Genomic DNA, 72,089 nt, shown 5'->3' on the forward strand with positions numbered 1-72,089 from the left:
TGATGACGTCACTTTGAATGATGCATACTGAACGCAAAAATAGGCTGGAGTTCAAATAAGTTTAAAAAATATTTAAGTGCCCGTGTAACAGATGAGTTCTCGTTCGAAACCCTGATACTCCAAAAGAGATTGTCCAGTTTGTACACGAGGTGCGTCCAGTTTTCGCCGTGACCCTCTCTACTCTTTTGCACATGATATGCGGGTGAAATGATGATACCATGCCAAGTTCCAACATTTTCAGATTCATTTTGTAGTGATTTTCAATTTCACCGTCATTTAGCTCTCTTAACAAATCGGTAAATGACTGAAAAACAGCAAATGATGTCAGAACGTGTTGGAAATTGATGACGTCGCTTTGAATGATGCATACTGAACGCAAAAATACGATGGAGTTCAAATAAGATTAAAAAACATTGAAGTGCCCGTGTAACAGATGAGTTCTCGTCCGAAACCCTGATACTCCGAAAGAGATTGTCCAGTTTGTACACGAGGTGCGTCCAGTTTTCGCCGTGACCCTCTCTAATCTTTTGCACATGCTATGCGCGTGACATGATGACACCATGCCAAGTTCCAACATTTTCAGAGTTCATTTTGTAGAGATTTTCAATTTCACCGTCATTTAGCTCTCTAAACAAAGCGGTAAATGACTGAAAAACAGCAAAATGATGTCAGAACGTGTTGGAAATTGATGTCGTCGCATTGAATGATGCATACTGAACGCAAAAATACGATGGAGTTCAAATAAGTTTTAAAAACATTGAAGTGCCCGTGTAACAGATGAGTTCTCGTCCGAAACCCTTATACTCCGAAAGAGATTGTCCAGTTTGTACACGACGTGCGTCCAGTTTTCGCCGTGACCCTCTCTACTCTTTTGCACATGCTATGCGGGTGACATGATGACACCATGCCAAGTTCCAACATTTTCAGAGTTCATTTTGTAGAGATTTTCAATTTCACCGTCATTTAGCTCTCTAAACAAAGCGGTAAATGACTGAAAAACAGCAAAATGATGTCAGAACGTGTTGGAAATTGATGTCGTCGCATTGAATGATGCATACTGAACGCAAAAATAGGCTGGAGTTCAAATAAGTTTAAAAAAAATTGAAGTGCCCGTGTAACAGATGAGTTCTTGTTCGAAACCCTGATACTCCGAAAGAGATTGTCCAGTTTGTACACGAGGTGCGTCCAATTTTCGCCGTGACCCTCTCTACTCTTTTGCACATGATATGCGGGTGAAATGATGATACCATGCCAAGTTCCAACATTTTCAGATTCATTTTGTAGTGATTTTCAATTTCACCGTCATTTAGCTCTCTAAACAAATCGGTAAATGACTGAAAAACCGCAAATGATGTCAGAACGTGTTGGAAATTGATGACGTCACTTTGAATGATGCATACTGAACGCAAAAATAGGCTGGAGTTCAAATAAGTTTAAAAAACATTGAAGTGCCCGTGTAACAGATGAGTTCTCGTTCCAAACACTGATACTCCGAAAGAGATTGTCCAGTTTGTACACGAGGTGCGTCCAATTTTTGCCGTGACCCTCTCTACTCTTTTGCACATGATATGCGGGTGAAATGATGATACCATGGCAAGTTCCAACATTTTCAGATTAATTTTGTAGTGATTTTCAATTTCACCGTCATTTAGCTCTCTAAACAAATCGGTAAATGACTGAAAAACAGCAAATGATGTCAGAACGTGTTGGAAATTGATGACGTCACTTTGAATGATGCATACTGAACGCAAAAATAGGCTGGAGTTCAAATAAGTTTAAAAAACATTGAAGTGCCCGTGTAACAGATGAGTTCTCGTCCGAAACCCTGATACTCCGAAAGAGATTGTCCAGTTTGTACATGAGGTGCGTCTAGTTTTCGCCGTGACCCTCTCTACTCTTTTGCACATGCTATGCGGGTGAAATGATGATACCATGCCAAGTTCCAACATTTTCAGAGTTCATTTTGTAGTGATTTTCAATTTCACCGTCATTAAGCTCTCTAAACAAATCGATAAATGACTGAAAAACAGCAAATGATGTCAGAACGTGTTGGAAATTGATGACGTCGCTTTGAATGATGCATACAGAACGCAAAAATACGTTGGAGTTCAAATAAGTTTTAAAAACATTGATGTGCCCGTGTAACAGATGAGTTCTCGTCCGAAACCCTGATACTCCGAAAGAGATTGTCCAGTTTGTACACGAGGTGCGTCCAGTTTTCGCCGTGACCCTCTCTACTCTTTTGCACATGCTATGCGGGTGAAATGATGATACCATGCCAAGTTCCAACATTTTCAGACTTCATTTTGTAGTGATTTTCAATTTCACCGTCATTTAGCTCTCTAAACAAATCGGTAAATGACTGAAAAACAGCAAATGATGTCAGAACGTGTTGGAAATTGATGACGTCACTTTGAATGATGCATACTGAACGCAAAAATAGGCTGGAGTTCAAATAAGTTTAAAAAACATTGAAGTGCCCGTGTAACAAATGAGTTCTCGTCCGAAACCCTTATACTCCGAAAGAGATTGTCCAGTTTGTACACGAGGTGCGTCCAATTTTCGCCGTGACCCTCTCTACTCTTTTGCACATGATATGCGGGTGAAATGATGATACCATGCCAAGTTCCAACATTTTCAGATTCATTTTGTAGTGATTTTCAATTTCACCGTCATTTAGCTCTCTAAACAAATCGGTAAATGACTGAAAAACAACAAATAATGTCAGAACGTGTTGGAAATTGATGACGTCACTTTGAATGATGCATACTGAACGCAAAAATAGGCTGGAGTTCAAATAAGTTTAAAAAACATTGAAGTGCCCGTGTAACAGATGAGTTCTCGTCCGAAACCCTGATACTCCGAAAGAGATTGTCCAGTTTGTACATGAGGTGCGTCCAGTTTTCGCCGTGACCCTCTCTACTCTTTTGCACATGCTATGCGGCTGAAATGATGATACCATGCCAAGTTCCAACATTTTCAGAGTTCATTTTGTAGTGATTTACAATTTGACCGTCATTTAGCTCTCTAAACAAATCGATGAATGACTGAAAAACAGCAAATGATGTCAGAACGTGTTGGAAATTGATGACGTCGCTTTGAATGATGCATACTGAACACAAAAATACGCTGGAGTTCAAATAAGTTTTAAAACATTGAAGTGCCCGTGTAACAGATGAGTTCTCGTCCGAAACCCTGATACTCCGAAAGAGATTGTCCAGTTTGTACACGAGGTGCGTCCAGTTTTCGCCGTGACCCTCTCTACTCTTTTGCACATGATATGCGGGTGAAATGATGATACCATGCCAAGTTCCAACATTTTCAGATTCATTTTGTAGTGATTTTCAATTTCACCGTCATTTAGCTCTCTAAACAAATCGGTAAATGACTGAAAAACAACAAATGATGTCAGAACGTGTTGGAAATTGATGACGTCACTTTGAATGATGCATACTGAACGCAAAAATAGGCTGGAGTTCAAATAAGTTTAAAAAACATTGAAGTGCCCGTGTAACAGATGAGTTCTCGTTCGAAACCCTGATACTCCAAAAGAGATTGTCCAGTTTGTACACGAGGTGCGTCCAGTTTTCGCCGTGACCCTCTCTACTCTTTTGCACATGATATGCAGGTGAAATGATGATACCATGCCAAGTTCCAACATTTTCAGATTCATTTTGTAGTGATTTTCAATTTCACCGTCATTTAGCTCTCTAAACAAATCGGTAAATGACTGAAAAACAGCAAATGATGTCAGAACGTGTTGGAAATTGATGACGTCGCTTTGAATGATGCATACTGAACGCAAAAATACGCTGGAGTTCAAATAAGTTTTAAAAACATTGAAGTGCCCGTGTAATAGATGAGTTCTCGTCCGAAACCCTGATACTCCGAAAGAGATTGTCCAGTTTGTACACGAGGTGTGTCCAGTTTTCGCCGTGACCCTCTCTACTCTTTTGCACATGCTATGCGGGTGACATGATGATACCATGCCAAGTTCCAACATTTTCAGAGTTCATTTTGTAGTGATTTTCAATTTCACCGTCATTTAGCTCTCTAAACAAATCGATAAATGACTGAAAAACAGCAAATGATGTCAGAACGTGTTGGAAATTTATGACGTCGCTTTGAATGATGCATACTGAACGCAAAAATACGATGGAGTTCAAATAAGTTTAAAAAACATTGAAGTGCCCGTGTAACAGATGAGTTCTCGTCCGAAACCCTGATACTCCGAAAGAGATTGTCCAGTTTGTACACGAGGTGCGTCCAGTTTTCGCCGTGACCCTCTCTACTCTTTTGCACATGCTATGCGGGTGACATGATGACACCATGCCAAGTTCCAACATTTTCAGAGTTCATTTTGTAGAGATTTTCAATTTCACTGTCATTTAGCTCTCTAAACAAAGCGGTAAATGACTGAAAAACAGCAAAATGATGTCAGAACGTGTTGGAAATTGATGTCGTCGCATTGAATGATGCATACTGAACGCAAAAATATGATGGAGTTCAAATAAGTTTTAAAAACATTGAAGTGCCCGTGTAACAGATGAGTTCTCGTCCGAAACCCTAATACTCCGAAAGAGATTGTCCAGTTTGTACACGAGGTGCGTCCAGTTTTCGCCGTGACCCTCTCTACTCTTTTGCACATGCTATGCGGGTGACATGATGACACCATGCCAAGTTCCAACATTTTCAGAGTTCATTTTGTAGAGATTTTCAATTTCACCGTCATTTAGCTCTCTAAACAAAGCGGTAAATGACTGAAAAACAGCAACATGATGTCAGAACGTGTTGGAAATTGATGTCATCGCATTGAATGATGCATACTGAACGCAATAATAGGCTGGCGTTCAAATAAGTTTAAAAAACATTGAAGTGCCCGTGTAACAGATGAGTTCTCGTTCGAAACCCTGATACTCCGAAAGAGATTGTCCAGTTTGTACACGAGGTGCGTCCAATTTTCGCTGTGACCCTCTCTACTCTTTTGCACATGATATGCGGGTGAAATGATGATACCATGCCAAGTTCCAACATTTTCAGATTCATTTTGTAGTGATATTCAATTTCACCGTCATTTAGCTCTCTAAACAAATCGGTAAATGACTGAAAAACAGCAAATGATGTCAGAACGTGTTGGAAATTGATGACGTCGCTTTGAATGATGCATACTGAACGCAAAAATACGCTGGAGTTCAAATAAGTTTTAAAAACATTGAAGTGCCCGTGTAATAGATGAGTTCTCGTCCGAAACCCTGATACTCCGAAAGAGATTGTCCAGTTTGTACACGAGGTGTGTCCAGTTTTCGCCGTGACCCTCTCTACTCTTTTGCACATGCTATGCGGGTGACATGATGATACCATGCCAAGTTCCAACATTTTCAGAGTTCATTTTGTAGTGATTTTCAATTTCACCGTCATTTAGCTCTCTAAACAAATCGATAAATGACTGAAAAACAGCAAATGATGTCAGAACGTGTTGGAAATTGATGACGTCGCTTTGAATGATGCATACTGAACGCAAAAATACGATGGAGTTCAAATAAGTTTAAAAAACATTGAAGTGCCCGTGTAACAGATGAGTTCTCGTCCGAAACCCTGATACTCCGAAAGAGATTGTCCAGTTTGTACACGAGGTGCGTCCAGTTTTCGCCGTGACCCTCTCTACTCTTTTGCACATGCTATGCGGGTGACATGATGACACCATGCCAAGTTCCAACATTTTCAGAGTTCATTTTGTAGAGATTTTCAATTTCACCGTCATTTAGCTCTCTAAACAAAGCGGTAAATGACTGAAAAACAGCAAAATGATGTCAGAACGTGTTGGAAATTGATGTCGTCGCATTGAATGATGCATACTGAACGCAAAAATACGATGGAGTTGAAATAAGTTTTAAAAACATTGAAGTGCCCGTGTAACATATGAGTTCTCGTCCGAAACCCTGATACTCCGAAAGAGATTGTCCAGTTTGTACACGAGGTGCGTCCAGTTTTCGCCGTGACCCTCTCTACTCTTTTGCACATGCTATGCGGGTGACATGATGACACCATGCCAAGTTCCAACATTTTCAGAGTTCATTTTGTAGAGATTTTCAATTTCACCGTCATTTAGCTCTCTAAACAAAGCGGTAAATGACTGAAAAACAGCAACATGATGTCAGAACGTGTTGGAAATTGATGTTGTCGCATTGAATGATGCATACTGAATGCAAAAATAGGCTGGAGTTCAAATAAGTTCAAAAAACATTGAAGTGCCCGTGTAACAGATGAGTTCTCGTTCGAAACCCTGATACTCCGAAAGAGATTGTCCAGTTTGTACACGAGGTGCGTCCAATTTTCGCCATGACCCTCTCTACTCTTTTGCACATGATATGGGGGTGAAATGATGATACCATGCCAAGTTCCAACATTTTCAGATTCATTTTGTAGTGATTTTCAATTTCACCGTCATTTAGCTCTCTAAACAAATCGGTAAATGACTGAAAAACAGCAAATGATGTCAGAACGTGTTGGAAATTGATGACGTCACTTTGAATGATGCATACTGAACGCAAAAATACGCTGGAGTTCAAATAAGTTTTAAAAACATTGAAGTGCCCGTGTAATAGATGAGTTCTCGTCCGAAACCCTGATACTCCGAAAGAGATTGTCCAGTTTGTACACGAGGTGTGTCCAGTTTTCGCCGTGACCCTCTCTACTCTTTTGCACATGCTATGCGGGTGACATGATGATACCATGCCAAGTTCCAACATTTTCAGAGTTCATTTTGTAGTGATTTTCAATTTCACCGTCATTTAGCTCTCTAAACAAATCGGTAAATGACTGAAAACAGCAAATGATGTCAGAACGTGCTGGAAATTGATGACATCACTTTGAATGATGCATACCGAACGCAAAAATAGGCTGGAGTTCAAATAAGTTTAAAAAACATTGAAGTGCCCGCGTAACAGATGAGTTCTCGTCCGAAAACCCTGATACTCCGAAAGAGATTGTCCAGTTTGTACACGAGGTGCGTCCAGTTTTCGCCGTGACCCTCTCTACTCTTTTGCACATGCTATACGGGTGAAATGATGATACCATGCCAAGTTCCAACATTTTCAGAGTTCATTTTGTAGTGATTTTCAATTTCACCGTCATTTAGCTCTCTAAACAAATCGATAAATGACTGAAAAACAACAAATGATGTCAGAACGTGTTGGAAATTGATGACGTCGCTTCGAATGATGCATACAGAACGCAAAAATACGCTGGAGTTCAAATAAGTTTTGAAAACATTGAAGTGCCCGTGTAACAGATGAGTTCTCGTCCGAAACCCTGATACTCCGAAAGAGATTGTCCAGTTTGTACACGAGGTGCGTCCAGTTTTCGCCGTGACCCTCTCTACTCTTTTGCACATGCTATGCGGGTGACATGATGACACCATGCCAAGTTCCAACATTTTCAGAGTTCATTTTGTAGAGATTTTCAATTTCACTGTCATTTAGCTCTCTAAACAAAGCGGTAAATGACTGAAAAACAGCAAAATGATGTCAGAACGTGTTGGAAATTGATGTCGTCGCATTGAATGATGCATACTGAACGCAAAAATACGATGGAGTTCAAATAAGTTTTAAAAACATTGAAGTGCCCGTGTAACAGATGAGTTCTCGTCCGAAACCCTGATACTCCGAAAGAGATTGTCCAGTTTGTACACGAGGTGCGTCCAGTTTTCGCCGTGACCCTCTCTACTCTTTTGCACATGCTATGCGGGTGACATGATGACACCATGCCAAGTTCCAACATTTTCAGAGTTCATTTTGTAGAGATTTTCAATTTCACCGTCATTTAGCTCTCTAAACAAAGCGGTAAATGACTGAAAAACAGCAACATGATGTCAGAACGTGTTGGAAATTGATGTCGTCGCATTGAATGATGCATACTGAACGCAAAAATAGGCTGGAGTTCAAATAAGTTTAAAAAACATTGAAGTGCCCGTGTAACAGATGAGTTCTCGTTCGAAACCCTGATACTCCGAAAGAGATTGTCCAGTTTGTACACGAGGTGCGTCCAATTTTCGCCGTGACCCTCTCTACTCTTTTGCACATGATATGCGGGTGAAATGATGATACCATGCCAAGTTCCAACATTTTCAGATTCATTTTGTAGTGATTTTCAATTTCACCGTCATTTAGCTCTCTAAACAAATCGGTAAATGACTGAAAAACAGCAAATGATGTCAGAACGTGTTGGAAATTGATGACGTCGCTTTGAATGATGCATACTGAACGCAAAAATACGCTGGATTTCAAATAAGTTTTAAAAACATTGAAGTGCCCATGTAATAGATGAGTTCTCGTCCGAAACCCTGATACTCCGAAAGAGATTGTCCAGTTTGTACACGAGGTGTGTCCAGTTTTCGCCGTGACCCTCTCTACTCTTTTGCACATGCTATGCGGGTGACATGATGATACCATGCCAAGTTCCAACATTTTCAGAGTTCATTTTGTAGTGATTTTCAATTTCACCGTCATTTAGCTCTCTAAACAAATCGATAAATGACTGAAAAACAGCAAATGATGTCAGAACGTGTTGCAAATTGATGACGTCGCTTTGAATGATGCATACTGAACGCAAAAATACGATGGAGTTCAAATAAGTTTAAAAAACATTGAAGTGCCCGTGTAACAGATGAGTTCTCGTCCGAAACCCTGATACTCCGAAAGAGATTGTCCAGTTTGTACACGAGGTGCGTCCAGTTTTCGCCGTGACCCTCTCTACTCTTTTGCACATGCTATGCGGGTGACATGATGACACCATGCCAAGTTCCAACATTTTCAGAGTTCATTTTGTAGAGATTTTCAATTTCACCGTCATTTAGCTCTCTAAACAAAGCGGTAAATGACTGAAAAACAGCAAAATGATGTCAGAACGTGTTGGAAATTGATGTCGTCGCATTGAATGATGCATACTGAACGCAAAAATACGATGGAGTTCAAATAAGTTTTAAAAACATTGAAGTGCCCGTGTAACAGATGAGTTCTCGTCCGAAACCCTGATACTCCGAAAGAGATTGTCCAGTTTGTACACGAGGTGCGTCCAGTTTTCGCCGTGACCCTCTCTACTCTTTTGCACATGCTATGCGGGTGACATGATGACACCATGCCAAGTTCCAACATTTTCAGAGTTCATTTTGTAGAGATTTTCAATTTCACCGTCATTTAGCTCTCTAAACAAAGCGGTAAATGACTGAAAAACAGCAACATGATGTCAGAACGTGTTGGAAATTGATGTCGTCGCATTGAATGATGCATACTGAACGCAAAAATAGGCTGGAGTTCAAATAAGTTCAAAAAACATTGAAGTGCCCGTGTAACAGATGAGTTCTCGTTCGAAACCCTGATACTCCGAAAGAGATTGTCCAGTTTGTACACGAGGTGCGTCCAATTTTCGCCGTGACCCTCTCTACTCTTTTGCACATGATATGCGGGTGAAATGATGATACCATGCCAAGTTCCAACATTTTCAGATTCATTTTGTAGTGATTTTCAATTTCACCGTCATTTAGCTCTCTAAACAAATCGGTAAATGACTGAAAAACAGCAAATGATGTCAGAACGTGTTGGAAATTGATGACGTCGCTTTGAATGATGCATACTGAACGCAAAAATACGCTGGAGTTCAAATAAGTTTTAAAAACATTGAAGTGCCCGTGTAATAGATGAGTTCTCGTCCGAAACCCTGATACTCCGAAAGAGATTGTCCAGTTTGTACACGAGGTGTGTCCAGTTTTCGCCGTGACCCTCTCTACTCTTTTGCACATGCTATGCGGGTGACATGATGATACCATGCCAAGTTCCAACATTTTCAGAGTTCATTTTGTAGTGATTTTCAATTTCACCGTCATTTAGCTCTCTAAACAAATCGGTAAATGACTGAAAACAGCAAATGATGTCAGAACGTGCTGGAAATTGATGACGTCACTTTGAATGATGCATACCGAACGCAAAAATAGGCTGGAGTTCAAATAAGTTTAAAAAACATTGAAGTGCCCGTGTAACAGATGAGTTCTCGTCCGAAAACCCTGATACTCCGAAAGAGATTGTCCAGTTTGTACACGAGGTGCGTCCAGTTTTCGCCGTGACCCTCTCTACTCTTTTGCACATGCTATGCGGGTGAAATGATTATACCATGCCAAGTTCCAACATTTTCAGAGTTCATTTTGTAGTGATTTTCAATTTCACCGTCATTTAGCTCTCTAAACAAATCGATAAATGACTGAAAAACAGCAAATGATGTCAGAACGTGTTGGAAATTGATGACGTCGCTTCGAATGATGCATACAGAACGCAAAAATACGCTGGAGTTCAAATAAGTTTTGAAAACATTGAAGTGCCCGTGTAACAGATGAGTTCCCGTCCGAAACCCTGATACTCCGAAAGAGATTGTCCAGTTTGTACACGAGGTGCGTCCAGTTTTCGCCGTGACCCTCTCTACTCTTTTGCACATGCTATGCGGGTGAAATGATGATACCATGCCAAGTTCCAACATTTTCAGACTTCATTTTGTAGTGATTTTCAATTTCACCGTCATTTAGCTCTGTAAACAAATCGGTAAATGACTGAAAAACAGCAAATGATGTCAGAACGTGTTGGAAATTGATGACGTCTCTTTGAATGATGCATACTGAACGCAAAAATACGCTGGAGTTCAAATAAGTTTTAAAAACATTGAAGTGCCCGTGTAACAGATGAGTTCTCGTCCGAAACCCTGATACTCCGAAAGAGATTGTCCAGTTTGTACACGAGGTGCGCCAGTTTTCGCCGTGACCCTCTCTACTCTTTTGCACATGCTATGCGGGCGAAATGATGATACCATGCCAAGTTCCAACATTTTCAGACTTCATTTTGTAGTGATTTTCAATTTCACCGTCATTTAGCTCTCTAAACAAATCGGTAAATGACTGAAAAACAGCAAATGATGTCAGAACGTGTTGGAAATTGATGATGTCACTTTGAATGATGCATACTGAACGCAAAAATAGGCTGGAGTTCAAATAAGTTTAAAAAACATTGAAGTGCCTGTGTAACAGATGAGTTCTCGTTCCAAACCCTGATACTCCGAAAGAGATTGTCCAGTTTGTACACGAGGTGCGTCCAATTTTCGCCGTGACCCTCTCTACTCTTTTGCACATGATATGCGGGTGAAATGATGATACCATGCCAAGTTCCAACATTTTCAGATTAATTTTGTAGTGATTTTCAATTTCACCATCATTTAGCTCTCTAAACAAATCGGTAAATGACTGAAAAACAACAAATGATGTCAGAACGTGTTGGAAATTGATGACGTCACTTTGAATGATGCATACTGAACGCAAAAATAGGCTGGAGTTCAAATAAGTTTAAAAAACATTGAAGTGCCCGTGTAACAGATGAGTTCTCGTCCGAAACCCTGATACTCCGAAAGAGATTGTCCAGTTTGTACATGAGGTGCGTCCAGTTTTCGCCGTGACCCTCTCTACTCTTTTGCACATGCTATGCGGGTGAAATGATGATACCATGCCAAGTTCCAACATTTTCAGAGTTCATTTTGTAGTGATTTACAATTTGACCGTCATTTAGCTCTCTAAACAAATCGGTAAATGACTGAAAAACTGCAAATGATGTCAGAACGTGTTGGAAATTGATGACGTCGCTTTGAATGATGCATACTGAACGCAAAAATACACTGGAGTTCAAATAAGTTTTGAAAACATTGAAGTGCCCGTGTAACAGATGAGTTCTCGTCCGAAACCCTGATACTCCGAAAGAGATTGTCCAGTTTGTACACGAGGTGCGCCCAGTTTTCGCCGTGACCCTCTCTACTCTTTTGCACATGCTATGCGGGTGAAATGATGATACCATGCCAAGTTCCAACATTTTCAGACTTCATTTTGTAGTGATTTTCAATTTCACCGTCATTTAGCTCTCTAAACAAATCGGTAAATGACTGAAAAACAGCAAATGCTGTCAGAACGTGTTGGAAATTGATGACGTCGCTTTGAATGATGCATACTGAACGCAAAAATACGCTGGAGTTCAAATAAGTTTTAAAAACATTTAAGTGCCCGTGTAATAGATGAGTTCTCGTCCGAAACCCTGATACTCCGAAAGAGATTGTCCAGTTTGTACACGAGGTGCGTCCAGTTTTCGCCGTGACCCTCTCTACTCTTTTGCACATGCTATGCGGGTGACATGATGATACCATGCCAAGTTCCAACATTTTCAGAGTTCATTTTGTAGTGATTTTCAATTTCACCGTCATTTAGCTCTCTAAACAAAGCGGTAAATGACTGAAAAACAGCAAATGATGTCAGAACGTGGTGGAAATTGATGTCGTCGCATTGAATGATGCATACTGAACGCAAAAATAGGCTGGAGTTCAAATAAGTTTAAAAACATTGAAGTTCCCGTGTAACAGATGAGTTCTCGTCCGAAACCCTGATACTCCGAAAGAGATTGTCCAGTTTGTACACGAGGTGCGTCCAATTTTCGCCGTGACCCTCTCTACTCTTTTGCACATGCTATGCGGGTGAAATGATGATACCATGCCAAGTACCAACATTTTCAGAGTTCATTTTGTAGTGATTTTCAATTTCACCGTCATTTAGCTCTCTAAACGAATCGGTAAATGACTGAAAAACAGCAAATGATGTCAGAACGTGTTGGAAATTGATGACGTCACTTTGAATGATGCATACTGAACGCAAAAATAGGCTGGAGTTCAAATAAGTTTAAAAAACATTGAAGTGCCCGTGTAACAGATGAGTTCTCGTCCGAAAACCTGATACTCCGAAAGAGATTGTCCAATTTGTACATGAGGTGCGTCCAGTTTTCGCCATGACCCTCTCTACTCTTTTGCACATGCTATGTGGGTGAAATGATGATACCATGCCAAGTTCCAACATTTTCAGAGTTCATTTTGTAGTGATTTTCAATTTCACCGTCATTTAGCTCTCTAAACAAATCTGTAAATGACTGAAAAACAGCAAATGATGTCAGAACGTGTTGGAAATTGATGACGTCGCTTTGAATGATGCATACTGAACGCAAAAATACGCTGGAGTTCAAATAAGTTTTAAAAACTTTGAAGTGCCCGTGTAACAGATGAGTTCTCGTCCGAAACCCTGATACTCCGAAAGAGATTGTCCAGTTTGTACACGAGGTGCGTCCAGTTTTCGCCGTGACCCTATCTACTCTTTTGCACATCCTATGCGGGCGAAATGATGATACCATGCCAAGTTCCAACATTATCAGACTTCATTTTGTAGTGATTTTCAATTTCACCGTCATTTAGCTCTCTAAACAAATCGGTAAATGACTGAAAAACAGCAAATGATGTCAGAACGTGTTGGAAATTGATGACGTCACTTTGAATGATGCATACTGAACGCAAAAATAGGCTGGAGTTCAAATAAGTTTAAAAAACATTGAAATGCCCGTGTAACAGATGAGTTCTCGTTCCAAACCCTGATACTCCGAAAGAGATTGTCCAGTTTGTACACGAGGTGCGTCCAATTTTCGCCGTGACCCTCTCTACTCTTTTGCACATGATATGCGGGTGAAATGATGATACCATGCCAAGTTCCAACATTTTCAGATTAATTTTGTAGTGATTTTCAATTTCACCGTCATTTAGCTCTCTAAACAAATCGGTAAATGACTGAAAAACAACAAATGATGTCAGAACGTGTTGGAAATTGATGACGTCACTTTGAATGATGCATACTGAACGCAAAAATAGGCTGGAGTTCAAATAAGTTTAAAAACATTGAAGTGCCTCTGTAACAGACGAGTTCTCGTCGGAAACCCTGATACTCCGAAAGAGATTGTCCAGTTTGTACATGAGGTGCGTCCAGTTTTCGGCGTGACCCTCTCTACTCTTTTGCACATGCTATGCGGGTGAAATGATGATACCATGCCAAGTTCCAACATTTTCAGAGTTCATTTATTAGTGATTTTCAATTTCACCGTCATTTAGCTCTCCAAACAAATCGGTAAATGACTGAAAAACAGCAAATGATGTCAGAACGTGTTGGAAATTAATGACGTCGCTTTGAATGATGCATACTGAACGCAAAAATACGCTGGAGTTCAAATAAGTTTTAAAAACGTTGAAGTGCCCGTGTAATAGATGAGTTCTCGTCCGAAACCCTGATACTCCGAAAGATATTGTCAAGTTTGTACACGAGGTGCGTCCAGTTTTCGCCGTGACCCTCTCTACTCTTTTGCACATGCTATGCGGGTGACATGATGATACCATGCCAAGTTCCAACATTTTCAGAGTTCATTTTGTAGTGATTTTCAATTTCACCATCATTTAGCTCTCTAAACAAAGCGGTAAATGACTGAAAAACAGCAAATGATGTCAGAACGTGCTGGAAATTGATGTCGTCGCATTGAATGATGCATACTGAACGCAAAAATAGGCTGGAGTACAAATAAGTTTAAAAACATTGAAGTTCCCGTGTAACAGATGAGTTCTCGTCCGAAACCCTGATACTCCGAAAGAGATTGTCCAGTTTGTACACGAGGTGCGTCCAATTTTCGCCGTGACCCTCTCTACTCTTTTGCACATGCTATGCGGGTGAAATGATGATACCATGCCAAGTACCAACATTTTCAGAGTTCATTTTGTAGTGATTTTCAATTTCACCGTCATTTAGCTCTCTAAACGAATCGGTAAATGACTGAAAAACAGCAAATGATGTCAGAACGTGTTGGAAATTGATGACGTCACTTTGAATGATGCATACTGAACGCAAAAATAGGCTGGAGTTCAAATAAGTTTAAAAAACATTGAAGTGCCCGTGTAACAGATGAGTTCTCGTCCGAAAACCTGATACTCCGAAAGAGATTGTCCAATTTGTACATGAGGTGCGTCCAGTTTTCGCCATGACCCTCTCTACTCTTTTGCACATGCTATGTGGGTGAAATGATGATACCATGCCAAGTTCCAACATTTTCAGAGTTCATTTTGTAGTGATTTTCAATTTCACCGTCATTTAGCTCTCTAAACAAATCTGTAAATGACTGAAAAACAGCAAATGATGTCAGAACGTGTTGGAAATTGATGACGTCGCTTTGAATGATGCATACTGAACGCAAAAATACGCTGGAGTTCAAATAAGTTTTAAAAACTTTGAAGTGCCCGTGTAACAGATGAGTTCTCGTCCGAAACCCTGATACTCCGAAAGAGATTGTCCAGTTTGTACACGAGGTGCGTCCAGTTTTCGCCGTGACCCTATCTACTCTTTTGCACATCCTATGCGGGCGAAATGATGATACCATGCCAAGTTCCAACATTATCAGACTTCATTTTGTAGTGATTTTCAATTTCACCGTCATTTAGCTCTCTAAACAAATCGGTAAATGACTGAAAAACAGCAAATGATGTCAGAACGTGTTGGAAATTGATGACGTCACTTTGAATGATGCATACTGAACGCAAAAATAGGCTGGAGTTCAAATAAGTTTAAAAAACATTGAAATGCCCGTGTAACAGATGAGTTCTCGTTCCAAACCCTGATACTCCGAAAGAGATTGTCCAGTTTGTACACGAGGTGCGTCCAATTTTCGCCGTGACCCTCTCTACTCTTTTGCACATGATATGCGGGTGAAATGATGATACCATGCCAAGTTCCAACATTTTCAGATTAATTTTGTAGTGATTTTCAATTTCACCGTCATTTAGCTCTCTAAACAAATCGGTAAATGACTGAAAAACAACAAATGATGTCAGAACGTGTTGGAAATTGATGACGTCACTTTGAATGATGCATACTGAACGCAAAAATAGGCTGGAGTTCAAATAAGTTTAAAAACATTGAAGTGCCTCTGTAACAGACGAGTTCTCGTCGGAAACCCTGATACTCCGAAAGAGATTGTCCAGTTTGTACATGAGGTGCGTCCAGTTTTCGGCGTGACCCTCTCTACTCTTTTGCACATGCTATGCGGGTGAAATGATGATACCATGCCAAGTTCCAACATTTTCAGAGTTCATTTATTAGTGATTTTCAATTTCACCGTCATTTAGCTCTCCAAACAAATCGGTAAATGACTGAAAAACAGCAAATGATGTCAGAACGTGTTGGAAATTAATGACGTCGCTTTGAATGATGCATACTGAACGCAAAAATACGCTGGAGTTCAAATAAGTTTTAAAAACGTTGAAGTGCCCGTGTAATAGATGAGTTCTCGTCCGAAACCCTGATACTCCGAAAGATATTGTCAAGTTTGTACACGAGGTGCGTCCAGTTTTCGCCGTGACCCTCTCTACTCTTTTGCACATGCTATGCGGGTGACATGATGATACCATGCCAAGTTCCAACATTTTCAGAGTTCATTTTGTAGTGATTTTCAATTTCACCATCATTTAGCTCTCTAAACAAAGCGGTAAATGACTGAAAAACAGCAAATGATGTCAGAACGTGCTGGAAATTGATGTCGTCGCATTGAATGATGCATACTGAACGCAAAAATAGGCTGGAGTACAAATAAGTTTAAAAACATTGAAGTTCCCGTGTAACAGATGAGTTCTCGTCCGAAACCCTGATACTCCGAAAGAGATTGTCCAGTTTGTACACGAGGTGCGTCCAATTTTCGCCGTGACCCTCTCTACTCTTTTGCACATGCTATGCGGGTGAAATGATGATACCATGCCAAGTTCCAACATTTTCAGAGTTCATTTTGTAGTGATTTTCAATTTCACCGTCATTTAGCTCTCTAAACAAATCGGTAAATGACTGAAAAACAGCAAATGATGTCAGAACGTGTTGGAAATTGATGACGTCACTTTGAATGATGCATACTGAACGCAAAAATAGGCTGGAGTTCAAATAAGTTTAAAAAACATTGAAGTGCCCGTGTAACAGATGAGTTCTCGTCCGAAACCCTGATACTCCGAAAGAGATTGTCCAATTTGTACATGAGGTGCGTCCAGTTTTCGCCATGACCCTCTCTACTCTTTTGCACATGCTATGTGGGTGAAATGATGATACCATGCCAAGTTCCAACATTTTCAGAGTTCATTTTGTAGTGATTTTCAATTTCACCGTCATTTAGCTCTCTAAACAAATCTGTAAATGACTGAAAAACAACAAATGATGTCAGAACGTGTTGGAAATTGATGACGTCGCTTTGAATGATGCATACTGAACGCAAAAAATACGCTGGAGTTCAAATAAGTTTAAAAAACTTTGAAGTGCCCGTGTAACAAATGAGTTCTCGTCCGAAACCCGGATACTCCGAAAGAGATTGTCCAGTTTGTACACGAGGTGCGTCCAGTTTTCGCCGTGAACCTCTCTACTCTTTTGCACATGCTATGCGGGCGAAATGATGATACCATGCCAAGTTCCAACATTTTCAGACTTCATTTTGTAGTGATTTTCAATTTCAGCGTCATTTAGCTCTCTAAACAAATCGATAAATGACTGAAAAACAGCAAATGATGTCAGAACGTGTTGGAAATTGATGACATCACTTTGAATGATGCATACTGAACGCAAAAATACGCCGGAGTTCAAATAAGTTTTAAAAACATTGAAGTGCCCGTGTAACAGATGAGTTCTCGTCCGAAACCCTGATACTCCGAAAGAGATTGTCCAGTTTGTACACGAGGTGCGTCCAATTTTCGCCGTGACCCTCTCTACTCTTTTGCACATGATATGCGGGTGAAATGATGATACCATGCCAAGTTCCAACATTTTCAGACTTCATTTTGTAGTGATTTTCAATTTCACCGTCATTTAGATCTCTAAACAAATCGGTAAATGACTGAAAAACAGCAAATGATGTCAGAACGTGTTGGAAATTGATGACGTCGCTTTGAATGATGCATACTGAACGCAAAAATACGCTGGAGTTCAAATAAGTTTTAAAACATTGAAGTGCCCGTGTAATAGATGAGTTCTCGTCCGAAACCCTGATACTCCGAAAGAGATTGTCCAGTTTGTACACGAGGTGCGTCCAGTTTTCGCCGTGACCCTCTCTACTCTTTTGCACATGCTATGCGGGTGACATGATGATACCATGCCAACTTCCAACATTTTCAGACTTCATTTTGTAGTGATTTTCAATTTCACCGTCATTTAGCTCTCTAAACAAAGCGGTAAATGACTGAAAAACAGCAAATGATGTCAGAACGTGCTGGAAATTGATGTCGTCGCATTGAATGATGCATACTGAATGCAAAAATAGGCTGGAGTTCAAATAAGTTTAAAAACATTGAAGTTCCCGTGTAACAGATGAGTTCTCGTCCGAAACCCTGATACTCCGAAAGAGATTGTCCAGTTTGTACACGAGGTGCGTCCAATTTTTGCCGTGACCCTCTCTACTCTTTTGCACATGCTATGCGGGTGAAATGATGATACCATGCCAAGTTCCAACATTTTCAGAGTTCATTTTGTAGTGATTTTCAATTTCACCGTCATTTAGCTCTCTAAATAAATCGGTAAATGACTGAAAAACAGCAAATGATGTCGGAACATGTTGGAAATTGATGACGTCACTTTGAATGATGCATACTGAACGCAAAAATAGGCTGGAGTTCAAATAAGTTTAAAAGACATTGAAGTGCCCGTGTAACAGATGAGTTCTCGTCCGAAACCCTGATACTCCGAAAGAGATTGTCCAGTTTGTACACGAGGTGCGTCCAATTTTCGCCGTGACCCTCTCTACTCTTTTGCACATGATATGCGGGTGAAATGATGATACCATGCCAAGTTCCAACATTTTCAGATTCATTTTGTAGTGATTTTCAATTTCACCGTCATTTAGCTCTCTAAACAAATCGATAAATGACTGAAAAACAGCAAATGATGTCAGAACGTGTTGGAAATTGATGACGTCACTTTGAATGATGCATACTGAACGCAAAAATACGCCGGAGTTCAAATAAGTTTTAAAAACATTGAAGTGCCCGTGTAACAGATGAGTTCTCGTCCGAAACCATGATACTCCGAAAGAGATTGTCCAGTTTGTACACGAGGTGCGTCCAATTTTCGCCGTGACCCTCTCTACTCTTTTGCACATGATATGCGGGTGAAATGATGATACCATGCCAAGTTCCAACATTTTCAGACTTCATTTTGTAGTGATTTTCAATTTCACCGTCATTTAGATCTCTAAACAAATCGGTAAATGACTGAAAAACAGCAAATGATGTCAGAACGTGTTGGAAATTGATGACGTCGCTTTGAATGATGCATACTGAACGCAAAAATACGCTGGAGTTCAAATAAGTTTTAAAACATTGAAGTGCCCGTGTAATAGATGAGTTCTCGTCCGAAACCCTGATACTCCGAAAGAGATTGTCCAGTTTGTACATGAGGTGCGTCCAGTTTTCGCCGTGACCCTCTCTACTCTTTTGCACATGCTATGCGAGTGAAATGATGATACCATGCCAAGTTCCAACATTTTCAGAGTTCATTTTGTAGTGATTTTCAATTTGACCGTCATTTAGCTCTCTAAACAAAGCGGTAAATGACTGAAAAACAGCAAATGATGTCAGAACGTGCTGGAAATTGATGTCGTCGCATTGAATGATGCATACTGAATGCAAAAATAGGCTGGAGTTCAAATAAGTTTAAAAACATTGAAGTTCCCGTGTAACAGATGAGTTCTCGTCCGAAACCCTGATACTCCGAAAGAGATTGTCCAGTTTGTACACGAGGTGCGTCCAATTTTTGCCGTGACGCTCTCTACTCTTTTGCACATGCTATGCGGGTGAAATGATGATACCATGCCAAGTTCCAACATTTTCAGACTTCATTTTGTAGTGATTTTCAATTTCACCGTCATTTAGATCTCTAAACAAATCGGTAAATGACTGAAAAACACCAAATGATGTCAGAACGTGTTGGAAATTGATGACGTCGCTTTGAATGATGCATACTGAACGCAAAAATACGCTGGAGTTCAAATAAATTTTAAAAACATTGAAGTGCCCGTGTAATAGATGAGTTCTCGTCCGAAACCCTGATACTCCGAAAGAGATTGTCCAGTTTGTACACGAGGTGCGTCCAGTTTTCGCCGTGATCCTCTCTACTCTTTTGCACATGCTATGCGGGTGACATGATGATACCATGCCAAGTTCCAACATTTTCAGAGTTCATTTTGTAGTGATTTTCAATTTCACCGTCATTTAGCTCTCTAAACAAAGCGGTAAATGACTGAAAAACAGCAAATGATGTCAGAACGTGCTGGAAATTGATGTCGTCGCATTGAATGATGCATACTGAACGCAAAAATAGGCTGGAGTTCAAATAAGTTTAAAAACATTGAAGTTCCCGTGTAACAGATGAGTTCTCGTCCGAAACCCTGATACTCCGAAAGAGATTGTCCAGTTTGTACACGAGGTGCGTCCAATTTTTGCCGTGACCCTCTCTACTCTTTTGCACATGCTATGCGGGTGAAATGATGATACCATGCCAAGTTCCAACATTTTCAGAGTTCATTTTGTAGTGATTTTCAATTTCACCGTCATTTAGCTCTCTAAATAAATCGGTAAATGACTGAAAAACAGCAAATGATGTCGGAACATGTTGGAAATTGATGACGTCACTTTGAATGATGCATACTGAACGCAAAAATAGGCTGGAGTTCAAATAAGTTTAAAAGACATTGAAGTGCCCGTGTAACAGATGAGTTCTCGTCCGAAACCCTGATACTCCGAAAGAGATTGTCCAATTTGTACATGAGGTGCGTCCAGTTTTCGCCATGACCCTCTCTACTCTTTTGCACATGCTATGTGGGTGAAATGATGATACCATGCCAAGTTCCAACATTTTCAGAGTTCATTTTGTAGTGAGTTTCAATTTCACCGTCATTTAGCTCTCTAAACAAATCGGTAAATGACTGAAAAACAGCATATGATGTCAGAACGTGTTGGAAATTGATGACGTCGCTTTGAATGATGCATACTGAACGCAAAAATAGGCTGGAGTTCAAATAAGTTTTAAAAACATTGAAGTGCCCGTGTAACACATGAGTTCTCGTCCGAAACCCTGATACTCCGAAAGAGATTGTCCAGTTTGTACACGAGGTGCGTCCAATTTTCGCCGTGACCCTCTCTACTCTTTTGCACATGATATGCGGGTGAAATGATGATACCATGCCAAGTTCCAACATTTTCAGATTAATTTTGTAGTGATTTTCAATTTCACCGTCATTTAGCTCTCTAAACAAATCGGTAAATGACTGAAAAACAGCAAATGATGTCAGAACGTGTTGGAAATTGATGACGTCACTTTGAATGATGCATACTGAACGCAAAAATAGGCTGGAGTTCAAATAAGTTTAAAAAACATTGAAGTGCCCGTGTAACAGATGAGTTCTCGTTCGAAACCCTGATACTCCGAAAGAGATTGTCCAGTTTGTACACGAGGTGCGTCCAATTTTCGCCGTGACCCTCTCTACTCTTTTGCACATGATATGCGGGTGAAATGATGATATCGTGCCAAGTTCCAACATTTTCAGATTCATTTTGTAGTGATTTTCAATTTCACCGTCATTTAGCTCTCTAAACAAATCGGTAAATGACTGAAAAACAGCAAATGATGTCAGAACGTGTTGGAAATTGATGACGTCGCTTTGAATGATGCATACAGAACGCAAAAATACGCTGGAGTTCAAATAAGTTTAAAAAACATTGATGTGCCCGTGTAACAGATGAGTTCTCGTCCGAAACCCTGATACTCCGAAAGAGATTGTCCAGTTTGTACACGAGGTGCGTCCAGTTTTCGCCGTGACCCTCTCTACTCTTTTGCACATGCTATGCGGGTGAAATGATGATACCATGCCAAGTTCCAACATTTTCAGACTTCATTTTGTAGTGATTTTCAATTTCACCGTCATTTAGCTCTCTAAACAAATCGGTAAATGACTGAAAACAGCAAATGATGTCAGAACGTTTTGGAAATTGATGACATCGCTTTGAATGATGCATACTGAACGCAAAAATACGCTGGAGTTCAAATAAGTTTTTAAAAACATTGAAGTGCCTGTGTAACACATGAGTTCTCGTCCGAAACCCTGATACTCCGAAAGAGATTGTCCAGTTTGTACACGAGGTGCGTCCAGTTTTTGCCGTGACCCTCTCTACTCTTTTGCACATGCTATGCGGGTGACATGATGATACCATGCCAAGTTCCAACATTTTCAGAGTTCATTTTGTAGTGATTTTCAATTTCACCGTCATTTAGCTCTCTAAACAAAGCGGTAAATGACTGAAAAACAGCAAATGATGTCAGAACGTGTTGGAAATTGATGTCGTCGCATTGAATGATGCATACTGAACGCAAAAATAGGCTGGAGTTCAAGTAAGTTTAAAAAACATTGAAGTTCCCGTGTAACAGATGAGTTCTCGTTCGAAACCCTGATACTCCGAAAGAGATTGTCCAGTTTGTACACGAGGTGCGTCCAATTTTCGCCGTGACCCTCTCTACTCTTTTGCACATGCTATGCGGGTGAAATGATGATACCATGCCAAGTTCCAACATTTTCAGAGTTCATTTTGTAGTGATTTTCAATTTCACCGTCATTTAGCTCTCTAAACAAATCGGTAAATGACTGAAAAACAGCAAATGATGTCAGAACGTGTTGGAAATTGATGACATCGCTTTGAATGATGCATACTGAACGCAAAAATAGGCTGGAGTTCAAATAAGTTTAAAAAACATTGAAGTGCCCGTGTAACAGTTGAGTTCTCGTCCGAAACCCTGATACTCCGAAAGAGATTGTCCAATTTGTACATGAGCTGCGTCCAGTTTTCGCCATGACCCTCTCTACTGTTTTGCACATGCTATGCGGGTGAAATGATGATACCATGCCAAGTTCCAACATTTTCAGAGTTAATTTTGTAGTGATTTTCAATTTCACCGTCATTTAGCTCTCTAAACAAATCGGTAAATGACTGAAAAACAGCAAATGATGTCAGAACGTGTTGGAAATTGATGACGTCGCTTTGAATGATGCATACTGAACGCAAAAATACGCTGGAATTCAAATAAGTTTTAAAAACATTGAAGTGCCCGTGTAACACATGAGTTCTCGTCCGAAACCCTGATACTCCGAAAGAGATTGGCCAGTTTGTACACGAGGTGCATCCAGTTTTCGCCGTGACCCTCTCTACTCTTTTGCACATGTTATGCGGGTGACATGATGATACCATGCCAAGTTCCAACATTTTCAGAGTTCATCTTGTAGTGATTTTCAATTTCACCGTCATTTAGCTCTCTAAACAAAGCGGTAAATGACTGAAAAACAGCAAATGATGTCAGAACGTGTTGGAAATTGATGTCGTCGCATTGAATGATGCATACTGAACGCAAAAATAGGCTGGAGTTCAAGTAAGTTTAAAAAACATTGAAGTTCCCGTGTAACAGATGAGTTCTCGTTCGAAACCCTGATACTCCGAAAGAGATTGTCCAGTTTGTACACGAGGTGCGTCCAATTTTCGCCGTGACCCTCTCTACTCTTTTGCACATGCTATGCGGGTGAAATGATGATACCATGCCAAGTTCCAACATTTTCAGAGTTCATTTTGTAGTGATTTTCAATTTCACCGTCATTTAGCTCTCTAAACAAATCGGTAAATGACTGAAAAACAGCAAATGATGTCAGAACGTGTTGGAAATTGATGACATCACTTTGAATGATGCATACTGAACGCAAAAATAGGCTGGAGTTCAAATAAGTTTAAAAAACATTGAAGTGCCCGTGTAACAGTTGAGTTCTCGTCCGAAACCCTGATACTCCGAAAGAGATTGTCCAATTTGTACATGAGCTGCGTCCAGTTTTCGCCATGACCCTCTCTACTGTTTTGCACATGCTATGCGGGTGAAATGATGATACCATGCCAAGTTCCAACATTTTCAGAGTTCATTTTGTAGTGATTTTCAATTTCACCGTCATTTAGCTCTCTAAACAAATCGGTAAATGACTGAAAAACAGCAAATGATGTCAGAACGTGTTGGAAATTGATGACGTCGCTTTGAATGATGCATACTGAACGCAAAAATACGCTGGAATTCAAATAAGTTTTAAAAACATTGAAGTGCCCGTGTAACACATGAGTTCTCGTCCGAAACCCTGATACTCCGAAAGAGATTGGCCAGTTTGTACACGAGGTGCATCCAGTTTTCGCCGTGACCCTCTCTACTCTTTTGCACATGTTATGCGGGTGACATGATGATACCATGCCAAGTTCCAACATTTTCAGAGTTCATCTTGTAGTGATTTTCAATTTCACCGTCATTTAGCTCTCTAAACAAAGCGGTAAATGACTGAAAAACAGCAAATGATGTCAGAACGTGTTGGAAATTGATGTCGTCGCATTGAATGATGCATACTGAACGCAAAAATAGGCTGCAGTTCAAATAAGTTTAAAAAACATTGAAGTTCCCGTGTAACAGATGAGTTCTCGTCCGAAACCCTGATACTCCGAAAGAGATTGTCCAGTTTGTACACGAGGTGCGTCCAATTTTCGCCGTGACCCTCTCTACTCTTTTGCACATGCTATGCGGGTGAAATGATGATACCATGCCAAGTTCCAACATTTTCAGAGTTCATTTTGTAGTGATTTTCAATTTCACCGTCATTTAGCTCTCTAAACAAATCGGTAAATGACTGAAAAAGAGCAAATGATGTCAGAACGTGTTGGAAATTGATGACGTCGCTTTGAATGATGCATACTGAACGCAAAAATACGCTGGAGTTCAAATAAGTTTTAAAAACATTGAAGTTCCCATGTAACAGATGAGTTCTCGTCCGAAACCCTGATACTCCGAAAGAGATTGTCCAGTTTGTACACGAGGTGCGTCCAGTTTTTGCCGTGACCCTCTCTACTCTTTTGCACATGCTATGCGGGTGAAATGATGATACCATGCCAAGTTCCAACATTTTCAGAGTTCATTTTGTAGTGATTTTCAATTTCACCGTCATTTAGCTCTCTAAACAAAGCGGTAAATGACTGAAAAACAGCAAATGATGTCAGAACGTGTTGGAAATTGATGTCGTCGCATTGAATGATGCATACTGAACGCAAAAATAGGCTGGAGTTCAAGTAAGTTTAAAAAACATTGAAGTTCCCGTGTAACAGATGAGTTCTCGTTCGAAACCCTGATACTCCGAAAGAGATTGTCCAGTTTGTACACGAGGTGCGTCCAATTTTCGCCGTGACCCTCTCTACTCTTTTGCACATGCTATGCGGGTGAAATGATGATACCATGCCAAGTTCCAACATTTTCGGAGTTCATTTTGTAGTGATTTTCAATTTCACCGTCATTTAGCTCTCTAAACAAATCGGTAAATGACTGAAAAACAGCAAATGATGTCAGAACGTGTTGGAAATTGATGACATCACTTTGAATGATGCATACTGAACGCAAAAATAGGCTGGAGTTCAAATAAGTTTAAAAAACATTGAAGTGCCCGTGTAACAGTTGAGTTCTCGTCCGAAACCCTGATACTCCGAAAGAGATTGTCCAATTTGTACATGAGCTGCGTCCAGTTTTCGCCATGACCCTCTCTACTGTTTTGCACATGCTATGCGGGTGAAATGATGATACCATGCCAAGTTCCAACATTTTCAGAGTTCATTTTGTAGTGATTTTCAATTTCACCGTCATTTAGCTCTCTAAACAAATCGGTAAATGACTGAAAAACAGCAAATGATGTCAGAACGTGTTGGAAATTGATGACGTCGCTTTGAATGATGCATACTGAACGCAAAAATACGCTGGAATTCAAATAAGTTTTAAAAACATTGAAGTGCCCGTGTAACACATGAGTTCTCGTCCGAAACCCTGATACTCCGAAAGAGATTGGCCAGTTTGTACACGAGGTGCATCCAGTTTTCGCCGTGACCCTCTCTACTCTTTTGCACATGTTATGCGGGTGACATGATGATACCATGCCAAGTTCCAACATTTTCAGAGTTCATCTTGTAGTGATTTTCAATTTCACCGTCATTTAGCTCTCTAAACAAAGCGGTAAATGACTGAAAAACAGCAAATGATGTCAGAACGTGTTGGAAATTGATGTCGTCGCATTGAATGATGCATACTGAACGCAAAAATAGGCTGCAGTTCAAATAAGTTTAAAAAACATTGAAGTTCCCGTGTAACAGATGAGTTCTCGTCCGAAACCCTGATACTCCGAAAGAGATTGTCCAGTTTGTACACGAGGTGCGTCCAATTTTCGCCGTGACCCTCTCTACTCTTTTGCACATGCTATGCGGGTGAAATGATGATACCATGCCAAGTTCCAACATTTTCAGAGTTCATTTTGTAGTGATTTTCAATTTCACCGTCATTTAGCTCTCTAAACAAATCGGTAAATGACTGAAAAAGAGCAAATGATGTCAGAACGTGTTGGAAATTGATGACGTCGCTTTGAATGATGCATACTGAACGCAAAAATACGCTGGAGTTCAAATAAGTTTTAAAAACATTGAAGTTCCCATGTAACAGATGAGTTCTCGTCCGAAACCCTGATACTCCGAAAGAGATTGTCCAGTTTGTACACGAGGTGCGTCCAGTTTTTGCCGTGACCCTCTCTACTCTTTTGCACATGCTATGCGGGTGAAATGATGATACCATGCCAAGTTCCAACATTTTCAGAGTTCATTTTGTAGTGATTTTCAATTTCACCGTCATTTAGCTCTCTAAACAAATCGGTAAATGACTGAAAAACAGCAAATTATGTCAGAACGTGTTGGAAATTGATGACATCGCTTTGAATGATGCATACTGAACGCAAAAATAGGCTGGAGTTCAAATAAGTTTAAAAAACATTGAAGTGCCCGTGTAACAGATGAGTTCTCGTTCGAAACCCTGATACTCCGAAAGAGATTGTCCGGTTTGTACATGAGGTGCGTCCAGTTTTCGCCATGACCCTCTCTACTGTTTTGCACATGCTATGCGGGTGAAATGATGATACCATGCCAAGTTCCAACATTTTCAGAGTTCATTTTGTAGTGATTTTCAATTTCACCGTCATTTAGCTCTCTAAACAAAGCGGTAAATGACTGAAAAACAGCAAATGATGTCAGAACGTGTTGGAAATTGATGTCGTCGCATTGAATGATGCATACTGAACGCAAAAATACGCTGGAGTTCAAATAAGTTTTAAAAACATTGAAGTGCCCGTGTAAGAGATGAGTTCTCGTTCGAAACCCTGATACTCCGAAAGAGATAGTCCAGTTTGTACATGAGGTGCGTCCAGTTTTCGCCATGACCCTCTCTACTGTTTTGCACATGCTATGCGGGTGAAATGATGATACCATGCCAAGTTCCAACATTTTTAGAGTTCATTTTGTAGTGATTTTCAATTTCACCGTCATTTAGCTCTCTAAACAAATCGGTAAATGACTGAAAAACAGCAAATGATGTCAGAACTTGTTGGAAATTGATGACGTCGCTTTGAATGATGCATACTGAACGCAAAAATACGCTGGAATTCAAATAAGTTTTAAAAACATTGAAGTGCCCGTGTAACACATGAGTTCTCGTCCGAAACCCTGATACTCCGAAAGAGATTGGCCAGTTTGTACACGAGGTGCATCCAGTTTTCGCCGTGACCCTCTCTACTCTTTTGCACATGTTATGCGGGTGACATGATGATACCATGCCAAGTTCCAACATTTTCAGAGTTCATCTTGTAGTGATTTTCAATTTCACCGTCATTTAGCTCTCTAAACAAAGCGGTAAATGACTGAAAAACAGCAAATGATGTCAGAACGTGTTGGAAATTGATGTCGTCGCATTGAATGATGCATACTGAACGCAAAAATAGGCTGCAGTTCAAATAAGTTTAAAAAACATTGAAGTTCCCGTGTAACAGATGAGTTCTCGTCCGAAACCCTGATACTCCGAAAGAGATTGTCCAGTTTGTACACGAGGTGCGTCCAATTTTCGCCGTGACCCTCTCTACTCTTTTGCACATGCTATGCGGGTGAAATGATGATACCATGCCAAGTTCCAACATTTTCAGAGTTCATTTTGTAGTGATTTTCAATTTCACCGTCATTTAGCTCTCTAAACAAATCGGTAAATGACTGAAAAAGAGCAAATGATGTCAGAACGTGTTGGAAATTGATGACGTCGCTTTGAATGATGCATACTGAACGCAAAAATACGCTGGAGTTCAAATAAGTTTTAAAAACATTGAAGTTCCCATGTAACAGATGAGTTCTCGTCCGAAACCCTGATACTCCGAAAGAGATTGTCCAGTTTGTACACGAGGTGCGTCCAGTTTTTGCCGTGACCCTCTCTACTCTTTTGCACATGCTATGCGGGTGAAATGATGATACCATGCCAAGTTCCAACATTTTCAGAGTTCATTTTGTAGTGATTTTCAATTTCACCGTCATTTAGCTCTCTAAACAAATCGGTAAATGACTGAAAAACAGCAAATTATGTCAGAACGTGTTGGAAATTGATGACATCGCTTTGAATGATGCATACTGAACGCAAAAATAGGCTGGAGTTCAAATAAGTTTAAAAAACATTGAAGTGCCCGTGTAACAGATGAGTTCTCGTTCGAAACCCTGATACTCCGAAAGAGATTGTCCAGTTTGTACATGAGGTGCGTCCAGTTTTCGCCATGACCCTCTCTACTGTTTTGCACATGCTATGCGGGTGAAACGATGATACCATGCCAAGTTCCAACATTTTCAGAGTTCATTTTGTAGTGATTTTCAATTTCACCGTCATTTAGCTCTCTAAACAAAGCGGTAAATGACTGAAAAACAGCAAATGATGTCAGAACGTGTTGGAAATTGATGTCGTCGCATTGAATGATGCATACTGAACGCAAAAATACGCTGGAGTTCAAATAAGTTTTAAAAACATTGAAGTGCCCGTGTAACAGATGAGTTCTCGTTCGAAACCCTGATACTCCGAAAGAGATAGTCCAGTTTGTACATGAGGTGCGTCCAGTTTTCGCCATGACCCTCTCTACTGTTTTGCACATGCTATGCGGGTGAAATGATGATACCATGCCAAGTTCCAACATTTTTAGAGTTCATTTTGTAGTGATTTTCAATTTCACCGTCATTTAGCTCTCTAAACAAATCGGTAAATGACTGAAAAACAGCAAATGATGTCAGAACTTGTTGGAAATTGATGACGTCGCTTTGAATGATGCATACTGAACGCAAAAATACGCTGGAGTTCAAATAAGTTTTAAAAACATTGAAGTGCCCGTGTAACAGATGAGTTCTCGTCCGAAACCCTCATACTCCGAAAGAGATAGTCCAGTTTGTACACGAGGTGCGTCCAGTTTTCGCCGTGACCCTCTCTATTCTTTTGCACATGCTATGCGGGTGAAATGATGATACCATGCCAAGTTCCAACATTTTCAGACTTCATTTTGTAGTGATTTTCAATTTCACCGTCATTTAGCTCTCTAAACAAATCGGTAAATGACTGAAAACAGCAAATGATGTCAGAACGTGTTGGAAATTGATGACATCGCTTTGAATGATGCATACTGAACGCAAAAATACGCTGGAGTTCAAATAAGTTTTAAAAACATTGAAGTGCCCGTGTAACACATGAGTTCTCGTCCGAAACCCTGATACTCCGAAAGAGATTGTCCAGTTTGTACACGAGCTGCGTCCAGTTTTTGCCGTGACCCTCTCTACTCTTTTGCACATGCTATGCGGGTGACATGATGATACCATGCCAAGTTCCAACATTTTCAGAGTTCATTTTGTAGTGATTTTCAATTTCACCGTCATTTAGCTCTCAAAACAAAGCGGTAAATGACTGAAAAACAGCAAATGTTGTCAGAATGTGTTGGAAATTGATGTCGTCGCATTGAATGATGCATACTGAACGTAAAAATAGGCTGGAGTTCAAATAAGTTTAAAAAACATTGAAGTTCCCGTGTAACAGATGAGTTCTCGTTCGAAACCCTGATACTCCGAAAGAGATTGTCCAGTTTGTACACGAGGTGCGTCCAATTTTCGCCGTGACCCTCTCTACTCTTTTGCACATGCTATGCGGGTGAAATGATGATACCATGCCAAGTTCCAACATTTTCAGAGTTCATTTTGTAGTGATTTTCAATTTCACCGTCATTTAGCTCTCTAAACAAATCGGTAAATGACTGAAAAACAGCAAATTATGTCAGAACGTGTTGGAAATTGAATACGTCACTTTGAATGATGCATACTGAACGCAAAAATAGGCTGGAGTTCAAATAAGTTTAAAAAACATTGAAGTGCCCGTGTAACAGATGAGTTCTCGTTCGAAACCCTGATACTCCGAAAGAGATTGTCCAATTTGTACATGAGGTGCGTCCAGTTTTCGCCATGACCCTCTCTACTGTTTTGCACATGCTATGCGAGTGAAATGATGATACCATGCCAAGTTCCAACATTTTCAGAGTTCATTTTGTAGTGATTTTCAATTTCACCGTCATTTAGCTCTCTAAACAAATCGGTAAATGACTGAAAAAGAGCAAATGATGTCAGAACGTGTTGGAAATTGATGACGTCGCTTTGAATGATGCATACTGAACGCAAAAATACGCTGGAGTTCAAATAAGTTTTAAAAACATTGAAGTTCCCATGTAACAGATGAGTTCTCGTCCGAAACCCTGATACTCCGAAAGAGATTGTCCAGTTTGTACACGAGGTGCGTCCAGTTTTTGCCGTGACCCTCTCTACTCTTTTGCACATGCTATGCGGGTGAAATGATGATACCATGCCAAGTTCCAACATTTTCAGAGTTCATTTTGTAGTGATTTTCAATTTCACCGTCATTTAGCTCTCTAAACAAATCGGTAAATGACTGAAAAACAGCAAATTATGTCAGAACGTGTTGGAAATTGATGACATCGCTTTGAATGATGCATACTGAACGCAAAAATAGGCTGGAGTTCAAATAAGTTTAAAAAACATTGAAGTGCCCGTGTAACAGATGAGTTCTCGTTCGAAACCCTGATACTCCGAAAGAGATTGTCCAGTTTGTACATGAGGTGCGTCCAGTTTTCGCCATGACCCTCTCTACTGTTTTGCACATGCTATGCGGGTGAAATGATGATACCATGCCAAGTTCCAACATTTTCAGAGTTCATTTTGTAGTGATTTTCAATTTCACCGTCATTTAGCTCTCTAAACAAAGCGGTAAATGACTGAAAAACAGCAAATGATGTCAGAACGTGTTGGAAATTGATGTCGTCGCATTGAATGATGCATACTGAACGCAAAAATACGCTGGAGTTCAAATAAGTTTTAAAAACATTGAAGTGCCCGTGTAACAGATGAGTTCTCGTTCGAAACCCTGATACTCCGAAAGAGATTGTCCAGTTTGTACATGAGGTGCGTCCAGTTTTCGCCATGACCCTCTCTACTGTTTTGCACATGCTATGCGGGTGAAATGATGATACCATGCCAAGTTCCAACATTTTTAGAGTTCATTTTGTAGTGATTTTCAATTTCACCGTCATTTAGCTCTCTAAACAAATCGGTAAATGACTGAAAAACAGCAAATGATGTCAGAACGTGTTGGAAATTGATGACGTCGCTTTGAATGATGCATACTGAACGCAAAAATACGCTGGAATTCAAATAAGTTTTAAAAACATTGAAGTGCCCGTGTAACACATGAGTTCTCGTCCGAAACCCTGATACTCCGAAAGAGATTGGCCAGTTTGTACACGAGGTGCATCCAGTTTTCGCCGTGACCCTCTCTACTCTTTTGCACATGTTATGCGGGTGACATGATGATACCATGCCAAGTTCCAACATTTTCAGAGTTCATCTTGTAGTGATTTTCAATTTCACCGTCATTTAGCTCTCTAAACAAAGCGGTAAATGACTGAAAAACAGCAAATGATGTCAGAACGTGTTGGAAATTGATGTCGTCGCATTGAATGATGCATACTGAACGCAAAAATAGGCTGCAGTTCAAATAAGTTTAAAAAACATTGAAGTTCCCGTGTAACAGATGAGTTCTCGTCCGAAACCCTGATACTCCGAAAGAGATTGTCCAGTTTGTACACGAGGTGCGTCCAATTTTCGCCGTGACCCTCTCTACTCTTTTGCACATGCTATGCGGGTGAAATGATGATACCATGCCAAGTTCCAACATTTTCAGAGTTCATTTTGTAGTGATTTTCAATTTCACCGTCATTTAGCTCTCTAAACAAATCGGTAAATGACTGAAAAAGAGCAAATGATGTCAGAACGTGTTGGAAATTGATGACGTCGCTTTGAATGATGCATACTGAACGCAAAAATACGCTGGAGTTCAAATAAGTTTTAAAAACATTGAAGTTCCCATGTAACAGATGAGTTCTCGTCCGAAACCCTGATACTCCGAAAGAGATTGTCCAGTTTGTACACGAGGTGCGTCCAGTTTTTGCCGTGACCCTCTCTACTCTTTTGCACATGCTATGCGGGTGAAATGATGATACCATGCCAAGTTCCAACATTTTCAGAGTTCATTTTGTAGTGATTTTCAATTTCACCGTCATTTAGCTCTCTAAACAAATCGGTAAATGACTGAAAAACAGCAAATTATGTCAGAACGTGTTGGAAATTGATGACATCGCTTTGAATGATGCATACTGAACGCAAAAATAGGCTGGAGTTCAAATAAGTTTAAAAAACATTGAAGTGCCCGTGTAACAGATGAGTTCTCGTTCGAAACCCTGATACTCCGAAAGAGATTGTCCAGTTTGTACATGAGGTGCGTCCAGTTTTCGCCATGACCCTCTCTACTGTTTTGCACATGCTATGCGGGTGAAACGATGATACCATGCCAAGTTCCAACATTTTCAGAGTTCATTTTGTAGTGATTTTCAATTTCACCGTCATTTAGCTCTCTAAACAAAGCGGTAAATGACTGAAAAACAGCAAATGATGTCAGAACGTGTTGGAAATTGATGTCGTCGCATTGAATGATGCATACTGAACGCAAAAATACGCTGGAGTTCAAATAAGTTTTAAAAACATTGAAGTGCCCGTGTAACAGATGAGTTCTCGTTCGAAACCCTGATACTCCGAAAGAGATAGTCCAGTTTGTACATGAGGTGCGTCCAGTTTTCGCCATGACCCTCTCTACTGTTTTGCACATGCTATGCGGGTGAAATGATGATACCATGCCAAGTTCCAACATTTTTAGAGTTCATTTTGTAGTGATTTTCAATTTCACCGTCATTTAGCTCTCTAAACAAATCGGTAAATGACTGAAAAACAGCAAATGATGTCAGAACTTGTTGGAAATTGATGACGTCGCTTTGAATGATGCATACTGAACGCAAAAATACGCTGGAGTTCAAATAAGTTTTAAAAACATTGAAGTGCCCGTGTAACAGATGAGTTCTCGTCCGAAACCCTCATACTCCGAAAGAGATAGTCCAGTTTGTACACGAGGTGCGTCCAGTTTTCGCCGTGACCCTCTCTATTCTTTTGCACATGCTATGCGGGTGAAATGATGATACCATGCCAAGTTCCAACATTTTCAGACTTCATTTTGTAGTGATTTTCAATTTCACCGTCATTTAGCTCTCTAAACAAATCGGTAAATGACTGAAAACAGCAAATGATGTCAGAACGTGTTGGAAATTGATGACATCGCTTTGAATGATGCATACTGAACGCAAAAATACGCTGGAGTTCAAATAAGTTTTAAAAACATTGAAGTGCCCGTGTAACACATGAGTTCTCGTCCGAAACCCTGATACTCCGAAAGAGATTGTCCAGTTTGTACACGAGCTGCGTCCAGTTTTTGCCGTGACCCTCTCTACTCTTTTGCACATGCTATGCGGGTGACATGATGATACCATGCCAAGTTCCAACATTTTCAGAGTTCATTTTGTAGTGATTTTCAATTTCACCGTCATTTAGCTCTCAAAACAAAGCGGTAAATGACTGAAAAACAGCAAATGTTGTCAGAATGTGTTGGAAATTGATGTCGTCGCATTGAATGATGCATACTGAACGTAAAAATAGGCTGGAGTTCAAATAAGTTTAAAAAACATTGAAGTTCCCGTGTAACAGATGAGTTCTCGTTCGAAACCCTGATACTCCGAAAGAGATTGTCCAGTTTGTACACGAGGTGCGTCCAATTTTCGCCGTGACCCTCTCTACTCTTTTGCACATGCTATGCGGGTGAAATGATGATACCATGCCAAGTTCCAACATTTTCAGAGTTCATTTTGTAGTGATTTTCAATTTCACCGTCATTTAGCTCTCTAAACAAATCGGTAAATGACTGAAAAACAGCAAATTATGTCAGAACGTGTTGGAAATTGAATACGTCACTTTGAATGATGCATACTGAACGCAAAAATAGGCTGGAGTTCAAATAAGTTTAAAAAACATTGAAGTGCCCGTGTAACAGATGAGTTCTCGTTCGAAACCCTGATACTCCGAAAGAGATTGTCCAATTTGTACATGAGGTGCGTCCAGTTTTCGCCATGACCCTCTCTACTGTTTTGCACATGCTATGCGAGTGAAATGATGATACCATGCCAAGTTCCAACATTTTCAGAGTTCATTTTGTAGTGATTTTCAATTTCACCGTCATTTAGCTCTCTAAACAAATCGGTAAATGACTGAAAAAGAGCAAATGATGTCAGAACGTGTTGGAAATTGATGACGTCGCTTTGAATGATGCATACTGAACGCAAAAATACGCTGGAGTTCAAATAAGTTTTAAAAACATTGAAGTTCCCATGTAACAGATGAGTTCTCGTCCGAAACCCTGATACTCCGAAAGAGATTGTCCAGTTTGTACACGAGGTGCGTCCAGTTTTTGCCGTGACCCTCTCTACTCTTTTGCACATGCTATGCGGGTGAAATGATGATACCATGCCAAGTTCCAACATTTTCAGAGTTCATTTTGTAGTGATTTTCAATTTCACCGTCATTTAGCTCTCTAAACAAATCGGTAAATGACTGAAAAACAGCAAATTATGTCAGAACGTGTTGGAAATTGATGACATCGCTTTGAATGATGCATACTGAACGCAAAAATAGGCTGGAGTTCAAATAAGTTTAAAAAACATTGAAGTGCCCGTGTAACAGATGAGTTCTCGTTCGAAACCCTGATACTCCGAAAGAGATTGTCCAGTTTGTACATGAGGTGCGTCCAGTTTTCGCCATGACCCTCTCTACTGTTTTGCACATGCTATGCGGGTGAAATGATGATACCATGCCAAGTTCCAACATTTTCAGAGTTCATTTTGTAGTGATTTTCAATTTCACCGTCATTTAGCTCTCTAAACAAAGCGGTAAATGACTGAAAAACAGCAAATGATGTCAGAACGTGTTGGAAATTGATGTCGTCGCATTGAATGATGCATACTGAACGCAAAAATACGCTGGAGTTCAAATAAGTTTTAAAAACATTGAAGTGCCCGTGTAACAGATGAGTTCTCGTTCGAAACCCTGATACTCCGAAAGAGATAGTCCAGTTTGTACATGAGGTGCGTCCAGTTTTCGCCATGACCCTCTCTACTGTTTTGCACATGCTATGCGGGTGAAATGATGATACCATGCCAAGTTCCAACATTTTTAGAGTTCATTTTGTAGTGATTTTCAATTTCACCGTCATTTAGCTCTCTAAACAAATCGGTAAATGACTGAAAAACAGCAAATGATGTCAGAACGTGTTGGAAATTGATGACGTCGCTTTGAATGATGCATACTGAACGCAAAAATACGCTGGAATTCAAATAAGTTTTAAAAACATTGAAGTGCCCGTGTAACACATGAGTTCTCGTCCGAAACCCTGATACTCCGAAAGAGATTGGCCAGTTTGTACACGAGGTGCATCCAGTTTTCGCCGTGACCCTCTCTACTCTTTTGCACATGTTATGCGGGTGACATGATGATACCATGCCAAGTTCCAACATTTTCAGAGTTCATCTTGTAGTGATTTTCAATTTCACCGTCATTTAGCTCTCTAAACAAAGCGGTAAATGACTGAAAAACAGCAAATGATGTCAGAACGTGTTGGAAATTGATGTCGTCGCATTGAATGATGCATACTGAACGCAAAAATAGGCTGCAGTTCAAATAAGTTTAAAAAACATTGAAGTTCCCGTGTAACAGATGAGTTCTCGTCCGAAACCCTGATACTCCGAAAGAGATTGTCCAGTTTGTACACGAGGTGCGTCCAATTTTCGCCGTGACCCTCTCTACTCTTTTGCACATGCTATGCGGGTGAAATGATGATACCATGCCAAGTTCCAACATTTTCAGAGTTCATTTTGTAGTGATTTTCAATTTCACCGTCATTTAGCTCTCTAAACAAATCGGTAAATGACTGAAAAAGAGCAAATGATGTCAGAACGTGTTGGAAATTGATGACGTCGCTTTGAATGATGCATACTGAACGCAAAAATACGCTGGAGTTCAAATAAGTTTTAAAAACATTGAAGTTCCCATGTAACAGATGAGTTCTCGTCCGAAACCCTGATACTCCGAAAGAGATTGTCCAGTTTGTACACGAGGTGCGTCCAGTTTTTGCCGTGACCCTCTCTACTCTTTTGCACATGCTATGCGGGTGAAATGATGATACCATGCCAAGTTCCAACATTTTCAGAGTTCATTTTGTAGTGATTTTCAATTTCACCGTCATTTAGCTCTCTAAACAAATCGGTAAATGACTGAAAAACAGCAAATTATGTCAGAACGTGTTGGAAATTGATGACATCGCTTTGAATGATGCATACTGAACGCAAAAATAGGCTGGAGTTCAAATAAGTTTAAAAAACATTGAAGTGCCCGTGTAACAGATGAGTTCTCGTTCGAAACCCTGATACTCCGAAAGAGATTGTCCAGTTTGTACATGAGGTGCGTCCAGTTTTCGCCATGACCCTCTCTACTGTTTTGCACATGCTATGCGGGTGAAACGATGATACCATGCCAAGTTCCAACATTTTCAGAGTTCATTTTGTAGTGATTTTCAATTTCACCGTCATTTAGCTCTCTAAACAAAGCGGTAAATGACTGAAAAACAGCAAATGATGTCAGAACGTGTTGGAAATTGATGTCGTCGCATTGAATGATGCATACTGAACGCAAAAATACGCTGGAGTTCAAATAAGTTTTAAAAACATTGAAGTGCCCGTGTAACAGATGAGTTCTCGTTCGAAACCCTGATACTCCGAAAGAGATAGTCCAGTTTGTACATGAGGTGCGTCCAGTTTTCGCCATGACCCTCTCTACTGTTTTGCACATGCTATGCGGGTGAAATGATGATACCATGCCAAGTTCCAACATTTTTAGAGTTCATTTTGTAGTGATTTTCAATTTCACCGTCATTTAGCTCTCTAAACAAATCGGTAAATGACTGAAAAACAGCAAATGATGTCAGAACTTGTTGGAAATTGATGACGTCGCTTTGAATGATGCATACTGAACGCAAAAATACGCTGGAGTTCAAATAAGTTTTAAAAACATTGAAGTGCCCGTGTAACAGATGAGTTCTCGTCCGAAACCCTCATACTCCGAAAGAGATAGTCCAGTTTGTACACGAGGTGCGTCCAGTTTTCGCCGTGACCCTCTCTATTCTTTTGCACATGCTATGCGGGTGAAATGATGATACCATGCCAAGTTCCAACATTTTCAGACTTCATTTTGTAGTGATTTTCAATTTCACCGTCATTTAGCTCTCTAAACAAATCGGTAAATGACTGAAAACAGCAAATGATGTCAGAACGTGTTGGAAATTGATGACATCGCTTTGAATGATGCATACTGAACGCAAAAATACGCTGGAGTTCAAATAAGTTTTAAAAACATTGAAGTGCCCGTGTAACACATGAGTTCTCGTCCGAAACCCTGATACTCCGAAAGAGATTGTCCAGTTTGTACACGAGGTGCGTCCAGTTTTTGCCGTGACCCTCTCTACTCTTTTGCACATGCTATGCGGGTGACATGATGATACCATGCCAAGTTCCAACATTTTCAGAGTTCATTTTGTAGTGATTTTCAATTTCACCGTCATTTAGCTCTCAAAACAAAGCGGTAAATGACTGAAAAACAGCAAATGTTGTCAGAATGTGTTGGAAATTGATGTCGTCGCATTGAATGATGCATACTGAACGTAAAAATAGGCTGGAGTTCAAATAAGTTTAAAAAACATTGAAGTTCCCGTGTAACAGATGAGTTCTCGTTCGAAACCCTGATACTCCGAAAGAGATTGTCCAGTTTGTACACGAGGTGCGTCCAATTTTCGCCGTGACCCTCTCTACTCTTTTGCACATGCTATGCGGGTGAAATGATGATACCATGCCAAGTTCCAACATTTTCAGAGTTCATTTTGTAGTGATTTTCAATTTCACCGTCATTTAGCTCTCTAAACAAATCGGTAAATGACTGAAAAACAGCAAATTATGTCAGAACGTGTTGGAAATTGAATACGTCACTTTGAATGATGCATACTGAACGCAAAAATAGGCTGGAGTTCAAATAAGTTTAAAAAACATTGAAGTGCCCGTGTAACAGATGAGTTCTCGTTCGAAACCCTGATACTCCGAAAGAGATTGTCCAATTTGTACATGAGGTGCGTCCAGTTTTCGCCATGACCCTCTCTACTGTTTTGCACATGCTATGCGAGTGAAATGATGATACCATGCCAAGTTCCAACATTTTCAGAGTTCATTTTGTAGTGATTTTCAATTTCACCGTCATTTAGCTCTCTAAACAAATCGGTAAATGACTGAAAAAGAGCAAATGATGTCAGAACGTGTTGGAAATTGATGACGTCGCTTTGAATGATGCATACTGAACGCAAAAATACGCTGGAGTTCAAATAAGTTTTAAAAACATTGAAGTTCCCATGTAACAGATGAGTTCTCGTTCGAAACCCTGATACTCCGAAAGAGATTGTCCAGTTTGTACATGAGGTGCGTCCAGTTTTCGCCATGACCCTCTCTACTGTTTTGCACATGCTATGCGGGTGAAATGATGATACCATGCCAAGTTCCAACATTTTCAGAGTTCATTTTGTAGTGATTTTCAATTTCACCGTCATTTAGCTCTCTAAACAAAGCGGTAAATGACTGCAAAACAGCAAATGATGTCAGAACGTGTTGGAAATTGATGTCGTCGCATTGAATGATGCATACTGAACGCAAAAATACGCTGGAGTTCAAATAAGTTTTAAAAACATTGAAGTGCCCGTGTAACAGATGAGTTCTCGTTCGAAACCCTGATACTCCGAAAGAGATAGTCCAGTTTGTACATGAGGTGCGTCCAGTTTTCGCCATGACCCTCTCTACTGTTTTGCACATGCTATGCGGGTGAAATGATGATACCATGCCAAGTTCCAACATTTTTAGAGTTCATTTTGTAGTGATTTTCAATTTCACCGTCATTTAGCTCTCTAAACAAATCGGTAAATGACTGAAAAACAGCAAATGATGTCAGAACTTGTTGGAAATTGATGACGTCGCTTTGAATGATGCATACTGAACGCAAAAATACGCTGGAGTTCAAATAAGTTTTAAAAACATTGAAGTGCCCGTGTAACAGATGAGTTCTCGTCCGAAACCCTCATACTCCGAAAGAGATAGTCCAGTTTGTACACGAGGTGCGTCCAGTTTTCGCCGTGACCCTCTCTATTCTTTTGCACATGCTATGCGGGTGAAATGATGATACCATGCCAAGTTCCAACATTTTCAGACTTCATTTTGTAGTGATTTTCAATTTCACCGTCATTTAGCTCTCTAAACAAATCGGTAAATGACTGAAAACAGCAAATGATGTCAGAACGTGTTGGAAATTGATGACATCGCTTTGAATGATGCATACTGAACGCAAAAATACGCTGGAGTTCAAATAAGTTTTAAAAACATTGAAGTGCCCGTGTAACACATGAGTTCTCGTCCGAAACCCTGATACTCCGAAAGAGATTGTCCAGTTTGTACACGAGGTGCGTCCAGTTTTTGCCGTGACCCTCTCTACTCTTTTGCACATGCTATGCGGGTGACATGATGATACCATGCCAAGTTCCAACATTTTCAGAGTTCATTTTGTAGTGATTTTCAATTTCACCGTCATTTAGCTCTCAAAACAAAGCGGTAAATGACTGAAAAACAGCAAATGTTGTCAGAGTGTGTTGGAAATTGATGTCGTCGCATTGAATGATGCATACTGAACGTAAAAATAGGCTGGAGTTCAAATAAGTTTAAAAAACATTGAAGTTCCCGTGTAACAGATGAGTTCTCGTTCGAAACCCTGATACTCCGAAAGAGATTGTCCAGTTTGTACACGAGGTGCGTCCAATTTTCGCCGTGACCCTCTCTACTCTTTTGCACATGCTATGCGGGTGAAATGATGATACCATGCCAAGTTCCAACATTTTCAGAGTTCATTTTGTAGTGATTTTCAATTTCACCGTCATTTAGCTCTCTAAACAAATCGGTAAATGACTGAAAAACAGCAAATTATGTCAGAACGTGTTGGAAATTGAATACGTCACTTTGAATGATGCATACTGAACGCAAAAATAGGCTGGAGTTCAAATAAGTTTAAAAAACATTGAAGTGCCCGTGTAACAGATGAGTTCTCGTTCGAAACCCTGATACTCCGAAAGAGATTGTCCAATTTGTACATGAGGTGCGTCCAGTTTTCGCCATGACCCTCTCTACTGTTTTGCACATGCTATGCGAGTGAAATGATGATACCATGCCAAGCTGCAACATTTTCAGAGTTCATTTTGTAGTGATTTTCAATTTCACCGTCATTTAGCTCTCTAAACAAATCGGTAAATGACTGAAAAACAGCAAATGATGTCAGAACGTGTTGGAAATTGATGACGTCGCTTTGAATGATGCATACTGAACGCAAAAATACGCTGGAGTTCAAATAAGTTTTAAAAACATTGATGTGATCGTGTAACAGATGAGTTCTCGTCCGAAACCCTGATACTCCGAAAGAGATTGTCTAGTTTGTACACGAGGTGCGTCCAGTTTTCGCCGTGACCCTCTCTACTCTTTTGCACATGCTATGCGGGTGAAATGATGATACCATGCCAAGTTCCAACATTTTCAGACTTCATTTTGTAGTGATTTTCAATTTCACCGTCATTTAGCTCTCTAAACAAATCGGTAAATGACTGAAAACAGCAAATGATGTCAGAACGTGTTGCAAATTGATGACATCGGTTTGAATGATGCATACTGAACGCAAAAATATGCTGGAGTTCAAATAAGTTTTAAAAACATTGATGTGCCCGTGTAACAGATGAGTTCTCGTCCGAAACCCTGATACTCTGAAAGAGATTCTCCAGTTTGTACACGAGGTGCGTCCAGTTTTTGCCGTGACCCTCTCTACTCTTTTGCACATGCTATGTGGGTGACATGATGATACCATGCCAAGTTCCAACATTTTCAGACTTCATTTTGTAGTGATTTTCAATTTCACCGTCATTTAGCTCTCTAAATAAAGAGGTAAATGACTGAAAAACAGCAAATGATGTCAGAACGTGTTGGAAATTGATGTCGTCGCATTGAATGATGCATACTGAACGCAAAAATATGCTGGAGTTCAAATAAGTTTTAAAAACATTGAAGTTCCCGTGTAACAGATGAGTTCTCGTTCGAAACCCTGATACTCCGAAAGAGATTGTCCAGTTTGTACACGAGGTGCGTCCAATTTTCGCCGTGACCCTCTCTACTCTTTTGCACATGCTATGCGGGTGAAATGATGATACCATGCCAAGTTCCAACATTTTCCGAGTTCATTTTGTAGTTATTTTCAATTTCACCGTCATTTAGCTCTCTAAACAAATCGGTAAATGACTGAAAAACAACAAATGATGTCAGAACGTGTTGGAAATTGATGTCGTTGCTTTGAATGATGCATACTGAACGCAAAAATACGCTGGAGTTCAAATAAGTTTAAAAAACATTGAAGTGCCCGTGTAACAGATGAGTTCTCGTTCGAAACCCTGATACTCCGAAAGAGATTGTCCAGTTTGTACACGAGGTGCGTCCAATTTTCGCCGTGACCCTCTCTACTCTTTTGCACATGCTATGCGGGTGAAATGATGATACCATGCCAAGTTCCAACATTTTCAGAGTTCATTTTGTAGTGATTTTCAATTTCACTGTCATTTAGCTCTCTAAACAAATCGGTAAATGACTGAAAACAGCAAATGATGTCAGAACGTGTTGGAAATTGATGACATCGCTTTGAATGATGCATACTGAACGCAAAAATACGCTGGAGTTCAAATAAGTTTTAAAAACATTGAAGTGCCCGTGTAACAGATGAGTTCTCGTCCGAAACCCTGATACTCCGAAAGAGATTGTCCAGTTTGTACACGAGGTGCGTCCAGTTTTTGCCGTGACCCTCTCTACTCTTTTGCACATGCTATGCGGGTGACATGATGATACCATGCCAAGTTCCAACATTTTCAGAGTTCATTTTGTAGTGATTTTCAATTTCACCGTCATTTAGCTCTCTAAACAAAGCGGTAAATGACTGAAAAACAGCAAATGATGTCAGAACGTGTTGGAAATTGATGTCGTCGCATTGAATGATGCATACTGAACGCAAAAATAGGCTGGAGTTCAAATAAGTTTAAAAACCATTGAAGTTCCCGTGTAACAGATGAGTTCTCGTCCGAAACACTGATACTCCGAAAGAGATTGTCCAGTTTGTACACGAGGTGCGTCCAATTTTCACCGTGACCCTCTCTACTCTTTTGCACATGCTATGCGGGTGAAATGATGATACCATGCCAAGTTCCAACATTTTCAGAGTTCATTTTGTAGTGATTTTCAATTTCACCGTCATTTAGCTCTCTAAACAAATCGGTAAATGACTGAAAAACAGCAAATTATGTCAGAACGTGTTGGAAATTGATGACGTCACTTTGAATGATGCATACTGAACGCAAAAATAGGCTGGAGTTCAAATAAGTTTAAAAAACATTGAAGTGCCCGTGTAACAGATGAGTTCTCGTCCGAAACCCTGATACTCCGAAAGAGATTGTCCAATTTGTACATGAGGTGCGTCCAGTTTTCGCCATGACCCTCTCTACTGTTTTGCACATGCTATGCGGGTGAAATGATGATACCATGCCAAGTTCCAACATTTTCAGAGTTCATTTTGTAGTGATTTTCAATTTCACCGTCATTTAGCTCTCTAAACAAATCGGTAAATGACTGAAAAACAGCAAATGATGTCAGAACGTGTTGGAAATTGATGACGTCGCTTTGAATGATGCATACTGAACGCAAAAATACGCTGGAGTTCAAATAAGTTTAAAAAACATTGAAGTGCCCATGTAACAGATGAGTTCTCGTCCGAAACCCTGATACTCCGAAAGAGATTGTCCAGTTTGTACACGAGTTGCGTCCAGTTTTCGCCGTGACCCTCTCTACTCTTTTACGCATGCTATGCGGGTGAAATGATGATACCATCCCAAGTTCCAACATTTTCAGAGTTCATTTTGTAGTGATTTTCAATTTCACCGTCATTTGGCTCTCTAAACAAATCGGTAAATAACTGAAAAACAGCAAACGATGTCAGAACGTGTTGGAAATTGATGACGTCGCTTTGAATGATGCATACTGAATGCAAAAATAGGCTGGAGTTCAAATAAGTTTAAAAAACATTGAAGTGCCCATGTAACAGATGAGTTCTCGTCCGAAACCCTAATACTCCGAAAGAGATTGTCCAGTTTGTACACGAGCTGCGTCCCGTTTTCGCCGTGACCCTCTCTACTCTTTTGCACATGCTATGCGGGTGAAATGATGATACCATGCCATGTTCCGACATTTTCAGAGTTCATTTTGTAGTGATTTTTAAGTTCACCATCATTTAGCTCTCTAAACAAATCAGTAAATGACTGAAAAATAGCAAATGATGTCAGAACATGTTGGAAATTCATGATGTCGCTTTGAATGATGCATACTAAACGCAAAAATAGGCTGGAGTTCAAATAAGTTTTAAAAACATTGAAGTGCCCGTGTAACAGATGAGTTCTCGTCCGAAACCCTGATACTCCGAAAGAGTCTGTCCAGGTTGTACACGAGGTGCGTCCAGTTTTCGCCGTGACCGTCTCTACTCTTTTGCACATGCTATGCGGGTGAAATGATGATACCATGCAAAGTACCAACATTTTCAGAGTTCATTTTGTAGTGATTTTCAATTTCACCGTCATTTAGCTCTCTAAACAAATCGGTAAATGACTGAAAAATAGCAAATGATGTCAGAACAGGTTGGAAATTGATGACGTCGCTTTGAATGATGCATACTGAACGCAAAAATAGGCTGGAGTTCAAATAAGTTTAAAAAACATTGAAGTGCCCGTGTAACGGATGAGTTCTCGTCCGAAACCCTGATACTCCGAAAGAGACTGTCCAGTTTGTACACGAGGTGCGTCTACTTTTCGCCGTGACCCTCTCTACTCTTTTGCACATGCTATGTGGGTGAAATGATGATACCATGCCATGTTCCAACATTTTCAGAGTTCATTTTGTAGTGATTTTCAATTTCACCGTCATTTAGCTCTCTAAACAAAGCGGTAAATGACTGAAAGATAGCAAATGATGTCAGAACATGTTGGAAATTAACGACGTCGCTTTGAATGATGCATACTGAACGCAAAAATAGGCTGGAGTTCAAATATGTTTTAAAAACATTGAAGTGCCCGTGTAACAGATGAGTTCTCGTCCGAAACCCTGATACTCCGAAAGAGATTGTCCAGTTTGTACACGAGATGCGTCCAGTTTTCGCCCTGACCCTGTCTACTCTTTTGCACATGCGATGCGGGTGAAATGATGATACCATGCCAAGTTGCAACATTTTCAGAGTTCATTTTGTAGTGATTTTCAATTTCACTGTCATTTAGCTCTCTAAACAAATCGGTAAATGACTGAAAAACAGCAAACGATGTCAGAACGTTTTGGAAATTGATGATGTCGCTTTGAATGATGCATACTGGACGCAAAAATAGGCTGGAGTTCAAATAAGTTTAAAAAAGATTGATGTGCCCGTGTAACAGATGAGTTCTCGTCCGAAACCCTGACCCTCCGAAAGAGATTGTCCAGTTTGTACACGAGGTGCATCCAGTTTTCCCCGTGACCCTCTCTACTTTTTTGCACATGCTATGCGGGTGAAATGATGATACCATGCCAAGTTCCAACATTTTTAGAGTTCATTTTGTAGTGACTGTCAATTTCACAGTCATTTAGCTCTCTAAACAAATCAGTAAATGACTGAAAAACAGCAAATGATGTCAGAATGTGTTGGAAATTGATGACGTCGCTTTGAATGATGCATACTGAATGCAAAATAGGCTGGAGTTCAAATAAGTTTGAAAAACATTGAAGTGCCCATGTAACAGATGAGTTCTCGTCCGAAACCTAGATACTCCGAAAGAGTCTGTCCAGTTTGTACACGAGGTGCGTCCAGTTTTCGCCGTGACCCTCTCTACGCTTTTGCACATGCTATGCGGGTGAAATGATGATACTATGCCAAGTTCCAACATTTTCAGAGTTCATTTTGTAGTGATTTTAAATTTCACCGTCATTTAGCTCTCTAAACAAATCGGTAAATGACTGAAAAACAGCAAACGATGTCAGAACGTGTTGGAAATTGATGACGGCGCTTTGAATGATGCATACTGATTGCAAAAATAGGCTGGAGTTCAAATAAGTTTAAAAAAGATTGAAGTGCCCGTGTAACAGATGAGTTCTGGTCCGAAACCCTGACCCTCCGAAAGAGATTATCCAGTTTGTACACGAGGTGCGTCCAGTTTTCGCCGTGACCCTCTCTACTTTTTTGCACATGCTATGCGGGTGAAATGATGATACCATGCCAAGTTCCAACATTTTCAGAGTTCATTTTCTAGTGACTGTCAATTTCATAGTCTTTTAGCTCTCTAAACAAATCAGTAAATGACTGAAAAACAGCAAATGATGTCAGAACGTGTTGGAAATTGATGACGTCGCTTTGAATGATGCATACTGAATGCAAAATAGGCTGGAGTTCAAATAAGTTTAAAAATATTGAAGTGTCCGTGTAATAGATGTGTTCTCGTCCGAAACCCTGATACTCCGAAAGAGATTGTCCAGTTTGTACCCGAGGTGCGTCCAGTTTTCGCCGTGACCCTGTCTACACTTTTGCACATGCTATGCGGGTGAAATGATGATACCATGCCAAGTTCCAACATTTTCAGAGTTCATTTTGTAGTGATTTTCAATTTCACCGTCATTTACCTCTCTAAACAAATCGGTAAATGACTGAAAAACAGCAAACGATGTCAGAACGTGTTGGAAATTGATGACGTCGCTTTGAATGATGCATACTGAACGCAAAAATAGGCTGGAGTTCAAATAAGTTTAAAAAAGATTGAAGTGCCCGTGTAACAGATGAGTTTTCGTCCGAAACCCTGACCCTCCGAAAGAGATTGTCCAGTTTGTACACGAGGTGCGTCCAGTTTTCGCCGTGACCCTCTCTACTTTTTTGCACATGCTATGCGGGTGAAATGATGATACCATGCCAAGTTCCAACATTTTCAGATTCATTTTGTAGTGACTGTCAATTTCACAGTCATTTAGCTCTCTAAACAAATCAGTAAATGACTGAAAAACAGCAAATGATGTCAGAACGTGTTGGAAATTGATGACGTCGCTTTGAATGATGCATACTGAACGCAAAAATAGGCTGGAGTTCAAATAAGTTTAAAAAAGATTGAAGTGCCCGTGTAACAGATGAGTTCTCGTCCGAAACCCTGACCCTCCGAAAGAGATTGTCCAGTTTGTACACGAGGTGCTTCCAGTTTTCACCGTGACCCTCTCTACTTTTTTGCACATGCTATGCGGGTGAAATGATGATACCATGCCAAGTTCCAACATTTTCAGATTCATTTTGTAGTGACTGTCAATTTCACAGTCATTTAGCTCTCTAAACAAATCAGTAAATGACTGAAAAACAGCAAATGATGTCAGAACGTGTTGGAAATTGATGACGTCGCTTTGAATGATGCATACTGAACGCAAAATAGGTTGGAGTTCAAATAAGTTTAAAAAACATTGAAGTGCCCGTGTAACAGCTGAGTTCTCGTCCGAAACCCAGATACTCCGAAAGAGTCTGTCCAGTTTGTACACGAGGTGCGTCCAGTTTTCGCCGTGACCATCTCTACTCTTTTGCACATGCTATGCAGGTGAAATGATGATACCATGCCAAGTTCCAACATTTTCAGAGTTTATTTTCTAGTGACTGTCAATTTCACAATCATTTAGCTCTCTAAACAAATCAGTAAATGACTGAAAAACAGCAAATGATGTCAGAACGTGTTGGAAATTGATGACGTCGCTTTGAATGATGCATACTGAATGCAAAAATAGGCTGGAGTTCAAATAAGTTTAAAAAACATTGAAGTGCCCATGTAACAGATGAGTTCTCGTCCGAAACCCTAATACTCCGAAAGAGATTGTCCAGTTTGTACACGAGCTGCGTCCCGTTTTCGCCGTGACCCTCTCTACTCTTTTGCACATGCTATGCGGGTGAAATGATGATACCATGCCAAGTTCCGACATTTTCAGAGTTCATTTTGTAGTGATTTTTAATTTCACCGTCATTTAGCTCTCTAAACAAATCAGTAAATGACTGAAAAATAGCAAATGATGTCAGAACATGTTGGAAATTCATGATGTCGCTTTGAATGATGCATACTGAACGCAAAAATAGGCTGGAGTTCAAATAAGTTTTAAAAACATTGAAGTGCCCGTGTAACAGATGAGTTCTCGTCCGAAACCCTGATACTCCGAAAGAGTCTGTCCAGTTTGTACACGAGGTGCGTCCAGTTTTCGCCGTAACCCTCTCTACTCTTTTGCACATGCTATGCGGGTGAAATTATGATACCATGCCAAGTTCCAACATTTTCAGAGTTCATTTTGTAGTGATTTTCAATTTCACCGTCATTTAGCTCTCTAAACAAATCGGTAAATGACTGAAAAATAGCAAATGATGTCAGAACAGGTTGGAAATTGATGACGTCGCTTTGAATGATGCATACTGAACGCAAAAATAGGCTGGAGTTCAAATAAGTTTAAAAAACATTGAAGTGCCCGTGTAACGGATGAGTTCTCGTCCGAAACCCTGATACTCCGAAAGAGATTGTCCAGTTTGTACACGAGGTGCGTCCCGTTTTCGCCGTGACCCTCTCTACTCTTTTGCACATGCTATGCGGGTGAAATGATGATACCATGCCAAGTTCCGACATTTTCAGAGTTCATTTTGTAGTGATTTTTAATTTCACCGTCATTTAGCTCTCTAAACAAATCAGTAAATGACTGAAAAATAGCAAATGATGTCAGAACATGTTGGAAATTCATGATGTCGCTTTGAATGATGCATACTGAACGCAAAAATAGGCCGGAGTTCAAATAAGTTTTAAAAACATTGAAGTGCCCGTGTAACAGATGAGTTCTCGTCCGAAACCCTGATACTCCGAAAGAGTCTGTCCAGTTTGTACACGAGGTGCGTCCAGTTTTCGCCGTGACCCTCTCTACTCTTTTGCACATGCTATGCGGGTGAAATGATGATACCATGCCAAGTTCCAACATTTTCAGAGTTCATTTTGTAGTGATTTTCAATTTCACCGTCATTTAGCTCTCTAAACAAATCGGTAAATGACTGAAAAATAGGAAATGATGTCAGAACAGGTTGGAAATTGATGACGTCGCTTTGAATGATGCATACTGAACGCAAAAATAGGCTGGAGTTCAAATAAGTTTAAAAAACATTGAAGTGCCCGTGTAACGGATGAGTTCTCGTCCGAAACCCTGATAGTCCGAAAGAGATTGTCCAGTTTGTACACGAGGTGCGTCCAGTTTTCGCCGTGACCCTCTCTACTCTTTTGCACATGCTATGCGGGTGAAATGATGATACCATGCCAAGTTCCAACATTTTCAGAGTTCATTTTGTAGTGATTTTCAATTTCACCGTCATTTAGCTCTCTAAACAAAGCGGTAAATGACTGAAAAATAGCAAATGATGTCAGAACATGTTGGAAATTGATGACGTCGCCTTGAATGATGCATACTGAACGCAAAAATAGGCTGGAGTTCAAATATGTTTTAAAAACATTGAAGTGCCCGTGTAACAGATGAGTTCTCGTCCGAAACCCTGATACTCCGAAAGAGATTGTCCAGTTTGTACACGAGGTGCGTCCAGTTTTCGCCGTGACCCTGTCTACTCTTTTGCACATGCGATGCGGGTGAAATGATGATACCATGCCAAGTTGCAACATTTTCAGAGTTCATTTTGTAGTGATTTTCAATTTCACCGTCATTTAGCTCTCTAAACAAATCGGTAAATGACTGAAAAACAGCAAACGATGTCAGAACGTGTTGGAAATTGATGATGTCGCTTTGAATGATGCATACTGAACGCAAAAATAGGCTGGAGTTCAAATAAGTTTAAAAAAGATTGATGTGCCCGTGTAACAGATGAGTTCTCGTCCGAAACCCTGACCCTCCGAAAGAGATTGTCCAGTTTGTACACGAGGTGGATCCAGTTTTCCCCGTGACCCTCTCTACTTTTTTGCACATGCTATGCGGGTGAAATGATGATACCATGCCAAGTTCCAACATTTTTAGAGTTCATTTTGTAGTGACTGTCAATTTCACAGTCATTTAGCTCTCTAAACAAATCAGTAAATGACTGAAAAACAGCAAATGATGTCAGAACGTGTTGGAAATTGATGACGTCGCTTTGAATGATGCATACTGAATGCAAAATAGGCTGGAGTTCAAATAAGTTTAAAAAACATTGAAGTGCCCGTGTAACAGATGAGTTCTCGTCCGAAACCTAGATACTCCGAAACAGTCTGTCCAGTTTGTACACGAGGTGCGTCCAGTTTTCGGCGTGACCCTCTCTACGCTTTTGCACATGCTATGTGGGTGAAATGATGATACTATGCCAAGTTCCAACATTTTCAGAGTTCATTTTGTAGTGATTTTAAATTTCACCGTCATTTAGCTCTCTAAACAAATCGGTAAATGACTGAAAAACAGCAAACGATGTCAGATCGTGTTGGAAATTGATGACGACGCTTTGAATGATGCATACTGATTGCAAAAATAGGCTGGAGTTCAAATAAGTTTAAAAAAAATTGAAGTGCCCGTGTAACAGATGAGTTCTGGTCCGAAACCCTGACCCTCCGAAAGAGATTGTCCAGTTTGTACACGAGGTGCGTCCAGTTTTCGCCGTGACCCTCTCTACTTTTTTGCACATGCTATGCGGGTGAAATGATGATACCATGCCAAGTTCCAACATTTTCAGAGTTCATTTTCTAGTGACTGTCAATTTCACAGTCATTTAGCTCTCTAAACAAATCAGTAAATGACTGAAAAACAGCAAATGATGTCAGAACGTGTTGGAAATTGATGACGTCGCTTTGAATGATGCATACTGAATGCAAAATAGGCTGGAGTTCAAATAAGTTTAAAAACATTGAAGTGCCCGTGTAATAGATGTGTTCTCGTCCGAAACCCTGACCCTCCGAAAGAGATTGTCCAGTTTGTACACGAGGTGCGTCCAGTTTTCGCCGTGACCCTCTCTACTTTTTTGCACATGCTATGCGGGTGAAATGATGATACCGTGCCAAGTTCCAACATTTTCAGATTCATTTTGTAGTGACTGTCAATTTCACAGTCATTTAGCTCTCTAAACAAATCAGTAAATGACTGAAAAACAGCAAATGATGTCAGAACGTGTTGGAAATTGATGACGTCGCTTTGAATGATGCATACTGAACGCAAAATAGGCTGGAGTTCAAATAAGTTTAAAAAACATTGAAGTGCCCGTGTAACAGCTGAGTTCTCGTCCGAAACCCAGATACTCCGAAAGAGTCTGTCCAGTTTGTACACGAGGTGCATCCAGTTTTCGCCGTGACCATCTCTACTCTTTTGCACATGCTATGCAGGTGAAATGATGATACCATGCCAAGTTCCAACATTTTCAGAGTTTATTTTCTAGTGACTGTCAATTTCACAGTCATTTAGCTCTCTAAACAAATCCGTAAATGACTGAAAAACAGCAAATGATGTCAGAACGTGTTGGAAATTGATGACGTCGCTTTGAATGATGCATACTGAATGCAAAATAGGCTGGAGTTCAAACAAGTTTAAAAACATTGAAGTGCCCGTGTAATAGATGTGTTCTCGTCCGAAACCCTGATACTCCGAAAGAGATTGTCCAGTTTGTACACGAGGTGCGTCCAGTTTTCGCCGTGACCCTGTCTACTCTTTTGCACATGCTATGCGGGTGAAATGATGATACCATGCCAAGTTCCAACATTTTCAGAGATCATTTTCTAGTGACTGTCAATTTCACAGTCATTTAGCTCTCTGAACAAATCAGTAAATGACTGAAAAACAACAAATGATGTCAGAACGTGTTGGAAATTGATGACGTCGCTTTGAATGATGCATACTGAATGCAAAATAGGCTGGAGTTCAAATAAGTTTAAAAACATTGAAGTGCCCGTGTAATAGATGTGTTCTCGTCCGAAACCCTGATACTCCGAAAGAGATTGTCCAGTTTGTACACGAGGTGCGTCCAGTTTTCGCCGTGACCCTGTCTACTCTTTTGCACATGCTATGCGGGTGAAATGATGATACCATGCCAAGTTCCAACATTTTCAGAGTTCATTTTGTAGTGATTTTCAATTTCACCGTCATTTAGCTCTCTAAACAAATCGGTAAATGACTGAAAAACAGCAAACGATGTCAGAACGTGTTGGAAATTGATGATGTCGCTTTGAATGATGCATACTGAACGCAAAAATAGGCTGGAGTTCAAATAAGTTTAAAAAAGATTGATGTGCCCGTGTAACAGATGAGTTCTCGTCCGAAACCCTGACCCTCCGAAAGAGATTGTCCAGTTTGTACACGAGGTGGATCCAGTTTTCCCCGTGACCCTCTCTACTTTTTTGCACATGCTATGCGGGTGAAATGATGATACCATGCCAAGTTACAACATTTTTAGAGTTCATTTTGTAGTGACTGTCAATTTCACAGTCATTTAGCTCTCTAAACAAATCAGTAAATGACTGAAAAACAGCAAATGATGTCAGAACGTGTTGGAAATTGATGACGTCGCTTTGAATGATGCATACTGAATGCAAAATAGGCTGGAGTTCAAATAAGTTTAAAAAACATTGAAGTGCCCGTGTAACAGATGAGTTCTCGTCCGAAACCTAGATACTCCGAAACAGTCTGTCCAGTTTGTACACGAGGTGCGTCCAGTTTTCGGCGTGACCCTCTCTACGCTTTTGCACATGCTATGCGGGTGAAATGATGATACTATGCCAAGTTCCAACATTTTCAGAGTTCATTTTGTAGTGATTTTAAATTTCACCGTCATTTAGCTCTCTAAACAAATCGGTAAATGACTGAAAAACAGCAAACGATGTCAGAACGTGTTGGAAATTGATGACGACGCTTTGAATGATGCATACTGATTGCAAAAATAGGCTGGAGTTCAAATAAGTTTAAAAAAGATTGAAGTGCCCGTGTAACAGATGAGTTCTGGTCCGAAACCCTGACCCTCCGAAAGAGATTGTCCAGTTTGTACACGAGGTGCGTCCAGTTTTCGCCGTGACCCTCTCTACTTTTTTGCACATGCTATGCGGGTGAAATGATGATACCATGCCAAGTTCCAACATTTTCAGAGTTCATTTTCTAGTGACTGTCAATTTCACAGTCATTTAGCTCTCTAAACAAATCAGTAAATGACTGAAAAACAGCAAATGATGTCAGAACGTGTTGGAAATTGATGACGTCGCTTTGAATGATGCATACTGAATGCAAAATAGGCTGGAGTTCAAATAAGTTTAAAAACATTGAAGTGCCCGTGTAATAGATGTGTTCTCGTCCGAAACCCTGATACTCCGAAAGAGATTGTCCAGTTTGTACGCGAGGTGCGTCCAGTTTTCGCCGTGACCCTGTCTACTCTTTTGCACATGCTATGCGGGTGAAATGATGATACCATGCCAAGTTCCAACATTTTCAGAGTTCATTTTGTAGTGATTTTCAATTTCACCATCATTTACCTCTCTAAACAAATCGGTAAATGACTGAAAAACAGCAAACGATGTCAGAACGTGTTGGAAATTGATGACGTCGCTTTGAATGATGCATACTGAACGCAAAAATAGGCTGGAGTTCAAATAAGTTTAAAAAAGATTGAAGTGCCCGTGTAACAGATGAGTTCTCGTCCGAAACCCTGACCCTCCGAAAGAGATTGTCCAGTTTGTACACGAGGTGCGTCCAGTTTTCGCCGTGACCCTCTCTACTTTTTTGCACATGCTATGCGGGTGAAATGATGATACCGTGCCAAGTTCCAACATTTTCAGATTCATTTTGTAGTGACTGTCAATTTCACAGTCATTTAGCTCTCTAAACAAATCAGTAAATGACTGAAAAACAGCAAATGATGTCAGAACGTGTTGGAAATTGATGACGTCGCTTTGAATGATGCATACTGAACGCAAAATAGGCTGGAGTTCAAATAAGTTTAAAAAACATTGAAGTGCCCGTGTAACAGCTGAGTTCTCGTCCGAAACCCAGATACTCCGAAAGAGTCTGTCCAGTTTGTACACGAGGTGCGTCCAGTTTTCGCCGTGACCATCTCTACTCTTTTGCACATGCTATGCAGGTGAAATGATGATACCATGCCAAGTTCCAACATTTTCAGAGTTTATTTTCTAGTGACTGTCAATTTCATAGTCATTTAGCTCTCTAAACAAATCCGTAAATGACTGAAAAACAGCAAATGATGTCAGAACGTGTTGGAAATTGATGACGTCGCTTTGAATGATGCATACTGAATATAAAATAGGCTGGAGTTCAAATAAGTTTAAAAACATTGAAGTGCCCGTGTAATAGATGTGTTCTCGTCCGAAACCCTGATACTCCGAAAGAGATTGTCCAGTTTGTACACGAGGTGCGTCCAGTTTTCGCCGTGACCCTGTCTACTCTTTTGCACATGCTATGCGGGTGAAATGATGATACCATGCCAAGTTCCAACATTTTCAGAGATCATTTTCTAGTGACTGTCAATTTCACAGTCATTTAGCTCTCTGAACAAATCAGTAAATGACTGAAAAACAACAAATGATGTCAGAACGTGTTGGAAATTGATGACGTCGCTTTGAATGATGCATACTGAATGCAAAATAGGCTGGAGTTCAAATAAGTTTAAAAACATTGAAGTGCCCGTGTAATAGATGTGTTCTCGTCCGAAACCCTGATACTCCGAAAGAGATTGTCCAGTTTGTACACGAGGTGCGTCCAGTTTTCGCCGTGACCCTGTCTACTCTTTTGCACATGCTATGCGGGTGAAATGATGATACCATGCCAAGTTCCAACATTTTCAGAGTTCATTTTGTAGTGATTTTCAATTTCACCGTCATTTACCTCTCTAAACAAATCGGTAAATGACTGAAAAACAGCAAACGATGTCAGAACGTGTTGGAAATTGATGACGTTGCTTTGAATGATGCATACTGAACGCAAAAATAGGCTGGAGTTCAAATAAGTTTAAAAAAGATTGAAGTGCCCGTGTAACAGATGAGTTCTCGTCCGAAACCCTGACCCTCCGAAAGAGATTGTCCAGTTTGTACACGAGGTGCGTCCAGTTTTCGCCGTGACCCTCTCTACTTTTTTGCACATGCTATGCGGGTGAAATGATGATACCGTGCCAAGTTTCAACATTTTAAGATTCATTTTGTAGTGACTGTCAATTTCACAGTCATTTAGCTCTCTAAACAAATCAGTAAATGACTGAAAAACAGCAAATGATGTCAGAACGTGTTGGAAATTGATGACGTCGCTTTGAATGATGCATACTGAACGCAAAATAGGCTGGAGTTCAAATAAGTTTAAAAAACATTGAAGTGCCCGTGTAACAGCTGAGTTCTCGTCCGAAACCCAGATACTCCGAAAGAGTCTGTCCAGTTTGTACACGAGGTGCGTCCAGTTTTCGCCGTGACCATCTCTACTCTTTTGCACATGCTATGCAGGTGAAATGATGATACCATGCCAAGTTCCAACATTTTCAGAGTTTATTTTCTAGTGACTGTCAATTTCATAGTCATTTAGCTCTCTAAACAAATCCGTAAATGACTGAAAAACAGCAAATGATGTCAGAACGTGTTGGAAATTGATGACGTCGCTTTGAATGATGCATACTGAAGGCAAAATAGGCTGGAGTTCAAATAAGTTTAAAAACATTGAAGTGCCCGTGTAATAGATGTGTTCTCGTCCGAAACCCTGATACTCCGAAAGAGATTGTCCAGTTTGTACACGAGGTGCGTCCAGTTTTCGCCGTGACCCTGTCTACTCTTTTGCACATGCTATGCGGGTGAAATGATGATACCATGCCTAGTTCCAACATTTTCAGAGATCATTTTCTAGTGACTGTCAATTTCACAGTCATTTAGCTCTCTGAACAAATCAGTAAATGACTGAAAAACAGCAAATGATGTCAGAACATGTTGGAAATTGATGACGTCGCTTTGAATGATGCATACTGAATGCAAAATAGGCTGGAGTTCAAATAAGTTTAAAAAAATTGAAGTGCCCGTGTAATAGATGTGTTCTCGTCCGAAACCCTGATACTCCGAAAGAGATTGTCCAGTTTGTACACGAGGTGCGTCCAGTTTTCGCCGTGACCCTGTCTACTCTTTTGCACATGCTATGCGGGTGAAATGATGATACCATGCCCAGTTCCAACATTTTCAGAGTTCATTTTGTAGTGATTTTCAATTTCACCGTCATTTACCTCTCTGAACAAATCGGTAAATGACTGAAAAACAGCAAACGATGTCAGAACGTGTTGGAAATTGATGACGTCGCTTTGAATGATGCATACTGAACGCAAAAATAGGCTGGAGTTCAAATAAGTTTAAAAAAGATTGAAGTGCCCGTGTAACAGATGAGTTCTCGTCCGAAACCCTGACCCTCCGAAAGAGATTGTCCAGTTTGTACACGAGGTGCGTCCAGTTTTCGCTGTGACCCTCTCTACTTTTTTGCACATGCTATGCGGGTGAAATGATGATACCATGCCAAGTTCCAACATTTTCAGATTCATTTTGTAGTGACTGTCAATTTCACTGTCATTTAGCTCTCTAAACAAATCAGTAAATGACTGAAAAACAGCAAATGATGTCAGAACGTGTTGGAAATTGATGACGTCGCTTTGAATGATGCATACTGAACGCAAAATAGGCTGGAGTTCAAATAAGTTTAAAAAACATTGAAGTGCCCGTGTAACAGCTGAGTTCTCGTCCGAAACCCAGATACTCCGAAAGAGTCTATCCAGTTTGTACACGAGGTGCGTCCAGTTTTCGCCGTGACCCTCTCTACTCTTTTGCACATGCTATGCAGGTGAAATGATGATACCATGCCAAGTTCCAACATTTTGAGAGTTCATTTTGTAGTGATTTTAAATTTCACCGTCATTTAGCTCTCTAAACAAATCGGTAAATGACTGAAAAATAGCAAATGATGTCAGAACATGTTGGAAATTGATGACGTCGCTTTGAATGATGCATACTGAACGCAAAAATAGGCTGGAGTTCAATTATGTTTTAAAAACATTGAAGTGCCCGTGTAACAGATGAGTTCTCGTCCGAAACCCAGATAATCCGAAAGAGTCTGTCCAGTTTGTACATGAGGTGCGTCCAGTTTTCGCCGTGACTCTCTCTACTCTTTTGCACATACTATGCGGGTGAAATGATGATACCATGCCAAGTTCCAACATTTTCATAGTTCATTTTGTAGTGACTGTCAATTTCACAGTCATTTAGCTCTCTAAACAAATCAGTAAATGACTGAAAAACAGCAAATGATGTCAGAACGTGTTGGAAATTGATGACGTCGCTTTGAATGATGCATACTGAATGCAAAATAGGCTGGAGTTCAAATAAGTTTAAAAACATTGAAGTGCCCGTGTAATAGATGAGTTCTCGTCCGAAACCCTGATACTCCGAAAGAGATTGTCCAGTTTGTACACGAGGTGCGTCCAGTTTTTGCCGTGACCCTGTCTACTCTTTTGCACATGCTATGCGGGTGAAATGATGATACCATGCCAAGTTCCAACATTTTCAGAGTTCATTTTGTAGTGATTTTCAATTTCACCATCTTTTAGCTCTCTAAACAAATCGGGAAAGTCTGAAAAACAGCAAACGATGTCAGAACGTGTTGGAAATTGATGACGTCGCTTTGAATGATGCATACTGAACGCAAAAATAGGCTGGAGTTCAAATAAGTTTAAAAAAGATTGAAGTGCCCGTGTAACAGATGAGTTCTCGTCCGAAACCCTGACCCTCCGAAAGAGATTGTCCAGTTTGTACACGAGGTGCGTCCAGTTTTCGCCGTGACCCTCTCTACTTTTTTGCACATGCTATGCGGGTGAAATGATGGTACCGTGCCAAGTTCCAACATTTTCAGAGTTCATTTTGTAGTGACTGTCAATTTCATAGTCATTTAGCTCTCTAAACAAATCAGTAAATGACTGAAAAACAGCGAATGATGTCAGAACGTGTTGGAAATTGATGACGTCGCTTTGAATGATGCATACTGAACGCAAAATAGGCTGGAGTTCAAATAAGTTTAAAAAACATTGAAGTGCCCGTGTAACAGATGAGTTCTCGTCCGAAACCCAGATACTCCGAAAGAGTCTGTCCAGTTTATACACGAGGTGCGTCCAGTTCTCGCCGTGACCCTCTCTACTCTTTTGCACATGCTATGCGGGTGAAATGATGATACCATGCCAAGTTCAAACATTTTCAGAGTTCATTTTGTAGTGATTTTCAATTTCACCGTCATTTAGCTCTCTAAACAAATCGGTAAATGACTGAAAAATAGCAAATGATGTCAGAACAGGTTGGAAATTGATGACGTCGCTTTGAATGATGCATACTGAACGCAAAAATAGGCTGGAGTTCAAATAAGTTTTAAAAACATTGAAGTGCCCGTGTAACAGATGAGTTCTCGTCTGAAACCTTGATACTCCGAAAGAGATTGTCCAGTTTGTACACGAGGTTCGTCCAGTTTTCGCCGTGACCCTCTCTACTCTTTTGCACATGCTATGCGGGTGAAATGATGATACCATGCCAAGTTCCAACATTTTCAGAGTTCATTTTATAGTGATTTTCAATTTCACCGTCATTTAGCTCTCTAAACAAATCGTTAAATTACTGTAAAACAGCAAATGATGTCAGAACGTGTTGGAAATTGATGACGTCGCTTTGAATGATGCATACTGAACGCAAAAATAGGCTGGAGTTCAAATAAGTTTAAAAAACATTGAAGTGCCCGTGTAACAGATGAGTTCTCGTCCGAAACCTAGATAATCCGAAAGAGTCTGTCCAGTTTGTACATGAGGTGCGTCCAGTTTTCGCCGTGACTCTCTCTACTCTTTTGCACATGCTATGCGGGTGAAATGATGATACCATGCCAAGTTCCAACATTTTCAGAGTTCATTTTGTAGTGATTTTCAATTTCACCGTCATTTAGCTCTCTAAACAAATCGGTAAATGACTGAAAAACAGCAAATGATGTCAGAACGTGTTGGAAATTGATGACGTCGCTTTGAATGATGCATACTGAATGCAAAATAGGCTGGAGTTCAAATAAGTTTAAAAAATATTGAAGTGCCCGTGTAACAGATGAGTTCTCGTCCGAAACCCAGATACTCCGAAAGAGTCTGTCCAGTTTGTACACGAGGAGCGTCCAGTTTTCGCCGTGACCCTCTCTACTCTTTTGCACATGCTATGCAGGTGAAATGATGATACCATGCCCAGTTCCAACATTTTCAGAGTTCATTTTGTAGTGATTTTCAATTTCACCGTCATTTAGCTCTCTAAACAAATCTGTAAATGACTGAAAAATAGCAAATGACGTCAGAACATGTTGGAAATTGATGACGTCGCTTTGAATGATGCATACTGAACGCACAAATAGGCTGGAGTTCAAATATGTTTTAAAAACATTGAAGTGCCCGTGTAACAGATGAGTTTTCGTCCGTAACCCTGATACTCCGAAAGAGATTGTCCAGTTTGTACACGAGGTGCGTCCAGTTTTCGCCGTGACCCTGTCTACTCTTTTGCACATGCTATGCGGGTGAAATGATGATACCATGCCGAGTTGCAACATTTTCAGAGTTCATTTTGTAGTGATTTTTAATTTCACCGTCATTTAGCTCTCTAAACAAATCGGTAAATGACTGAAAAACAGCAAACGATGTCAGAACATGTTGGAAATTGATGACGTCGCTTTGAATGATGCATACTGAACGCAAAAATAGGCTGGAGTTCAAATAAGTTTAAAAAAGATTGAAGTGCCCGTGTAACAGATGAGTTCTCGTCCGAAACCCTGACCCTCCGAAAGAGATTGTCCAGTTTGTACACGAGGTGCATCCAGTTTTCCCCGTGACCCTCTCTACTTTTTTGCACATGCTATGCGGGTGAAATGATGATACCATGCCAAGTTCCAACATTTTCAGAGTTCATTTTGTAGTGACTGTCAATTTCACAGTCATTTAGCTCTCTAAACAAATCAGTAAATGACTGAAAAACAGCAAATGATGTCAGAACGTGTTGGAAATTGATGACGTCACTTTGAATGATGCATACTGAATGCAAAATAGGCTGGAGTTCAAATAAGTTTAAAAAACATTGAAGTGCCCGTGTAACAGATGAGTTCTCGTCCGAAACCCAGATACTCCGAAAGAGTCTATCCAGTTTGTACACAAGTTGCGTCCAGTTTTCGCCGTGACCCTCTCTACGCTTTTGCACATGATATGCGGGTGAAATGATGATACTATGCCAAGTTCCAACATTTTCAGAGTTCATTTTGTAGTGATTTTAAATTTCACCGTCATTTAGCTCTCTAAACAAATCGGTAAATGACTGAAAAACAGCAAACGATGTCAGAACGTGTTGGAAATTGATGACGTCGCTTTGAATGATGCATACTGAAAGAAAAAATAGGCTGGAGTTCAAATAAGTTTAAAAAAGATTGAAGTGCCCGTGTAACAGATGAGTTCTGGTCCGAAACCCTGACCCTCCGAAAGAGATTGTCCAGTTTGTACACGAGGTGCGTCCAGTTTTCGCCGTGACCCTCTCTACTTTTTTGCACATGCTATGCGGGTGAAGTGATGATACCATGCCAAGTTCCAACATTTTCATAGTTCATTTTGTAGTGACTGTCAATTTCACAGTCATTTAGCTCTCTAAACAAATCAGTAAATGACTGAAAAACAGCAAATGATGTCAGAACGTGTTGGAAATTGATGACGTCGCTTTGAATGATGCATACTGAATGCAAAATAGGCTGGAGTTCAAATAAGTTTAAAAACATTGAAGTGCCCGTGTAATAGATGAGTTCTCGTCCGGAACCCTGATACTCCGAAAGAGATTGTCCAGTTTGTACACGAGGTGCGTCCAGTTTTCGCTGTGACCCTGTCTACTCTTTTGCACATGCTATGCGGGTGAAATGATGATACCATGCCAAGTTCCAACATTTTCAGAGTTCATTTTGTAGTGATTTGCAATTTCACCGTCTTTTAGCTCTCTAAACAAATCGGGAAAGTCTGAAAAACAGCAAACGATGTCAGAACGTGTTGGAAATTGATGACGTCGCTTTGAATGATGCATACTGAACGCAAAAATAGGCTGGAGTTCAAATAAGTTTAAAAAAGATTGAAGTGCCCGTGTAACAGATGAGTTCTCGTCCGAAACCCTGACCCTCCGAAAGAGATTGTCCAGTTTGTACACGAGGTGCGTCCAGTTTTCGCCGTGACCCTCTCTACTTTTTTGCACATGCTATGCGGGTGAAATGATGGTACCGTGCCAAGTTCCAACATTTTGAGAGTTCATTTTGTAGTGACTGTCAATTTCAGTCATTTAGCTCTCTAAACAAATCAATAAATGACTGAAAAACAGCGAATGATGTCAGAACGTGTTGGAAATTGATGACGTCGCTTTGAATGATGCATACTGAACGCAAAATAGGCTGGAGTTCAAATAAGTTTAAAAAACATTGAAGTGCCCGTGTAACAGATGAGTTCTCGTCCGAAACCCAGATACTCCGAAAGAGTCTGTCCAGTTTGTACACGAGGTGCGTCCAGTTCTCGCCGTGACCCTCTCTACTCTTTTGCACATGCTATGTGGGTGAAATGATGACACCATGCCAAGTTCAAACATTTTCAGAGTTCATTTTGTAGTGATTTTCAATTTCACCGTCATTTAGCTCTCTAAACAAATAGGTAAATGACTGAAAAATAGCAAATGATGTCAGAACAGGTTGGAAATTGATGACGTCGCTTTGAATGATGCATACTGAACGCAAAAATAGGCTGGAGTTCAAATAAGTTTTAAAAACATTGAAGTGCCCGTGTAACAAATGAGTTCTCGTCTGAAACCTTGATACTCCGAAAGAGATTGTCCAGTTTGTACACGAGGTGCGTCCAGTTTTCGCCGTGACCCTCTCTACTCTTTTGCACATGCTATGCGGGTGAAATGATGATACCATGCCAAGTTCCAACATTTTCAGAGTTCATTTTGTCGTGATTTTCAATTTCACCGTCATTTAGCTCTCTAAACAAATCGCTAAATTACTGTAAAACAGCAAATGATGTCAGAACGTGTTGGAAATTGATGACGTCGCTTTGAATGATGCATACTGAACGCAAAAATAGGCTGGAGTTCAAATAAGTTTAAAAAACATTGAAGTGCCCGTGTAACAGATGAGTTCTCGTCCGAAACCTAGATAATCCGAAAGAGTCTGTCCAGTTTGTACATGAGGTGCGTCCAGTTTTCGCCGTGACTCTCTCTACTCTTTTGCACATGCTATGCGGGTGAAATGATGATACCATGCCAAGTTCCAACATTTTCAGAGTTCATTTTGTAGTGATTTTCAATTTCACCGTCATTTAGCTCTCTAAACAAATCGGTAAATGACTGAAAAACAGCAAATGATGTCAGAACGTGTTGGAAATTGATGACGTCGCTTTGAATGATGCATACTGAACGCAAAAATAGGCTGTAGTTCAAATAATTTTAAAAAACATTGAAGTGCCCGTGTAACAGATGAGTTCTCGTCCGAAACCCTGATACTCCGAAAGAGATTGTCCAGTTTGTACACGAGGTGCGTCCAGTTTTCGCCGTGACCCTCTCTACTCTTTTGCGCATGCTATGCGGGTGAAATGATGATACCATGCCAAGTTCCAACATTTTCAGAGTTCATTTTGTCGTGATTTTCAATTTCACCGTCATTTAGCTCTCTAAACAAATCGCTAAATTACTGTAAAACAGCAAATGATGTCAGAACGTGTTGGAAATTGATGACGTCGCTTTGAATGATGCATACTGAACGCAAAAATAGGCTGGACTTCAAATAAGTTTAAAAAACATTGAAGTGCCCGTGTAACAGATGAGTTCTCGTCCGAAACCTAGATACTCCGAAAGAGTCTGTCCAGTTTGTACATGAGGTGCGTCCAGTTTTCGCCGTGACCCTCTCTACTCTTTTGCACATGCTATGCGGGTGAAATGATGATACCATGCCAAGTTCCAACATTTTCAGAGTTCATTTTGTAGTGATTTTCAATTTCACCGTCATTTAGCTCTCTAAACAAGTCGGTAAATGACTGAAAAACAGCAAATGATGTCAGAACATGTTGGAAATTGATGACGTCGCTTTGAATGATGCATACTGAACGCAAAGATAGGCTGTAGTTCAAATAAGTTTAAATAACATTGAAGTGCCCGTGTAACAGATGAGTTCTCGTCCGAAACCCTGATACTCCGAAAGAGATTGTCCAGTTTGTACACGAGGTGCGTCCAGTTTTCGCCGTGACCCTCTCTACTCTTTTGCGCATGCTATGCGGGTGAAATGATGATACCATGCCAAGTTCCAACATTTTCAGAGTTCATTTTGTAGTGATTTTCAATTTCACCGTCATTTTGCTCTCTAAACAAATCGGTAAATGACTGAAAAACAGCAAACGATGTCAGAACGTGTTGGAAATTGATGACGTCGCTTTGAATGATGCATACTGAACGCAAAAATAGGCTGGAGTTCTAATAAGTTTAAAAAAGATTGAAGTGCCTGTGTAACAGATGAGTTCTCGTCCGAAACCCTGACCCTCCGAAAGAGATTGTCCAGTTCGTACACGAGGTGCGTCCAGTTATCGCCGTGACCCTCTCTACTTTTTTGCACATGTTATGCGGGTGAAATGATGATACCATACCAAGTTCCAACACATTTAGAGTTCATTTTGTAGTGACTGTCAATTTCATAGACATTTAGCTCTCTAAACAAATCAGTAAATGACTGAAAAACAGCAAATGATGTCAGAACGTGTTGGAAATTGATGACGTCACTTTGAATGATGCATACTGAACGCAAAATAGGCTGGAGTTCAAATAAGTTTAAAAAACATTGAAGTGCCCGTGTAACAGATGAGTTCTCGTCCGAAACCCAGATACTCTGAAAGAGTCTGTCCAGTATGTACACGAGGTGCGTCCAGTTCTCGCCGTGACCCTCTCTACTCTTTTGCACATGCTATGCGGGTGAAATGATGATACCATGCCAAGTTCAAACATTTTCAGAGTTCATTTTGTAGTGATTTTCAATTTCACCGTCATTTAGCTCTCTAAACAAATCGGTAAAAGACTGAAAAATAGCAAATGATGTCAGAACATGTTGGAAATTGATGACGTCGCTTTGAATGATGCATACTGAACGCAAAAATAGGCTGGAGTTCAAATATGTTTTAAAAACATTGAAGTGCCCGTGTAACAGATGAGTTCTCGTCCGAAACCCTGATACTCCGAAAGCGATTGTCCAGTTTGTACACGAGGTGCGTCCAGTTTTCGCCGTGACCCTCTCTACTCTTTTGCACATGCTATGCGGGTGAAATGATGATACCATGCCAAGTTCCAACATTTTCAGAGTTCATTTTGTAGTGATTTTCAATTTCACCGTCATTTAGCTCTCTAAACAAATCGCTAAATTACTGTAAAACAGCAAATGATGTCAGAACGTGTTGTAAATTGATGACGTCGCTTTGAATGATGCATACTGAACGCAAAAATAGGCTGGAGTTCAAATAAGTTTAAAAACATTGAAGTGCCCGTGTAACAGATGAGTTCTCGTCTGAAACCTAGATACTCCGAAAGAGTCTGTCCAGTTTGTACACGAGGTGCGTCCAGTTTTCGCCGTGACCCTCTCTACTCTTTTGCACATGCTATGCGGGTGAAATGATGACACCAATGCAAGTTCCAACATTTTCAGAGTTCATTTTGTAGTGATTTTCAATTTCACCGTCATTTAGCTCTCTAAACAAATCGGTAAATGACTGAAAAACAGCAAATGATGTCAGAACGTGTTGGAAATTTATGTCGTCGCTTTGAATGATGCGTACTGAACGCAAAACTAGGCTGGAGTTCAAATAAGTTTTAAAAACATTGAAGTGCCCGTGTAACAGATGAGTTCTCGTCCGAAACCCTGATACTCCGAAAGAGATTGTCCAGTTTGTACACGAGGTGCGTCCAGTTTTCGCCGTGACACTGTCTACTCTTTTGCACATGCTATGCGGGTGAAATGATGATACCATGCCAAGTTCGAACATTTTCAGAGTTCATTTTGTAGTGATTTTCAATTTCACCGTCATTTAGCTCTCTAAACAAATCGGTAAATGACTGAAAAACAGCAAATGATGTCAGAACGTGTTGGAAATTGATGACGTTGCTTTGAATGATGCATACTGAACGCAAAAATAGGCTGTAGTTCAAATAAGTTTAAAAAACATTGAAGTGCCCGTGTAACAGATGAGTTCTCGTCCGAAACCCTGATACTCCGAAAGAGATTGTCCAGTTTGTACACGAGGTGCGTCCAGTTTTCGCCGTGACCCTCTCTACTCTTTTGCGCATGCTATGCGGGTGAAATGATGATACCATGCCAAGTTCCAACATTTTCAGAGTTCATTTTGTAGTGATTTTCAATTTCACCGTCATTTAGCTCTCTAAACAAATCGGTAAATGACTGAAAAACAGCAAACGATGTCAGAACGTGTTGGAAATTGATGACGTCGCTTTGAATGATGCATACTGAACGCAAAAATAGGCTGGAGTTCTAATAAGTTTAAAAAAGATTGAAGTGCCCGTGTAACAGATGAGTTCTCGTCCGAAACCCTGACCCTCCGAAAGAGATTGTCCAGTTTGTACACGAGGTGCGTCCAGTTATCGCCGTGACCCTCTCTACTTTTTTAAACATGCTATGCAGGTGAAATGATGATACCATACCAAGTTCCAACATTTTTAGAGTTCATTTTGTAGTGAATGTCAATTTCATAGACATTTAGCTCTCTAAACAAATCAGTAAATGACTGAAAAACAGCAAATGATGTCAGACCGTGTTGGAAATTGATGACGTCGCTTTGAATGATGCATACTGAACGCAAAATAGGCCGGAGTTCAAATAAGTTTAAAAAACATTGAAGTGCCCGTGTAACAGATGAGTTCTCGTCCCAAACCCAGATACTCTGAAAGAGTCTGTCCAGTATGTACACGAGGTGCGTCCAGTTCTCGCCGTGACCCTCTCTACTGTTTTGCACATGCTATGCGGGTGAAATGATGATACGATGCCAAGTTCAAACATTTTCAGAGTTCATTTTGTAGTGATTTTCGATTTCACCGTCATTTAGCTCTCTAAACAAATCGGTAAATGACTGAAAAATAGCAAATGATGTCAGAACATGTTGGAAATTGATGACGTCGCTTTGAATGATGCATACTGAACGCAAAAATAGGCTGGAGTTCAAATATGTTTTAAAAACATTGAAGTGCCCGTGTAACAGATGAGTTCTTGTCCGAAACCCTGATACTCCGAAAGAGATTGTCCAGTTTGTACACGAGGTGCGTCCAGTTTTCGCCGTGACCCTCTCTACTCTTTTGCACATGCTATGCGGGTGAAATAATGATACCATGCCAAGTTCCAACATTTTCAGAGTTCATTTTGTAGTGATTTTCAATTTCACCGTCAATTAGCTCTCTAAACAAATCGCTAAATTACTGTAAAACAGCAAATGATGTCAGAACGTGTTGTAAATTGATGACGTCGCTTTAAATGATGCATACTGAACGCAAAAATAGGCTGGAGTTCAAATAAGTTTAAAACATTGAAGTGTCCGTGTAACAGATGAGTTCTCGTCTGAAACCTAGATACTCCGAAAGAGTCTGTCCAGTTTGTACACGAGGTGCGTCCAGTTTTCGCCGTGACCCTCTCTATTCTTTTGCACATGCTATGCGGGTGAAATGATGATACCAATGCAAGTTCCAACATTTTCAGAGTTCATTTTGTAGTGATTTTCAATTTCACCGTCATTTAGCTCTCTAAACAAATCGGTAAATGACTGAAAAACAGCAAATGATGTCAGAACGTGTTGGAAATTTATGTCGTCGCTTTGAATGATGCGTACTGAACGCAAAACTAGGCTGGAGTTCAAATAAGTTTTAAAAACATTGAAGTGCCCGTGTAACAGATGAGTTCTCGTCCGAAACCCTGATACTCCGAAAGAGATTGTCCAGTTTGTACACGAGGTGCGTCCAGTTTTCGCCGTGACCCTGTCTACTCTTTTGCACATGCTATGGGGGTGAAATGATGATACCATGCCAAGTTCCAACATTTTCAGAGTTCATTTTGTAGTGATTTTCAATTTCACCGTCATTTAGCTCTCTAAACAAATCGGTAAATGACTGAAAAACAGCAAATGATGTCAGAACGTGTTGGAAATTGATGCCGTCGCTTTGAATGATGCATACTGAACGCAAAAATAGGCTGTAGTTCAAATAAGTTTAAAAAACATTGAAGTGCCCGTGTAACAGATGAGTTCTCGTCCGAAACCCTGATACTCCGAAAGAGATTGTCCAGTTTGTACACGAGGTGCGTCCAGTTTTCGCCGTGACCCTCTCTACTCTTTTGCGCATGCTATGCGGGTGAAATGATGATACCATGCCAAGTTCCAACATTTTTAGAGTTCATTTTGTAGTGATTTTCAATTTCACCGTCATTTAGCTCTCTAAACAAATCGGTAAATGACTGAAAAACAGCAAACGATGTCAGAACGTGTTGGAAATTGATGACGTCGCTTTGAATGATGCATACTGAACGCAAAAATAGGCTGGAGTTCTAATAAGTTTAAAAAAGATTGAAGTGCCCGTGTAACAGATGAGTTCTCGTCCGAAACCCTGACCCTCCGAAAGAGATTGTCCAGTTTGTACACGAGGTGCGTCCAGTTATCGCCGTGACCCTCTCTACTTTTTTGCACATGCTATGCAGGTGAAATGATGATACCATACCAAGTTCCAACATTTTTAGAGTCATTTTGTAGTGACTGTCAATTTCATAGACATTTAGCTCTCTAAACAAATCAGTAAATGACTGAAAAACAGCAAATGATGTCAGAACATGTTGGAAATTGATGACGTCGCTTTGAATGATGCATACTGAACGCAAAATAGGCCGGAGTTCAAATAAGTTTTAAAAACATTGAAGTGCCCGTGTAACAGATGAGTTCTCGTCCGAAACCCAGATACTCTGAAAGAGTCTGTCCAGTATGTACACGAGGTGCGTCCAGTTCTCGCCGTGACCCTCTCTACTCTTTTGCACATGCTATGCGGGTGAAATGATGATACGATGCCAAGTTCAAACATTTTCAGAGTTCATTTTGTAGTGATTTTCGATTTCACCGTCATTTAGCTCTCTAAACAAATCGGTAAATGACTGAAAAATAGCAAATGATGTCAGAACATGTTGGAAATTGATGACGTCGCTTTGAATGATGCATACTGAATGCAAAAATAGGCTGGAGTTCAAATATGTTTTAAAAACATTGAAGTGCCCGTGTAACAGATGAGTTCTTGTCCGAAACCCTGATACTCCGAAAGAGATTGTCCAGTTTGTACACGAGGTGCGTCCAGTTTTCGCCGTGACCCTCTCTACTCTTTTGCACATGCTATGCGGGTGAAATAATGATACCATGCCAAGTTCCAACATTTTCAGAGTTCATTTTGTAGTGATTTTCAATTTCACCGTCAGTTAGCTCTCTAAACAAATCGCTAAATTACTGTAAAACAGCGAATGATGTCAGAACGTGTTGTAAATTGATGACGTCGCTTTGAATGATGCATACTGAACGCAAAAATAGGCTGGAGTTCAAATAAGTTTAAAAACATTGAAGTGCCCGTGTAACAGATGAGTTCTCGTCTGAAACCTAGATACTCCGAAAGAGTCTGTCCTGTTTGTACACGAGGTGCGTCCAGTTTTCGCCGTGACCCTCTCTACTCTTTTGCACATGCTATGCGGGTGAAATGATGATACCATGCCAAGTTCCAACATTTTCAGAGTTCATTTTGTAGTGATTTTCAATTTCACCGTCATTTAGCTCTCTAAACAAATCGGTAAATGACTGAAAAACAGCAAATGATATCAGAACGTGTTGGAAATTTATGTCGTCGCTTTGAATGATCCATACTGAACGCAAAACTAGGCTGGAGTTCAAATAAGTTTTAAAAACATTGAAGTGCCCGTGTAACAGATGAGTTCTCGTCCGAAACCCTGATACTCCGAAAGAGATTGTCCAGTTTGTACACGAGGTGCGTCCAGTTTTCGCCGTGACCCTATCTACTCTTTTGCACATGCTATGCGGGTGAAATGATGATACCATGCCAAGTTCCAACATTTTCAGAGTTCATTTTGTAGTGATTTTCAATTTCACCGTCATTTAGCTCTCTAAACAAATCGGTAAATGACTGAAAAACAGCAAACGATGTCAGAACGTGTTGGATATTTATGTCGTCGCTTTGAATGATGCATACTGAACGCAAAACTAGGCTGCAGTTCAAATAAGTTTAAAAAACATTGAAGTGCCCGTGTAACAGATGAGTTCTCGTTCGAAACCCTGATACTCCGAAAGAGATTGTCCAGTTTGTACACGAGGTGCGTCCAGTTTTCGCCGTGACCCTGTCTACTCTTTTGCACATGCTATGCGGGTGAAATGATGATACCATGCCAAGTTCCAACATTTTCAGAGTTCATTTTGTAGTGATTTTCAATTTCACCGTCATTTAGCTCTCTAAACAAATCGGTAAATGACTGAAAAACAGCAAACGATGTCAGAACGTGTTGGAAATTGATGACGTCGCTTTGAATGATGCATATTGAACGCAAAAATAGGCTGGAGTTCTAATAAGTTTAAAAAAGATTGAAGTGCCCGTGTAACAGATGAGTTCTCGTCCGAAACCCTGACCCTCCGAAAGAGATTGTCCAGTTTGTACACGAGGTGCGTCCAGTTATCGCCGTGACCCTCTCTACTTTTTTAAACATGCTATGCAGGTGAAATGATGATACCATACCAAGTTCCAACATTTTTAGAGTTCATTTTGTAGTGACTGTCAATTTCATAGACATTTAGCTCTCTAAACAAATCAATAAATGACTGAAAAACAGCAAATGATGTCAGAACGTGTTGGAAATTGATGACGTCGCTTTGAATGATGCATACTGAACGCAAAATAGGCCGGAGTTCAAATAAGTTTAAAAAACATTGAAGTGCCCGTGTAACAGATGAGTTCTCGTCCGAATCCCAGATACTCTGAAAGAGTCTGTCCAGTATGTACACGAGGTGCGTCCAGTTCTCGCCGTGACCCTCTCTACTCTTTTGCACATGCTATGCGGGTGAAATGATGATACGATGCCAAGTTCAAACATTTTCAGAGTTCATTTTGTAGTGATTTTCGATTTCACCGTCATTTAGCTCTCTAAGCAAATCGGTAAATGACTGAAAAATAGCAAATGATGTCAGAACATGTTGGAAATTGATGACGTCGCTTTGAATGATGCATACTGAACGCAAAAATAGGCTGGAGTTCAAATATGTTTTAAAAACATTGAAGTGCCCGTGTAACAGATGAGTTCTTGTCCGAAACCCTGATACTCCGAAAGAGATTGTCCAGTTTGTACACGAGGTGCGTCCAGTTTTCGCCGTGACCCTGTCTACTCTTTTGCACATGCTATGCGGGTGAAATGATGATACCATGCCAAGTTCCAACATTTTCAGAGTTCATTTTGTAGTGATTTTCAATTTCACCGTCATTTAGCTCTCTAAACAAATCGGTAAATGACTGAAAAACAGCAAACGATGTCAGAACGTGTTGGAAATTGATGACGTCGCTTTGAATGATGCATATTGAACGCAAAAATAGGCTGGAGTTCTAATAAGTTTAAAAAAGATTGAAGTGCCCGTGTAACAGATGAGTTCTCGTCCGAAACCCTGACCCTCCGAAAGAGATTGTCCAGTTTGTACACGAGGTGCGTCCAGTCATCGCCGTGACCCTCTCTACTTTTTTAAACATGCTATGCAGGTGAAATGATGATACCATCCCAAGTTCCAACATTTTTAGAGTTCATTTTGTAGTGACTGTCAATTTCATAGACATTTAGCTCTCTAAACAAATCAATAAATGACTGAAAAACAGCAAATGATGTCAGAACGTGTTGGAAATTGATGACGTCGCTTTGAATGATGCATACTGAACGCAAAATAGGCCGGAGTTCAAATAAGTTTAAAAAACATTGAAGTGCCCGTGTAACAGATGAGTTCTCGTCCGAATCCCAGATACTCTGAAAGAGTCTGTCCAGTATGTACACGAGGTGCGTCCAGTTCTCGCCGTGACCCTCTCTACTCTTTTGCACATGCTATGCGGGTGAAATGATGATACGATGCCAAGTTCAAACATTTTCAGAGTTCATTTTGTAGTGATTTTCGATTTCACCGTCATTTAGCTCTCTAAACAAATCGGTAAATGACTGAAAAATAGCAAATGATGTCAGAACATGTTGGAAATTGATGACGTCGCTTCGAATGATGCATACTGAACGCAAAAATAGGCTGGAGTTCAAATATGTTTTAAAAACATTGAAGTGCCCGTGTAACAGATGAGTTCTTGTCCGAAACCCTGATACTCCGAAAGAGATTGTCCAGTTTGTACACGAGGTGCGTCCAGTTTTCGCCGTGACCCTCTCTACTCTTTTGCACATGCTATGCGGGTGAAATAATGATACCATGCCAAGTTCCAACATTTTCAGAGTTCATTTTGTAGTGATTTTCAATTTCACCGTCAATTAGCTCTCTAAACAAATCCCTAAATTACTGTAAAACAGCAAATGATGTCAGAACGTGTTGTAAATTGATGACGTCGCTTTGAATGATGCATACTGAACGCAAAAATAGGCTGGAGTTCAAATAAGTTTAAAAACATTGAAGTGCCCGTGTAACAGATGAGTTCTCGTCTGAAACCTAGATACTCCGAAAGAGTCTGTCCTGTTTGTACACGAGGTGCGTCCAGTTTTCGCCGTGACCCTCTCTACTCTTTTGCACATGCTATGCGGGTGAAATGATGATACCATGCCAAGTTCCAACATTTTCAGAGTTCATTTTGTAGTGATTTTCAATTTCACCGTCATTTAGCTCTCTAAACAAATCGGTAAATGACTGAAAAACAGCAAATGATGTCAGAACGTGTTGGAAATTTATGTCGTCGCTTTGAATGATCCATACTGAACGCAAAACTAGGCTGGAGTTCAAATAAGTTTTAAAAACATTGAAGTGCCCGTGTAACAGATGAGTTCTCGTCCGAAACCCTGATACTCCGAAAGAGATTGTCCAGTTTGTACACGAGGTGCGTCCAGTTTTCGCCGTGACCCTATCTACTCTTTTGCACATGCTATGCGGGTGAAATGATGATACCATGCCAAGTTCCAACATTTTCAGAGTTCATTTTGTAGTGATTTTCAATTTCACCGTCATTTAGCTCTCTAAACAAATCGGTAAATGACTGAAAAACAGCAAACGATGTCAGAACGTGTTGGAAATTTATGTCGTCGCTTTGAATGATGCATACTGAACGCAAAACTAGGCTGCAGTTCAAATAAGTTTAAAAAACATTGAAGTGCCCGTGTAACAGATGAGTTCTCGTTCGAAACCCTGATACTCCGAAAGAGATTGTCCAG

The sequence above is a fragment of the Aegilops tauschii genome, chromosome 3 (assembly GCF_002575655.3).
Source record: "Aegilops tauschii subsp. strangulata cultivar AL8/78 chromosome 3, Aet v6.0, whole genome shotgun sequence".
Taxonomy (NCBI): Eukaryota; Viridiplantae; Streptophyta; class Magnoliopsida; order Poales; family Poaceae; genus Aegilops; species Aegilops tauschii.